The sequence below is a fragment of the Oncorhynchus mykiss genome, chromosome 21 (genome assembly GCF_057628025.1).
Source record: "Oncorhynchus mykiss isolate SJ-2025 chromosome 21, ASM5762802v1, whole genome shotgun sequence".
Classification (NCBI taxonomy): Eukaryota; Metazoa; Chordata; class Actinopteri; order Salmoniformes; family Salmonidae; genus Oncorhynchus; species Oncorhynchus mykiss.
In genome coordinates this window covers 35,246,745-35,307,692 of record NC_143042.1, presented here as the reverse complement: position 1 = coordinate 35,307,692, position 60,948 = coordinate 35,246,745, and the positions used below count along the sequence as shown (strand labels likewise).

At 41.7% G+C, this 60,948-nt stretch overlaps 29 non-coding genes across 29 annotated transcripts; all 29 read left to right on the top strand.

Annotated features, from left to right (window-relative positions):
- Positions 1-459: 459 nt before the first annotated feature.
- Positions 460-533, top strand: trnan-guu (transfer RNA asparagine (anticodon GUU)). The gene has a single exon. It is a non-coding gene; the product is annotated as a tRNA-Asn (tRNA).
- Positions 534-7,467: 6,934 nt separating this feature from the next.
- Positions 7,468-7,541, top strand: trnan-guu (transfer RNA asparagine (anticodon GUU)). The gene has a single exon. It is a non-coding gene; the product is annotated as a tRNA-Asn (tRNA).
- A 4,598-nt stretch (positions 7,542-12,139) lies between these two features.
- Positions 12,140-12,213, top strand: trnan-guu (transfer RNA asparagine (anticodon GUU)). The gene has a single exon. It is a non-coding gene; the product is annotated as a tRNA-Asn (tRNA).
- A 1,094-nt stretch (positions 12,214-13,307) lies between these two features.
- trnan-guu (transfer RNA asparagine (anticodon GUU)) lies at positions 13,308-13,381 on the top strand. Its single transcript has one exon. It is a non-coding gene; the product is annotated as a tRNA-Asn (tRNA).
- Positions 13,382-14,475: 1,094 nt separating this feature from the next.
- On the top strand, positions 14,476-14,549 carry trnan-guu (transfer RNA asparagine (anticodon GUU)). Its single transcript has one exon. It is a non-coding gene; the product is annotated as a tRNA-Asn (tRNA).
- A 4,598-nt stretch (positions 14,550-19,147) lies between these two features.
- On the top strand, positions 19,148-19,221 carry trnan-guu (transfer RNA asparagine (anticodon GUU)). Its single transcript has one exon. It is a non-coding gene; the product is annotated as a tRNA-Asn (tRNA).
- Positions 19,222-20,315: 1,094 nt separating this feature from the next.
- On the top strand, positions 20,316-20,389 carry trnan-guu (transfer RNA asparagine (anticodon GUU)). The gene has a single exon. It is a non-coding gene; the product is annotated as a tRNA-Asn (tRNA).
- Positions 20,390-21,483: 1,094 nt separating this feature from the next.
- trnan-guu (transfer RNA asparagine (anticodon GUU)) lies at positions 21,484-21,557 on the top strand. The gene has a single exon. It is a non-coding gene; the product is annotated as a tRNA-Asn (tRNA).
- Positions 21,558-22,651: 1,094 nt separating this feature from the next.
- On the top strand, positions 22,652-22,725 carry trnan-guu (transfer RNA asparagine (anticodon GUU)). The gene has a single exon. It is a non-coding gene; the product is annotated as a tRNA-Asn (tRNA).
- A 1,094-nt stretch (positions 22,726-23,819) lies between these two features.
- trnan-guu (transfer RNA asparagine (anticodon GUU)) lies at positions 23,820-23,893 on the top strand. The gene has a single exon. It is a non-coding gene; the product is annotated as a tRNA-Asn (tRNA).
- Positions 23,894-24,987: 1,094 nt separating this feature from the next.
- On the top strand, positions 24,988-25,061 carry trnan-guu (transfer RNA asparagine (anticodon GUU)). The gene has a single exon. It is a non-coding gene; the product is annotated as a tRNA-Asn (tRNA).
- Positions 25,062-26,155: 1,094 nt separating this feature from the next.
- trnan-guu (transfer RNA asparagine (anticodon GUU)) lies at positions 26,156-26,229 on the top strand. The gene has a single exon. It is a non-coding gene; the product is annotated as a tRNA-Asn (tRNA).
- A 1,094-nt stretch (positions 26,230-27,323) lies between these two features.
- trnan-guu (transfer RNA asparagine (anticodon GUU)) lies at positions 27,324-27,397 on the top strand. Its single transcript has one exon. It is a non-coding gene; the product is annotated as a tRNA-Asn (tRNA).
- A 1,087-nt stretch (positions 27,398-28,484) lies between these two features.
- Positions 28,485-28,558, top strand: trnan-guu (transfer RNA asparagine (anticodon GUU)). The gene has a single exon. It is a non-coding gene; the product is annotated as a tRNA-Asn (tRNA).
- Positions 28,559-30,820: 2,262 nt separating this feature from the next.
- trnan-guu (transfer RNA asparagine (anticodon GUU)) lies at positions 30,821-30,894 on the top strand. The gene has a single exon. It is a non-coding gene; the product is annotated as a tRNA-Asn (tRNA).
- Positions 30,895-38,996: 8,102 nt separating this feature from the next.
- On the top strand, positions 38,997-39,070 carry trnan-guu (transfer RNA asparagine (anticodon GUU)). Its single transcript has one exon. It is a non-coding gene; the product is annotated as a tRNA-Asn (tRNA).
- A 1,094-nt stretch (positions 39,071-40,164) lies between these two features.
- Positions 40,165-40,238, top strand: trnan-guu (transfer RNA asparagine (anticodon GUU)). The gene has a single exon. It is a non-coding gene; the product is annotated as a tRNA-Asn (tRNA).
- Positions 40,239-41,332: 1,094 nt separating this feature from the next.
- trnan-guu (transfer RNA asparagine (anticodon GUU)) lies at positions 41,333-41,406 on the top strand. The gene has a single exon. It is a non-coding gene; the product is annotated as a tRNA-Asn (tRNA).
- Positions 41,407-42,500: 1,094 nt separating this feature from the next.
- Positions 42,501-42,574, top strand: trnan-guu (transfer RNA asparagine (anticodon GUU)). Its single transcript has one exon. It is a non-coding gene; the product is annotated as a tRNA-Asn (tRNA).
- Positions 42,575-43,668: 1,094 nt separating this feature from the next.
- On the top strand, positions 43,669-43,742 carry trnan-guu (transfer RNA asparagine (anticodon GUU)). Its single transcript has one exon. It is a non-coding gene; the product is annotated as a tRNA-Asn (tRNA).
- Positions 43,743-44,836: 1,094 nt separating this feature from the next.
- Positions 44,837-44,910, top strand: trnan-guu (transfer RNA asparagine (anticodon GUU)). Its single transcript has one exon. It is a non-coding gene; the product is annotated as a tRNA-Asn (tRNA).
- Positions 44,911-46,004: 1,094 nt separating this feature from the next.
- On the top strand, positions 46,005-46,078 carry trnan-guu (transfer RNA asparagine (anticodon GUU)). The gene has a single exon. It is a non-coding gene; the product is annotated as a tRNA-Asn (tRNA).
- Positions 46,079-47,172: 1,094 nt separating this feature from the next.
- Positions 47,173-47,246, top strand: trnan-guu (transfer RNA asparagine (anticodon GUU)). The gene has a single exon. It is a non-coding gene; the product is annotated as a tRNA-Asn (tRNA).
- Positions 47,247-48,340: 1,094 nt separating this feature from the next.
- Positions 48,341-48,414, top strand: trnan-guu (transfer RNA asparagine (anticodon GUU)). Its single transcript has one exon. It is a non-coding gene; the product is annotated as a tRNA-Asn (tRNA).
- A 1,094-nt stretch (positions 48,415-49,508) lies between these two features.
- Positions 49,509-49,582, top strand: trnan-guu (transfer RNA asparagine (anticodon GUU)). The gene has a single exon. It is a non-coding gene; the product is annotated as a tRNA-Asn (tRNA).
- Positions 49,583-50,676: 1,094 nt separating this feature from the next.
- trnan-guu (transfer RNA asparagine (anticodon GUU)) lies at positions 50,677-50,750 on the top strand. The gene has a single exon. It is a non-coding gene; the product is annotated as a tRNA-Asn (tRNA).
- Positions 50,751-51,844: 1,094 nt separating this feature from the next.
- On the top strand, positions 51,845-51,918 carry trnan-guu (transfer RNA asparagine (anticodon GUU)). Its single transcript has one exon. It is a non-coding gene; the product is annotated as a tRNA-Asn (tRNA).
- A 3,424-nt stretch (positions 51,919-55,342) lies between these two features.
- Positions 55,343-55,416, top strand: trnan-guu (transfer RNA asparagine (anticodon GUU)). The gene has a single exon. It is a non-coding gene; the product is annotated as a tRNA-Asn (tRNA).
- A 1,094-nt stretch (positions 55,417-56,510) lies between these two features.
- On the top strand, positions 56,511-56,584 carry trnan-guu (transfer RNA asparagine (anticodon GUU)). Its single transcript has one exon. It is a non-coding gene; the product is annotated as a tRNA-Asn (tRNA).
- The last annotated feature ends 4,364 nt before the right edge of the window (positions 56,585-60,948 follow it).

The window sequence follows — 60,948 nt, the reverse complement described above, 5'->3', positions numbered from 1 at the left end:
CGCGAGAAGGACAATGTTGGTCCAGTGTGTTTGTGTGTATATGTACGCCAATACGCCATGAAAGTGACTAGCCACTTCATCATTCTTCCGGAGTCAGTCCCCTAATTATTTTGAATGGGCTTGGCGATTATATATTACATTTGTGAAAATGCAGTTGTTTAAAATATATATTTATCAGAATATATTTGTGATTGAGGCGGGATTTACTCCTGCCAGATGCCTTTTAATATAATGTTGCGCTGACGAACATTGCGCTACATTTTTGCCCTTTTAAGGCCATTCAAAAAGCTAACAAACATTAGAAAACTATAGGTCTACTTCCTTGAAAATGTTGCTGCACTTTTGATGCACGTTAACACAACAATTGGAACAAAGTGTTGTTGTTTCGTAAACTCCATGTTCAGTTGGATGAGAGCACAAATGGCCATCGATCAAGCGTCAGGGTCATATACACCACAAGTCTCTGTGGCGCAATTGGTTAGCGCGTTAGACTGTTAATCTAAAGGTTGGTGGTTCGAGCCCACCCAGGGACGACAGTTGTCAGTTTGTTGTGCTCCATGATGTGGATGTGACATCCTGGACCTGTAATGAGATTCCTGTTATTTTGCCCCGGTCAATGCCAACACAAGCCTCTCTAGTGCAATCAGTTAGCGTGTTTGACTGTCAATCTAAAGGTTGGTGCATCATCACCACCCAGGGATGACATTTTTCAGATTGTGGAGATGTGAACTGACCCTTCCTGACTTGGTTTGAGCTTCCATGAGACTTTGGCCTGCTGAGGGTCAGTGTAACCACAAGTATCTGTGGTGCAATTGGTTGGCGCGTTAGACTGTTAATTTAAAAGTTGGTGATTTGTGCCCACCCAGGAATGCTGTCTTTCTGTTTCTAGTGATGTGGAAGACCTTCCTGGCCTTACAGTAAGCTTGCTTTTGACCTGCTGTGTTTCCTGTTGTCACATGTGATTGGTGTGTTGTTGAACATGAAAGATGACAAGTTATCATACCTACTGGTAAAATGGCTGTCAATGGTCTCTGATCTTCTGTTACTCAATAGCTTGATCATTCTGTGTTCTCCAAGGAACATATAATTTATTCTTATTAATCTGGCTGGTATGACAACGTAAATGATGTCAATCTGGCATGAAAAACCTTAGCATTTATATTTATCTCGCGAGAAGGACAATGTTGGTCCAGTGTGTTTGTGTGTATATGTACGCCAATACGCCATGAAAGTGACTAGCCACTTCATCATTCTTCCGGAGTCAGTCCCCTAATTATTTTGAATGGGCTTGGCGATTATATATTACATTTGTGAAAATGCAGTTGTTTAAAATATATATTTATCAGAATATATTTGTGATTGAGGCGGGATTTACTCCTGCCAGATGCCTTTTAATATAATGTTGCGCTGACGAACATTGCGCTACATTTTTGCCCTTTTAAGGCCATTCAAAAAGCTAACAAACATTAGAAAACTGTAGGTCTACTTCCTTGAATATGTTGCTGCACTTTTGATGCACGTTAACACAACAATTGGAACAAAGTGTTGTTGTTTCGTAAACTCCATGTTCAGTTGGATGAGAGCACAAATGGCCATCGATCAAGCGTCAGGGTCATATACACCACAAGTCTCTGTGGCGCTATTGGTTAGCGTGTTAGACTGTTAATCTAAAGGTTGGTGGTTCGAGCCCACCCAGGGACGACAGTTGTCAGTTTGTTGTGCTCCATGATGTGGATGTGACATCCTGGACCTGTAATGAGATTCCTGTTATTTTGCCCCGGTCAATGCCAACACAAGCCTCTCTAGTGCAATCAGTTAGCGTGTTTGACTGTCAATCTAAAGGTTGGTGCATCATCACCACCCAGGGATGACATTTTTCAGATTGTGGAGATGTGAACTGACCCTTCCTGACTTGGTTTGAGCTTCCATGAGACTTTGGCCTGCTGAGGGTCAGTGTAACCACAAGTATCTGTGGTGCAATTGGTTGGCGCGTTAGACTGTTAATTTAAAAGTTGGTGATTTGTGCCCACCCAGGAATGCTGTCTTTCTGTTTCTAGTGATGTGGAAGACCTTCCTGGCCTTACAGTAAGCTTGCTTTTGACCTGCTGTGTTTCCTGTTGTCACATGTGATTGGTGTGTTGTTGAACATGAAAGATGACAAGTTATCATACCTACTGGTAAAATGGCTGTCAATGGTCTCTGATCTTCTGTTACTCAATAGCTTGATCATTCTGTGTTCTCCAAGGAACATATAATTTATTCTTATTAATCTGGCTGGTATGACAACGTAAATGATGTCAATCTGGCATGAAAAACCTTAGCATTTATATTTATCTCGCGAGAAGGACAATGTTGGTCCAGTGTGTTTGTGTGTATATGTACGCCAATACGCCATGAAAGTGACTAGCCACTTCATCATTCTTCCGGAGTCAGTCCCCTAATTATTTTGAATGGGCTTGGCGATTATATATTACATTTGTGAAAATGCAGTTGTTTAAAATATATATTTATCAGAATATATTTGTGATTGAGGCGGGATTTACTCCTGCCAGATGCCTTTTAATATAATGTTGCGCTGACGAACATTGCGCTACATTTTTGCCCTTTTAAGGCCATTCAAAAAGCTAACAAACATTAGAAAACTGTAGGTCTACTTCCTTGAAAATGTTGCTGCACTTTTGATGCACGTTAACACAACAATTGGAACAAAGTGTTGTTGTTTCGTAAACTCCATGTTCAGTTGGATGAGAGCACAAATGGCCATCGATCAAGCGTCAGGGTCATATACACCACAAGTCTCTGTGGCGCTATTGGTTAGCGTGTTAGACTGTTAATCTAAAGGTTGGTGGTTCGAGCCCACCCAGGGACGACAGTTGTCAGTTTGTTGTGCTCCATGATGTGGATGTGACATCCTGGACCTGTAATGAGATTCCTGTTATTTTGCCCCGGTCAATGCCAACACAAGCCTCTCTAGTGCAATCAGTTAGCGTGTTTGACTGTCAATCTAAAGGTTGGTGCATCATCACCACCCAGGGATGACATTTTTCAGATTGTGGAGATGTGAACTGACCCTTCCTGACTTGGTTTGAGCTTCCATGAGACTTTGGCCTGCTGAGGGTCAGTGTAACCACAAGTATCTGTGGTGCAATTGGTTGGCGCGTTAGACTGTTAATTTAAAAGTTGGTGATTTGTGCCCACCCAGGAATGCTGTCTTTCTGTTTCTAGTGATGTGGAAGACCTTCCTGGCCTTACAGTAAGCTTGCTTTTGACCTGCTGTGTTTCCTGTTGTCACATGTGATTGGTGTGTTGTTGAACATGAAAGATGACAAGTTATCATACCTACTGGTAAAATGGCTGTCAATGGTCTCTGATCTTCTGTTACTCAATAGCTTGATCATTCTGTGTTCTCCAAGGAACATATAATTTATTCTTATTAATCTGGCTGGTATGACAACGTAAATGATGTCAATCTGGCATGAAAAACCTTAGCATTTATATTTATCTCGCGAGAAGGACAATGTTGGTCCAGTGTGTTTGTGTGTATATGTACGCCAATACGCCATGAAAGTGACTAGCCACTTCATCATTCTTCCGGAGTCAGTCCCCTAATTATTTTGAATGGGCTTGGCGATTATATATTACATTTGTGAAAATGCAGTTGTTTAAAATATATATTTATCAGAATATATTTGTGATTGAGGCGGGATTTACTCCTGCCAGATGCCTTTTAATATAATGTTGCGCTGACGAACATTGCGCTACATTTTTGCCCTTTTAAGGCCATTCAAAAAGCTAACAAACATTAGAAAACTATAGGTCTACTTCCTTGAAAATGTTGCTGCACTTTTGATGCACGTTAACACAACAATTGGAACAAAGTGTTGTTGTTTCGTAAACTCCATGTTCAGTTGGATGAGAGCACAAATGGCCATCGATCAAGCGTCAGGATCATATACACCACAAGTCTCTGTGGCGCAATTGGTTAGCGCGTTAGACTGTTGATCTAAAGGTTGGTGGTTCGAGCCCACCCAGGGACGACAGTTGTCAGTTTGTTGTGCTCCATGATGTGGATGTGACATCCTGGACCTGTAATGAGATTCCTGTTATTTTGCCCCGGTCAATGCCAACACAAGCCTCTCTAGTGCAATCAGTTAGCGTGTTTGACTGTCAATCTAAAGGTTGGTGCATCATCACCACCCAGGGATGACATTTTTCAGATTGTGGAGATGTGAACTGACCCTTCCTGACTTGGCTTGAGCTTCCATGAGACTTTGGCCTGCTGAGGGTCAGTATAACCACAAGTCTCTGTGGTGCAATTGGTTGGTGCGTTAGACTGTTAATTTAAAAGTTGGTGATTTGAGCCCACCCAGGAATGCTGTCTTTCTGTTTCTAGTGATGTGGAAGACCTTCCTGGCCTTACAGTAAGCTTGCTTTTGACCTGCTGTGTTTCCTGTTGTCACATGTGATTGGTGTGTTGTTGAACATGAAAGATGACAAGTTATCATACCTACTGGTAAAATGGCTGTCAATGGTCTCTGATCTTCTGTTACTCAATAGCTTGATCATTCTGTGTTCTCCAAGGAACATATAATTTATTCTTATTAATCTGGCTGGTATGACAACGTAAATGATGTCAATCTGGCATGAAAAACCTTAGCATTTATATTTATCTCGCGAGAAGGACAATGTTGGTCCAGTGTGTTTGTGTGTATATGTACGCCAATACGCCATGAAAGTGACTAGCCACTTCATCATTCTTCCGGAGTCAGTCCCCTAATTATTTTGAATGGGCTTGGCGATTATATATTACATTTGTGAAAATGCAGTTGTTTAAAATATATATTTATCAGAATATATTTGTGATTGAGGCGGGATTTACTCCTGCCAGATGCCTTTTAATATAATGTTGCGCTGACGAACATTGCGCTACATTTTTGCCCTTTTAAGGCCATTCAAAAAGCTAACAAACATTAGAAAACTATAGGTCTACTTCCTTGAAAATGTTGCTGCACTTTTGATGCACGTTAACACAACAATTGGAACAAAGTGTTGTTGTTTCGTAAACTCCATGTTCAGTTGGATGAGAGCACAAATGGCCATCGATCAAGCGTCAGGGTCATATACACCACAAGTCTCTGTGGCGCAATTGGTTAGCGCTTTAGACTGTTAATCTAAAGGTTGGTGGTTCGAGCCCACCCAGGGACGACAGTTGTCAGTTTGTTGTGCTCCATGATGTGGATGTGACATCCTGGACCTGTAATGAGATTCCTGTTATTTTGCCCCGGTCAATGCCAACACAAGCCTCTCTAGTGCAATCAGTTAGCGTGTTTGACTGTCAATCTAAAGGTTGGTGCATCATCACCACCCAGGGATGACATTTTTCAGATTGTGGAGATGTGAACTGACCCTTCCTGACTTGGTTTGAGCTTCCATGAGACTTTGGCCTGCTGAGGGTCAGTGTAACCACAAGTATCTGTGGTGCAATTGGTTGGCGCGTTAGACTGTTAATTTAAAAGTTGGTGATTTGTGCCCACCCAGGAATGCTGTCTTTCTGTTTCTAGTGATGTGGAAGACCTTCCTGGCCTTACAGTAAGCTTGCTTTTGACCTGCTGTGTTTCCTGTTGTCACATGTGATTGGTGTGTTGTTGAACATGAAAGATGACAAGTTATCATACCTACTGGTAAAATGGCTGTCAATGGTCTCTGATCTTCTGTTACTCAATAGCTTGATCATTCTGTGTTCTCCAAGGAACATATAATTTATTCTTATTAATCTGGCTGGTATGACAACGTAAATGATGTCAATCTGGCATGAAAAACCTTAGCATTTATATTTATCTCGCGAGAAGGACAATGTTGGTCCAGTGTGTTTGTGTGTATATGTACGCCAATACGCCATGAAAGTGACTAGCCACTTCATCATTCTTCCGGAGTCAGTCCCCTAATTATTTTGAATGGGCTTGGCGATTATATATTACATTTGTGAAAATGCAGTTGTTTAAAATATATATTTATCAGAATATATTTGTGATTGAGGCGGGATTTACTCCTGCCAGATGCCTTTTAATATAATGTTGCGCTGACGAACATTGCGCTACATTTTTGCCCTTTTAAGGCCATTCAAAAAGCTAACAAACATTAGAAAACTGTAGGTCTACTTCCTTGAAAATGTTGCTGCACTTTTGATGCACGTTAACACAACAATTGGAACAAAGTGTTGTTGTTTCGTAAACTCCATGTTCAGTTGGATGAGAGCACAAATGGCCATCGATCAAGCGTCAGGGTCATATACACCACAAGTCTCTGTGGCGCTGTTGGTTAGCGTGTTAGACTGTTAATCTAAAGGTTGGTGGTTCGAGCCCACCCAGGGACGACAGTTGTCAGTTTGTTGTGCTCCATGATGTGGATGTGACATCCTGGACCTGTAATGAGATTCCTGTTATTTTGCCCCGGTCAATGCCAACACAAGCCTCTCTAGTGCAATCAGTTAGCGTGTTTGACTGTCAATCTAAAGGTTGGTGCATCATCACCACCCAGGGATGACATTTTTCAGATTGTGGAGATGTGAACTGACCCTTCCTGACTTGGTTTGAGCTTCCATGAGACTTTGGCCTGCTGAGGGTCAGTGTAACCACAAGTATCTGTGGTGCAATTGGTTGGCGCGTTAGACTGTTAATTTAAAAGTTGGTGATTTGTGCCCACCCAGGAATGCTGTCTTTCTGTTTCTAGTGATGTGGAAGACCTTCCTGGCCTTACAGTAAGCTTGCTTTTGACCTGCTGTGTTTCCTGTTGTCACATGTGATTGGTGTGTTGTTGAACATGAAAGATGACAAGTTATCATACCTACTGGTAAAATGGCTGTCAATGGTCTCTGATCTTCTGTTACTCAATAGCTTGATCATTCTGTGTTCTCCAAGGAACATATAATTTATTCTTATTAATCTGGCTGGTATGACAACGTAAATGATGTCAATCTGGCATGAAAAACCTTAGCATTTATATTTATCTCGCGAGAAGGACAATGTTGGTCCAGTGTGTTTGTGTGTATATGTACGCCAATACGCCATGAAAGTGACTAGCCACTTCATCATTCTTCCGGAGTCAGTCCCCTAATTATTTTGAATGGGCTTGGCGATTATATATTACATTTGTGAAAATGCAGTTGTTTAAAATATATATTTATCAGAATATATTTGTGATTGAGGCGGGATTTACTCCTGCCAGATGCCTTTTAATATAATGTTGCGCTGACGAACATTGCGCTACATTTTTGCCCTTTTAAGGCCATTCAAAAAGCTAACAAACATTAGAAAACTATAGGTCTACTTCCTTGAAAATGTTGCTGCACTTTTGATGCACGTTAACACAACAATTGGAACAAAGTGTTGTTGTTTCGTAAACTCCATGTTCAGTTGGATGAGAGCACAAATGGCCATCGATCAAGCGTCAGGGTCATATACACCACAAGTCTCTGTGGCGCAATTGGTTAGCGCGTTAGACTGTTAATCTAAAGGTTGGTGGTTCGAGCCCACCCAGGGACGACAGTTGTCAGTTTGTTGTGCTCCATGATGTGGATGTGACATCCTGGACCTGTAATGAGATTCCTGTTATTTTGCCCCGGTCAATGCCAACACAAGCCTCTCTAGTGCAATCAGTTAGCGTGTTTGACTGTCAATCTAAAGGTTGGTGCATCATCACCACCCAGGGATGACATTTTTCAGATTGTGGAGATGTGAACTGACCCTTCCTGACTTGGTTTGAGCTTCCATGAGACTTTGGCCTGCTGAGGGTCAGTGTAACCACAAGTATCTGTGGTGCAATTGGTTGGCGCGTTAGACTGTTAATTTAAAAGTTGGTGATTTGTGCCCACCCAGGAATGCTGTCTTTCTGTTTCTAGTGATGTGGAAGACCTTCCTGGCCTTACAGTAAGCTTGCTTTTGACCTGCTGTGTTTCCTGTTGTCACATGTGATTGGTGTGTTGTTGAACATGAAAGATGACAAGTTATCATACCTACTGGTAAAATGGCTGTCAATGGTCTCTGATCTTCTGTTACTCAATAGCTTGATCATTCTGTGTTCTCCAAGGAACATATAATTTATTCTTATTAATCTGGCTGGTATGACAACGTAAATGATGTCAATCTGGCATGAAAAACCTTAGCATTTATATTTATCTCGCGAGAAGGACAATGTTGGTCCAGTGTGTTTGTGTGTATATGTACGCCAATACGCCATGAAAGTGACTAGCCACTTCATCATTCTTCCGGAGTCAGTCCCCTAATTATTTTGAATGGGCTTGGCGATTATATATTACATTTGTGAAAATGCAGTTGTTTAAAATATATATTTATCAGAATATATTTGTGATTGAGGCGGGATTTACTCCTGCCAGATGCCTTTTAATATAATGTTGCGCTGACGAACATTGCGCTACATTTTTGCCCTTTTAAGGCCATTCAAAAAGCTAACAAACATTAGAAAACTGTAGGTCTACTTCCTTGAAAATGTTGCTGCACTTTTGATGCACGTTAACACAACAATTGGAACAAAGTGTTGTTGTTTCGTAAACTCCATGTTCAGTTGGATGAGAGCACAAATGGCCATCGATCAAGCGTCAGGGTCATATACACCACAAGTCTCTGTGGCGCTATTGGTTAGCGTGTTAGACTGTTAATCTAAAGGTTGGTGGTTCGAGCCCACCCAGGGACGACAGTTGTCAGTTTGTTGTGCTCCATGATGTGGATGTGACATCCTGGACCTGTAATGAGATTCCTGTTATTTTGCCCCGGTCAATGCCAACACAAGCCTCTCTAGTGCAATCAGTTAGCGTGTTTGACTGTCAATCTAAAGGTTGGTGCATCATCACCACCCAGGGATGACATTTTTCAGATTGTGGAGATGTGAACTGACCCTTCCTGACTTGGTTTGAGCTTCCATGAGACTTTGGCCTGCTGAGGGTCAGTGTAACCACAAGTATCTGTGGTGCAATTGGTTGGCGCGTTAGACTGTTAATTTAAAAGTTGGTGATTTGTGCCCACCCAGGAATGCTGTCTTTCTGTTTCTAGTGATGTGGAAGACCTTCCTGGCCTTACAGTAAGCTTGCTTTTGACCTGCTGTGTTTCCTGTTGTCACATGTGATTGGTGTGTTGTTGAACATGAAAGATGACAAGTTATCATACCTACTGGTAAAATGGCTGTCAATGGTCTCTGATCTTCTGTTACTCAATAGCTTGATCATTCTGTGTTCTCCAAGGAACATATAATTTATTCTTATTAATCTGGCTGGTATGACAACGTAAATGATGTCAATCTGGCATGAAAAACCTTAGCATTTATATTTATCTCGCGAGAAGGACAATGTTGGTCCAGTGTGTTTGTGTGTATATGTACGCCAATACGCCATGAAAGTGACTAGCCACTTCATCATTCTTCCGGAGTCAGTCCCCTAATTATTTTGAATGGGCTTGGCGATTATATATTACATTTGTGAAAATGCAGTTGTTTAAAATATATATTTATCAGAATATATTTGTGATTGAGGCGGGATTTACTCCTGCCAGATGCCTTTTAATATAATGTTGCGCTGACGAACATTGCGCTACATTTTTGCCCTTTTAAGGCCATTCAAAAAGCTAACAAACATTAGAAAACTATAGGTCTACTTCCTTGAAAATGTTGCTGCACTTTTGATGCACGTTAACACAACAATTGGAACAAAGTGTTGTTGTTTCGTAAACTCCATGTTCAGTTGGATGAGAGCACAAATGGCCATCGATCAAGCGTCAGGATCATATACACCACAAGTCTCTGTGGCGCAATTGGTTAGCGCGTTAGACTGTTGATCTAAAGGTTGGTGGTTCGAGCCCACCCAGGGACGACAGTTGTCAGTTTGTTGTGCTCCATGATGTGGATGTGACATCCTGGACCTGTAATGAGATTCCTGTTATTTTGCCCCGGTCAATGCCAACACAAGCCTCTCTAGTGCAATCAGTTAGCGTGTTTGACTGTCAATCTAAAGGTTGGTGCATCATCACCACCCAGGGATGACATTTTTCAGATTGTGGAGATGTGAACTGACCCTTCCTGACTTGGCTTGAGCTTCCATGAGACTTTGGCCTGCTGAGGGTCAGTATAACCACAAGTCTCTGTGGTGCAATTGGTTGGTGCGTTAGACTGTTAATTTAAAAGTTGGTGATTTGAGCCCACCCAGGAATGCTGTCTTTCTGTTTCTAGTGATGTGGAAGACCTTCCTGGCCTTACAGTAAGCTTGCTTTTGACCTGCTGTGTTTCCTGTTGTCACATGTGATTGGTGTGTTGTTGAACATGAAAGATGACAAGTTATCATACCTACTGGTAAAATGGCTGTCAATGGTCTCTGATCTTCTGTTACTCAATAGCTTGATCATTCTGTGTTCTCCAAGGAACATATAATTTATTCTTATTAATCTGGCTGGTATGACAACGTAAATGATGTCAATCTGGCATGAAAAACCTTAGCATTTATATTTATCTCGCGAGAAGGACAATGTTGGTCCAGTGTGTTTGTGTGTATATGTACGCCAATACGCCATGAAAGTGACTAGCCACTTCATCATTCTTCCGGAGTCAGTCCCCTAATTATTTTGAATGGGCTTGGCGATTATATATTACATTTGTGAAAATGCAGTTGTTTAAAATATATATTTATCAGAATATATTTGTGATTGAGGCGGGATTTACTCCTGCCAGATGCCTTTTAATATAATGTTGCGCTGACGAACATTGCGCTACATTTTTGCCCTTTTAAGGCCATTCAAAAAGCTAACAAACATTAGAAAACTGTAGGTCTACTTCCTTGAATATGTTGCTGCACTTTTCATGCACGTTAACACAACAATTGGAACAAAGTGTTGTTGTTTCGTAAACTCCATGTTCAGTTGGATGAGAGCACAAATGGCCATCGATCAAGCGTCAGGGTCATATACACCACAAGTCTCTGTGGCGCTATTGGTTAGCGTGTTAGACTGTTAATCTAAAGGTTGGTGGTTCGAGCCCACCCAGGGACGACAGTTGTCAGTTTGTTGTGCTCCATGATGTGGATGTGACATCCTGGACCTGTAATGAGATTCCTGTTATTTTGCCCCGGTCAATGCCAACACAAGCCTCTCTAGTGCAATCAGTTAGCGTGTTTGACTGTCAATCTAAAGGTTGGTGCATCATCACCACCCAGGGATGACATTTTTCAGATTGTGGAGATGTGAACTGACCCTTCCTGACTTGGTTTGAGCTTCCATGAGACTTTGGCCTGCTGAGGGTCAGTGTAACCACAAGTATCTGTGGTGCAATTGGTTGGCGCGTTAGACTGTTAATTTAAAAGTTGGTGATTTGTGCCCACCCAGGAATGCTGTCTTTCTGTTTCTAGTGATGTGGAAGACCTTCCTGGCCTTACAGTAAGCTTGCTTTTGACCTGCTGTGTTTCCTGTTGTCACATGTGATTGGTGTGTTGTTGAACATGAAAGATGACAAGTTATCATACCTACTGGTAAAATGGCTGTCAATGGTCTCTGATCTTCTGTTACTCAATAGCTTGATCATTCTGTGTTCTCCAAGGAACATATAATTTATTCTTATTAATCTGGCTGGTATGACAACGTAAATGATGTCAATCTGGCATGAAAAACCTTAGCATTTATATTTATCTCGCGAGAAGGACAATGTTGGTCCAGTGTGTTTGTGTGTATATGTACGCCAATACGCCATGAAAGTGACTAGCCACTTCATCATTCTTCCGGAGTCAGTCCCCTAATTATTTTGAATGGGCTTGGCGATTATATATTACATTTGTGAAAATGCAGTTGTTTAAAATATATATTTATCAGAATATATTTGTGATTGAGGCGGGATTTACTCCTGCCAGATGCCTTTTAATATAATGTTGCGCTGACGAACATTGCGCTACATTTTTGCCCTTTTAAGGCCATTCAAAAAGCTAACAAACATTAGAAAACTGTAGGTCTACTTCCTTGAAAATGTTGCTGCACTTTTGATGCACGTTAACACAACAATTGGAACAAAGTGTTGTTGTTTCGTAAACTCCATGTTCAGTTGGATGAGAGCACAAATGGCCATCGATCAAGCGTCAGGATCATATACACCACAAGTCTCTGTGGCGCAATTGGTTAGCGCGTTAGACTGTTAATCTAAAGGTTGGTGGTTCGAGCCCACCCAGGGACGACAGTTGTCAGTTTGTTGTGCTCCATGATGTGGATGTGACATCCTGGACCTGTAATGAGATTCCTGTTATTTTGCCCCGGTCAATGCCAACACAAGCCTCTCTAGTGCAATCAGTTAGCGTGTTTGACTGTCAATCTAAAGGTTGGTGCATCATCACCACCCAGGGATGACATTTTTCAGATTGTGGAGATGTGAACTGACCCTTCCTGACTTGGTTTGAGCTTCCATGAGACTTTGGCCTGCTGAGGGTCAGTGTAACCACAAGTATCTGTGGTGCAATTGGTTGGCGCGTTAGACTGTTAATTTAAAAGTTGGTGATTTGTGCCCACCCAGGAATGCTGTCTTTCTGTTTCTAGTGATGTGGAAGACCTTCCTGGCCTTACAGTAAGCTTGCTTTTGACCTGCTGTGTTTCCTGTTGTCACATGTGATTGGTGTGTTGTTGAACATGAAAGATGACAAGTTATCATACCTACTGGTAAAATGGCTGTCAATGGTCTCTGATCTTCTGTTACTCAATAGCTTGATCATTCTGTGTTCTCCAAGGAACATATAATTTATTCTTATTAATCTGGCTGGTATGACAACGTAAATGATGTCAATCTGGCATGAAAAACCTTAGCATTTATATTTATCTCGCGAGAAGGACAATGTTGGTCCAGTGTGTTTGTGTGTATATGTACGCCAATACGCCATGAAAGTGACTAGCCACTTCATCATTCTTCCGGAGTCAGTCCCCTAATTATTTTGAATGGGCTTGGCGATTATATATTACATTTGTGAAAATGCAGTTGTTTAAAATATATATTTATCAGAATATATTTGTGATTGAGGCGGGATTTACTCCTGCCAGATGCCTTTTAATATAATGTTGCGCTGACGAACATTGCGCTACATTTTTGCCCTTTTAAGGCCATTCAAAAAGCTAACAAACATTAGAAAACTGTAGGTCTACTTCCTTGAAAATGTTGCTGCACTTTTGATGCACGTTAACACAACAATTGGAACAAAGTGTTGTTGTTTCGTAAACTCCATGTTCAGTTGGATGAGAGCACAAATGGCCATCGATCAAGCGTCAGGATCATATACACCACAAGTCTCTGTGGCGCAATTGGTTAGCGCGTTAGACTGTTAATCTAAAGGTTGGTGGTTCGAGCCCACCCAGGGACGACAGTTCTCAGTTTGTTGTGCTCCATGATGTGGATGTGACATCCTGGACCTGTAATGAGATTCCTGTTATTTTGCCCCGGTCAATGCCAACACAAGCCTCTCTAGTGCAATCAGTTAGCGTGTTTGACTGTCAATCTAAAGGTTGGTGCATCATCACCACCCAGGGATGACATTTTTCAGATTGTGGAGATGTGAACTGACCCTTCCTGACTTGGTTTGAGCTTCCATGAGACTTTGGCCTGCTGAGGGTCAGTGTAACCACAAGTATCTGTGGTGCAATTGGTTGGCGCGTTAGACTGTTAATTTAAAAGTTGGTGATTTGTGCCCACCCAGGAATGCTGTCTTTCTGTTTCTAGTGATGTGGAAGACCTTCCTGGCCTTACAGTAAGCTTGCTTTTGACCTGCTGTGTTTCCTGTTGTCACATGTGATTGGTGTGTTGTTGAACATGAAAGATGACAAGTTATCATACCTACTGGTAAAATGGCTGTCAATGGTCTCTGATCTTCTGTTACTCAATAGCTTGATCATTCTGTGTTCTCCAAGGAACATATAATTTATTCTTATTAATCTGGCTGGTATGACAACGTAAATGATGTCAATCTGGCATGAAAAACCTTAGCATTTATATTTATCTCGCGAGAAGGACAATGTTGGTCCAGTGTGTTTGTGTGTATATGTACGCCAATACGCCATGAAAGTGACTAGCCACTTCATCATTCTTCCGGAGTCAGTCCCCTAATTATTTTGAATGGGCTTGGCGATTATATATTACATTTGTGAAAATGCAGTTGTTTAAAATATATATTTATCAGAATATATTTGTGATTGAGGCGGGATTTACTCCTGCCAGATGCCTTTTAATATAATGTTGCGCTGACGAACATTGCGCTACATTTTTGCCCTTTTAAGGCCATTCAAAAAGCTAACAAACATTAGAAAACTATAGGTCTACTTCCTTGAAAATGTTGCTGCACTTTTGATGCACGTTAACACAACAATTGGAACAAAGTGTTGTTGTTTCGTAAACTCCATGTTAAGTTGGATGAGAGCACAAATGGCCATCGATCAAGCGTCAGGATCATATACACCACAAGTCTCTGTGGCGCAATTGGTTAGCGCGTTAGACTGTTAATCTAAAGGTTGGTGGTTCGAGCCCACCCAGGGACGACAGTTGTCAGTTTGTTGTGCTCCATGATGTGGATGTGACATCCTGGACCTGTAATGAGATTCCTGTTATTTTGCCCCGGTCAATGCCAACACAAGCCTCTCTAGTGCAATCAGTTAGCGTGTTTGACTGTCAATCTAAAGGTTGGTGCATCATCACCACCCAGGGATGACATTTTTCAGATTGTGGAGATGTGAACTGACCCTTCCTGACTTGGCTTGAGCTTCCATGAGACTTTGGCCTGCTGAGGGTCAGTATAACCACAAGTCTCTGTGGTGCAATTGGTTGGTGCGTTAGACTGTTAATTTAAAAGTTGGTGATTTGAGCCCACCCAGGAATGCTGTCTTTCTGTTTCTAGTGATGTGGAAGACCTTCCTGGCCTTACAGTAAGCTTGCTTTTGACCTGCTGTGTTTCCTGTTGTCACATGTGATTGGTGTGTTGTTGAACATGAAAGATGACAAGTTATCATACCTACTGGTAAAATGGCTGTCAATGGTCTCTGATCTTCTGTTACTCAATAGCTTGATCATTCTGTGTTCTCCAAGGAACATATAATTTATTCTTATTAATCTGGCTGGTATGACAACGTAAATGATGTCAATCTGGCATGAAAAACCTTAGCATTTATATTTATCTCGCGAGAAGGACAATGTTGGTCCAGTGTGTTTGTGTGTATATGTACGCCAATACGCCATGAAAGTGACTAGCCACTTCATCATTCTTCCGGAGTCAGTCCCCTAATTATTTTGAATGGGCTTGGCGATTATATATTACATTTGTGAAAATGCAGTTGTTTAAAATATATATTTATCAGAATATATTTGTGATTGAGGCGGGATTTACTCCTGCCAGATGCCTTTTAATATAATGTTGCGCTGACGAACATTGCGCTACATTTTTGCCCTTTTAAGGCCATTCAAAAAGCTAACAAACATTAGAAAACTATAGGTCTACTTCCTTGAAAATGTTGCTGCACTTTTCATGCACGTTAACACAACAATTGGAACAAAGTGTTGTTGTTTCGTAAACTCCATGTTCAGTTGGATGAGAGCACAAATGGCCATCGATCAAGCGTCAGGATCATATACACCACAAGTCTCTGTGGCGCAATTGGTTAGCGCGTTAGACTGTTAATCTAAAGGTTGGTGGTTTGAGCCCACCCACGGACGACAGTTCTCAGTTTGTTGTGCTCCATGATGTGGATGTGACATCCTGGACCTGTAATGAGATTCCTGTTATTTTGCCCCGGTCAATGCCAACACAAGCCTCTCTAGTGCAATCAGTTAGCGTGTTTGACTGTCAATCTAAAGGTTGGTGCATCATCACCACCCAGGGATCACATTTTTCAGATTGTGGAGATGTGAACTGACCCTTCCTGACTTGGTTTGAGCTTCCATGAGACTTTGGCCTGCTGAGGGTCAGTGTAACCACAAGTATCTGTGGTGCAATTGGTTGGCGCGTTAGACTGTTAATTTAAAAGTTGGTGATTTGTGCTCACCCAGGAATGCTGTCTTTCTGTTTCTAGTGATGTGGAAGACCTTCCTGGCCTTACAGTAAGCTTGCTTTTGACCTGCTGTGTTTCCTGTTGTCACATGTGATTGGTGTGTTGTTGAACATGAAAGATGACAAGTTATCATACCTACTGGTAAAATGGCTGTCAATGGTCTCTGATCTTCTGTTACTCAATAGCTTGATCATTCTGTGTTCTCCAAGGAACATATAATTTATTCTTATTAATCTGGCTGGTATGACAACGTAAATGATGTCAATCTGGCATGAAAAACCTTAGCATTTATATTTATCTCGCGAGAAGGACAATGTTGGTCCAGTGTGTTTGTGTGTATATGTACGCCAATACGCCATGAAAGTGACTAGCCACTTCATCATTCTTCCGGAGTCAGTCCCCTAATTATTTTGAATGGGCTTGGCGATTATATATTACATTTGTGAAAATGCAGTTGTTTAAAATATATATTTATCAGAATATATTTGTGATTGAGGCGGGATTTACTCCTGCCAGATGCCTTTTAATATAATGTTGCGCTGACGAACATTGCGCTACATTTTTGCCCTTTTAAGGCCATTCAAAAAGCTAACAAACATTAGAAAACTGTAGGTCTACTTCCTTGAATATGTTGCTGCACTTTTGATGCACGTTAACACAACAATTGGAACAAAGTGTTGTTGTTTCGTAAACTCCATGTTCAGTTGGATGAGAGCACAAATGGCCATCGATCAAGCGTCAGGGTCATATACACCACAAGTCTCTGTGGCGCTATTGGTTAGCGTGTTAGACTGTTAATCTAAAGGTTGGTGGTTCGAGCCCACCCAGGGACGACAGTTGTCAGTTTGTTGTGCTCCATGATGTGGATGTGACATCCTGGACCTGTAATGAGATTCCTGTTATTTTGCCCCGGTCAATGCCAACACAAGCCTCTCTAGTGCAATCAGTTAGCGTGTTTGACTGTCAATCTAAAGGTTGGTGCATCATCACCACCCAGGGATGACATTTTTCAGATTGTGGAGATGTGAACTGACCCTTCCTGACTTGGTTTGAGCTTCCATGAGACTTTGGCCTGCTGAGGGTCAGTGTAACCACAAGTATCTGTGGTGCAATTGGTTGGCGCGTTAGACTGTTAATTTAAAAGTTGGTGATTTGTGCCCACCCAGGAATGCTGTCTTTCTGTTTCTAGTGATGTGGAAGACCTTCCTGGCCTTACAGTAAGCTTGCTTTTGACCTGCTGTGTTTCCTGTTGTCACATGTGATTGGTGTGTTGTTGAACATGAAAGATGACAAGTTATCATACCTACTGGTAAAATGGCTGTCAATGGTCTCTGATCTTCTGTTACTCAATAGCTTGATCATTCTGTGTTCTCCAAGGAACATATAATTTATTCTTATTAATCTGGCTGGTATGACAACGTAAATGATGTCAATCTGGCATGAAAAACCTTAGCATTTATATTTATCTCGCGAGAAGGACAATGTTGGTCCAGTGTGTTTGTGTGTATATGTACGCCAATACGCCATGAAAGTGACTAGCCACTTCATCATTCTTCCGGAGTCAGTCCCCTAATTATTTTGAATGGGCTTGGCGATTATATATTACATTTGTGAAAATGCAGTTGTTTAAAATATATATTTATCAGAATATATTTGTGATTGAGGCGGGATTTACTCCTGCCAGATGCCTTTTAATATAATGTTGCGCTGACGAACATTGCGCTACATTTTTGCCCTTTTAAGGCCATTCAAAAAGCTAACAAACATTAGAAAACTGTAGGTCTACTTCCTTGAATATGTTGCTGCACTTTTGATGCACGTTAACACAACAATTGGAACAAAGTGTTGTTGTTTCGTAAACTCCATGTTCAGTTGGATGAGAGCACAAATGGCCATCGATCAAGCGTCAGGGTCATATACACCACAAGTCTCTGTGGCGCTATTGGTTAGCGTGTTAGACTGTTAATCTAAAGGTTGGTGGTTCGAGCCCACCCAGGGACGACAGTTGTCAGTTTGTTGTGCTCCATGATGTGGATGTGACATCCTGGACCTGTAATGAGATTCCTGTTATTTTGCCCCGGTCAATGCCAACACAAGCCTCTCTAGTGCAATCAGTTAGCGTGTTTGACTGTCAATCTAAAGGTTGGTGCATCATCACCACCCAGGGATGACATTTTTCAGATTGTGGAGATGTGAACTGACCCTTCCTGACTTGGTTTGAGCTTCCATGAGACTTTGGCCTGCTGAGGGTCAGTGTAACCACAAGTATCTGTGGTGCAATTGGTTGGCGCGTTAGACTGTTAATTTAAAAGTTGGTGATTTGTGCCCACCCAGGAATGCTGTCTTTCTGTTTCTAGTGATGTGGAAGACCTTCCTGGCCTTACAGTAAGCTTGCTTTTGACCTGCTGTGTTTCCTGTTGTCACATGTGATTGGTGTGTTGTTGAACATGAAAGATGACAAGTTATCATACCTACTGGTAAAATGGCTGTCAATGGTCTCTGATCTTCTGTTACTCAATAGCTTGATCATTCTGTGTTCTCCAAGGAACATATAATTTATTCTTATTAATCTGGCTGGTATGACAACGTAAATGATGTCAATCTGGCATGAAAAACCTTAGCATTTATATTTATCTCGCGAGAAGGACAATGTTGGTCCAGTGTGTTTGTGTGTATATGTACGCCAATACGCCATGAAAGTGACTAGCCACTTCATCATTCTTCCGGAGTCAGTCCCCTAATTATTTTGAATGGGCTTGGCGATTATATATTACATTTGTGAAAATGCAGTTGTTTAAAATATATATTTATCAGAATATATTTGTGATTGAGGCGGGATTTACTCCTGCCAGATGCCTTTTAATATAATGTTGCGCTGACGAACATTGCGCTACATTTTTGCCCTTTTAAGGCCATTCAAAAAGCTAACAAACATTAGAAAACTGTAGGTCTACTTCCTTGAAAATGTTGCTGCACTTTTGATGCACGTTAACACAACAATTGGAACAAAGTGTTGTTGTTTCGTAAACTCCATGTTCAGTTGGATGAGAGCACAAATGGCCATCGATCAAGCGTCAGGATCATATACACCACAAGTCTCTGTGGCGCAATTGGTTAGCGCGTTAGACTGTTAATCTAAAGGTTGGTGGTTCGAGCCCACCCAGGGACGACAGTTCTCAGTTTGTTGTGCTCCATGATGTGGATGTGACATCCTGGACCTGTAATGAGATTCCTGTTATTTTGCCCCGGTCAATGCCAACACAAGCCTCTCTAGTGCAATCAGTTAGCGTGTTTGACTGTCAATCTAAAGGTTGGTGCATCATCACCACCCAGGGATCACATTTTTCAGATTGTGGAGATGTGAACTGACCCTTCCTGACTTGGTTTGAGCTTCCATGAGACTTTGGCCTGCTGAGGGTCAGTGTAACCACAAGTATCTGTGGTGCAATTGGTTGGCGCGTTAGACTGTTAATTTAAAAGTTGGTGATTTGTGCTCACCCAGGAATGCTGTCTTTCTGTTTCTAGTGATGTGGAAGACCTTCCTGGCCTTACAGTAAGCTTGCTTTTGACCTGCTGTGTTTCCTGTTGTCACATGTGATTGGTGTGTTGTTGAACATGAAAGATGACAAGTTATCATACCTACTGGTAAAATGGCTGTCAATGGTCTCTGATCTTCTGTTACTCAATAGCTTGATCATTCTGTGTTCTCCAAGGAACATATAATTTATTCTTATTAATCTGGCTGGTATGACAACGTAAATGATGTCAATCTGGCATGAAAAACCTTAGCATTTATATTTATCTCGCGAGAAGGACAATGTTGGTCCAGTGTGTTTGTGTGTATATGTACGCCAATACGCCATGAAAGTGACTAGCCACTTCATCATTCTTCCGGAGTCAGTCCCCTAATTATTTTGAATGGGCTTGGCGATTATATATTACATTTGTGAAAATGCAGTTGTTTAAAATATATATTTATCAGAATATATTTGTGATTGAGGCGGGATTTACTCCTGCCAGATGCCTTTTAATATAATGTTGCGCTGACGAACATTGCGCTACATTTTTGCCCTTTTAAGGCCATTCAAAAAGCTAACAAACATTAGAAAACTATAGGTCTACTTCCTTGAAAATGTTGCTGCACTTTTGATGCACGTTAACACAACAATTGGAACAAAGTGTTGTTGTTTCGTAAACTCCATGTTCAGTTGGATGAGAGCACAAATGGCCATCGATCAAGCGTCAGGATCATATACACCACAAGTCTCTGTGGCGCAATTGGTTAGCGCGTTAGACTGTTAATCTAAAGGTTGGTGGTTCGAGCCCACCCAGGGACGACAGTTCTCAGTTTGTTGTGCTCCATGATGTGGATGTGACATCCTGGACCTGTAATGAGATTCCTGTTATTTTGCCCCGGTCAATGCCAACACAAGCCTCTCTAGTGCAATCAGTTAGCGTGTTTGACTGTCAATCTAAAGGTTGGTGCATCATCACCACCCAGGGATGACATTTTTCAGATTGTGGAGATGTGAACTGACCCTTCCTGACTTGGTTTGAGCTTCCATGAGACTTTGGCCTGCTGAGGGTCAGTGTAACCACAAGTATCTGTGGTGCAATTGGTTGGCGCGTTAGACTGTTAATTTAAAAGTTGGTGATTTGTGCTCACCCAGGAATGCTGTCTTTCTGTTTCTAGTGATGTGGAAGACCTTCCTGGCCTTACAGTAAGCTTGCTTTTGACCTGCTGTGTTTCCTGTTGTCACATGTGATTGGTGTGTTGTTGAACATGAAAGATGACAAGTTATCATACCTACTGGTAAAATGGCTGTCAATGGTCTCTGATCTTCTGTTACTCAATAGCTTGATCATTCTGTGTTCTCCAAGGAACATATAATTTATTCTTATTAATCTGGCTGGTATGACAACGTAAATGATGTCAATCTGGCATGAAAAACCTTAGCATTTATATTTATCTCGCGAGAAGGACAATGTTGGTCCAGTGTGTTTGTGTGTATATGTACGCCAATACGCCATGAAAGTGACTAGCCACTTCATCATTCTTCCGGAGTCAGTCCCCTAATTATTTTGAATGGGCTTGGCGATTATATATTACATTTGTGAAAATGCAGTTGTTTAAAATATATATTTATCAGACTATATTTGTGATTGAGGCGGGATTTACTCCTGCCAGATGCCTTTTAATATAATGTTGCGCTGACGAACATTGCGCTACATTTTTGCCCTTTTAAGGCCATTCAAAAAGCTAACAAACATTAGAAAACTATAGGTCTACTTCCTTGAAAATGTTGCTGCACTTTTGATGCACGTTAACACAACAATTGGAACAAAGTGTTGTTGTTTCGTAAACTCCATGTTCAGTTGGATGAGAGCACAAATGGCCATCGATCAAGCGTCAGGATCATATACACCACAAGTCTCTGTGGCGCAATTGGTTAGCGCGTTAGACTGTTAATCTAAAGGTTGGTGGTTCGAGCCCACCCAGGGACGACAGTTGTCAGTTTGTTGTGCTCCATGATGTGGATGTGACATCCTGGACCTGTAATGAGATTCCTGTTATTTTGCCCCGGTCAATGCCAACACAAGCCTCTCTAGTGCAATCAGTTAGCGTGTTTGACTGTCAATCTAAAGGTTGGTGCATCATCACCACCCAGGGATGACATTTTTCAGATTGTGGAGATGTGAACTGACCCTTCCTGACTTGGCTTGAGCTTCCATGAGACTTTGGCCTGCTGAGGGTCAGTATAACCACAAGTCTCTGTGGTGCAATTGGTTGGTGCGTTAGACTGTTAATTTAAAAGTTGGTGATTTGAGCCCACCCAGGAATGCTGTCTTTCTGTTTCTAGTGATGTGGAAGACCTTCCTGGCCTTACAGTAAGCTTGCTTTTGACCTGCTGTGTTTCCTGTTGTCACATGTGATTGGTGTGTTGTTGAACATGAAAGATGACAAGTTATCATACCTACTGGTAAAATGGCTGTCAATGGTCTCTGATCTTCTGTTACTCAATAGCTTGATCATTCTGTGTTCTCCAAGGAACATATAATTTATTCTTATTAATCTGGCTGGTATGACAACGTAAATGATGTCAATCTGGCATGAAAAACCTTAGCATTTATATTTATCTCGCGAGAAGGACAATGTTGGTCCAGTGTGTTTGTGTGTATATGTACGCCAATACGCCATGAAAGTGACTAGCCACTTCATCATTCTTCCGGAGTCAGTCCCCTAATTATTTTGAATGGGCTTGGCGATTATATATTACATTTGTGAAAATGCAGTTGTTTAAAATATATATTTATCAGAATATATTTGTGATTGAGGCGGGATTTACTCCTGCCAGATGCCTTTTAATATAATGTTGCGCTGACGAACATTGCGCTACATTTTTGCCCTTTTAAGGCCATTCAAAAAGCTAACAAACATTAGAAAACTATAGGTCTACTTCCTTGAAAATGTTGCTGCACTTTTGATGCACGTTAACACAACAATTGGAACAAAGTGTTGTTGTTTCGTAAACTCCATGTTCAGTTGGATGAGAGCACAAATGGCCATCGATCAAGCGTCAGGATCATATACACCACAAGTCTCTGTGGCGCAATTGGTTAGCGCGTTAGACTGTTAATCTAAAGGTTGGTGGTTCGAGCCCACCCAGGGACGACAGTTGTCAGTTTGTTGTGCTCCATGATGTGGATGTGACATCCTGGACCTGTAATGAGATTCCTGTTATTTTGCCCCGGTCAATGCCAACACAAGCCTCTCTAGTGCAATCAGTTAGCGTGTTTGACTGTCAATCTAAAGGTTGGTGCATCATCACCACCCAGGGATGACATTTTTCAGATTGTGGAGATGTGAACTGACCCTTCCTGACTTGGCTTGAGCTTCCATGAGACTTTGGCCTGCTGAGGGTCAGTATAACCACAAGTCTCTGTGGTGCAATTGGTTGGTGCGTTAGACTGTTAATTTAAAAGTTGGTGATTTGAGCCCACCCAGGAATGCTGTCTTTCTGTTTCTAGTGATGTGGAAGACCTTCCTGGCCTTACAGTAAGCTTGCTTTTGACCTGCTGTGTTTCCTGTTGTCACATGTGATTGGTGTGTTGTTGAACATGAAAGATGACAAGTTATCATACCTACTGGTAAAATGGCTGTCAATGGTCTCTGATCTTCTGTTACTCAATAGCTTGATCATTCTGTGTTCTCCAAGGAACATATAATTTATTCTTATTAATCTGGCTGGTATGACAACGTAAATGATGTCAATCTGGCATGAAAAACCTTAGCATTTATATTTATCTCGCGAGAAGGACAATGTTGGTCCAGTGTGTTTGTGTGTATATGTACGCCAATACGCCATGAAAGTGACTAGCCACTTCATCATTCTTCCGGAGTCAGTCCCCTAATTATTTTGAATGGGCTTGGCGATTATATATTACATTTGTGAAAATGCAGTTGTTTAAAATATATATTTATCAGAATATATTTGTGATTGAGGCGGGATTTACTCCTGCCAGATGCCTTTTAATATAATGTTGCGCTGACGAACATTGCGCTACATTTTTGCCCTTTTAAGGCCATTCAAAAAGCTAACAAACATTAGAAAACTATAGGTCTACTTCCTTGAAAATGTTGCTGCACTTTTGATGCACGTTAACACAACAATTGGAACAAAGTGTTGTTGTTTCGTAAACTCCATGTTCAGTTGGATGAGAGCACAAATGGCCATCGATCAAGCGTCAGGATCATATACACCACAAGTCTCTGTGGCGCAATTGGTTAGCGCGTTAGACTGTTAATCTAAAGGTTGGTGGTTCGAGCCCACCCAGGGACGACAGTTGTCAGTTTGTTGTGCTCCATGATGTGGATGTGACATCCTGGACCTGTAATGAGATTCCTGTTATTTTGCCCCGGTCAATGCCAACACAAGCCTCTCTAGTGCAATCAGTTAGCGTGTTTGACTGTCAATCTAAAGGTTGGTGCATCATCACCACCCAGGGATGACATTTTTCAGATTGTGGAGATGTGAACTGACCCTTCCTGACTTGGCTTGAGCTTCCATGAGACTTTGGCCTGCTGAGGGTCAGTATAACCACAAGTCTCTGTGGTGCAATTGGTTGGTGCGTTAGACTGTTAATTTAAAAGTTGGTGATTTGAGCCCACCCAGGAATGCTGTCTTTCTGTTTCTAGTGATGTGGAAGACCTTCCTGGCCTTACAGTAAGCTTGCTTTTGACCTGCTGTGTTTCCTGTTGTCACATGTGATTGGTGTGTTGTTGAACATGAAAGATGACAAGTTATCATACCTACTGGTAAAATGGCTGTCAATGGTCTCTGATCTTCTGTTACTCAATAGCTTGATCATTCTGTGTTCTCCAAGGAACATATAATTTATTCTTATTAATCTGGCTGGTATGACAACGTAAATGATGTCAATCTGGCATGAAAAACCTTAGCATTTATATTTATCTCGCGAGAAGGACAATGTTGGTCCAGTGTGTTTGTGTGTATATGTACGCCAATACGCCATGAAAGTGACTAGCCACTTCATCATTCTTCCGGAGTCAGTCCCCTAATTATTTTGAATGGGCTTGGCGATTATATATTACATTTGTGAAAATGCAGTTGTTTAAAATATATATTTATCAGAATATATTTGTGATTGAGGCGGGATTTACTCCTGCCAGATGCCTTTTAATATAATGTTGCGCTGACGAACATTGCGCTACATTTTTGCCCTTTTAAGGCCATTCAAAAAGCTAACAAACATTAGAAAACTATAGGTCTACTTCCTTGAAAATGTTGCTGCACTTTTGATGCACGTTAACACAACAATTGGAACAAAGTGTTGTTGTTTCGTAAACTCCATGTTCAGTTGGATGAGAGCACAAATGGCCATCGATCAAGCGTCAGGATCATATACACCACAAGTCTCTGTGGCGCAATTGGTTAGCGCGTTAGACTGTTAATCTAAAGGTTGGTGGTTCGAGCCCACCCAGGGACGACAGTTGTCAGTTTGTTGTGCTCCATGATGTGGATGTGACATCCTGGACCTGTAATGAGATTCCTGTTATTTTGCCCCGGTCAATGCCAACACAAGCCTCTCTAGTGCAATCAGTTAGCGTGATTGACTGTCAATCTAAAGGTTGGTGCATCATCACCACCCAGGGATGACATTTTTCAGATTGTGGAGATGTGAACTGACCCTTCCTGACTTGGTTTGAGCTTCCATGAGACTTTGGCCTGCTGAGGGTCAGTGTAACCACAAGTATCTGTGGTGCAATTGGTTGGCGCGTTAGACTGTTAATTTAAAAGTTGGTGATTTGTGCTCAACCAGGAATGCTGTCTTTCTGTTTCTAGTGATGTGGAAGACCTTCCTGGCCTTACAGTAAGCTTGCTTTTGACCTGCTGTGTTTCCTGTTGTCACATGTGATTGGTGTGTTGTTGAACATGAAAGATGACAAGTTATCATACCTACTGGTAAAATGGCTGTCAATGGTCTCTGATCTTCTGTTACTCAATAGCTTGATCATTCTGTGTTCTCCAAGGAACATATAATTTATTCTTATTAATCTGGCTGGTATGACAACGTAAATGATGTCAATCTGGCATGAAAAACCTTAGCATTTATATTTATCTCGCGAGAAGGACAATGTTGGTCCAGTGTGTTTGTGTGTATATGTACGCCAATACGCCATGAAAGTGACTAGCCACTTCATCATTCTTCCGGAGTCAGTCCCCTAATTATTTTGAATGGGCTTGGCGATTATATATTACATTTGTGAAAATGCAGTTGTTTAAAATATATATTTATCAGAATATATTTGTGATTGAGGCGGGATTTACTCCTGCCAGATGCCTTTTAATATAATGTTGCGCTGACGAACATTGCGCTACATTTTTGCCCTTTTAAGGCCATTCAAAAAGCTAACAAACATTAGAAAACTATAGGTCTACTTCCTTGAAAATGTTGCTGCACTTTTGATGCACGTTAACACAACAATTGGAACAAAGTGTTGTTGTTTCGTAAACTCCATGTTCAGTTGGATGAGAGCACAAATGGCCATCGATCAAGCGTCAGGGTCATATACACCACAAGTCTCTGTGGCGCAATTGGTTAGCGCGTTAGACTGTTAATCTAAAGGTTGGTGGTTCGAGCCCACCCAGGGACGACAGTTGTCAGTTTGTTGTGCTCCATGATGTGGATGTGACATCCTGGACCTGTAATGAGATTCCTGTTATTTTGCCCCGGTCAATGCCAACACAAGCCTCTCTAGTGCAATCAGTTAGCGTGTTTGACTGTCAATCTAAAGGTTGGTGCATCATCACCACCCAGGGATGACATTTTTCAGATTGTGGAGATGTGAACTGACCCTTCCTGACTTGGCTTGAGCTTCCATGAGACTTTGGCCTGCTGAGGGTCAGTATAACCACAAGTCTCTGTGGTGCAATTGGTTGGCGCGTTAGACTGTTAATTTAAAAGTTGGTGATTTGAGCCCACCCAGGAATGCTGTCTTTCTGTTTCTAGTGATGTGGAAGACCTTCCTGGCCTTACAGTAAGCTTGCTTTTGACCTGCTGTGTTTCCTGTTGTCACATGTGATTGGTGTGTTGTTGAACATGAAAGATGACAAGTTATCATACCTACTGGTAAAATGGCTGTCAATGGTCTCTGATCTTCTGTTACTCAATAGCTTGATCATTCTGTGTTCTCCAAGGAACATATAATTTATTCTTATTAATCTGGCTGGTATGACAACGTAAATGATGTCAATCTGGCATGAAAAACCTTAGCATTTATATTTATCTCGCGAGAAGGACAATGTTGGTCCAGTGTGTTTGTGTGTATATGTACGCCAATACGCCATGAAAGTGACTAGCCACTTCATCATTCTTCCGGAGTCAGTCCCCTAATTATTTTGAATGGGCTTGGCGATTATATATTACATTTGTGAAAATGCAGTTGTTTAAAATATATATTTATCAGAATATATTTGTGATTGAGGCGGGATTTACTCCTGCCAGATGCCTTTTAATATAATGTTGCGCTGACGAACATTGCGCTACATTTTTGCCCTTTTAAGGCCATTCAAAAAGCTAACAAACATTAGAAAACTATAGGTCTACTTCCTTGAAAATGTTGCTGCACTTTTGATGCACGTTAACACAACAATTGGAACAAAGTGTTGTTGTTTCGTAAACTCCATGTTCAGTTGGATGAGAGCACAAATGGCCATCGATCAAGCGTCAGGGTCATATACACCACAAGTCTCTGTGGCGCAATTGGTTAGCGCGTTAGACTGTTAATCTAAAGGTTGGTGGTTCGAGCCCACCCAGGGACGACAGTTTGTTGTGCTCCATGATGTGGATGTGACATCCTGGACCTGTAATGAGATTCCTGTTATTTTGCCCCGGTCAATGCCAACACAAGCCTCTCTAGTGCAATCAGTTAGCGTGTTTGACTGTCAATCTAAAGGTTGGTGCATCATCACCACCCAGGGATGACATTTTTCAGATTGTGGAGATGTGAACTGACCCTTCCTGACTTGGTTTGAGCTTCCATGAGACTTTGGCCTGCTGAGGGTCAGTGTAACCACAAGTATCTGTGGTGCAATTGGTTGGCGCGTTAGACTGTTAATTTAAAAGTTGGTGATTTGTGCCCACCCAGGAATGCTGTCTTTCTGTTTCTAGTGATGTGGAAGACCTTCCTGGCCTTACAGTAAGCTTGCTTTTGACCTGCTGTGTTTCCTGTTGTCACATGTGATTGGTGTGTTGTTGAACATGAAAGATGACAAGTTATCATACCTACTGGTAAAATGGCTGTCAATGGTCTCTGATCTTCTGTTACTCAATAGCTTGATCATTCTGTGTTCTCCAAGGAACATATAATTTATTCTTATTAATCTGGCTGGTATGACAACGTAAATGATGTCAATCTGGCATGAAAAACCTTAGCATTTATATTTATCTCGCGAGAAGGACAATGTTGGTCCAGTGTGTTTGTGTGTATATGTACGCCAATACGCCATGAAAGTGACTAGCCACTTCATCATTCTTCCGGAGTCAGTCCCCTAATTATTTTGAATGGGCTTGGCGATTATATATTACATTTGTGAAAATGCAGTTGTTTAAAATATATATTTATCAGAATATATTTGTGATTGAGGCGGGATTTACTCCTGCCAGATGCCTTTTAATATAATGTTGCGCTGACGAACATTGCGCTACATTTTTGCCCTTTTAAGGCCATTCAAAAAGCTAACAAACATTAGAAAACTGTAGGTCTACTTCCTTGAAAATGTTGCTGCACTTTTGATGCACGTTAACACAACAATTGGAACAAAGTGTTGTTGTTTCGTAAACTCCATGTTCAGTTGGATGAGAGCACAAATGGCCATCGATCAAGCGTCAGGATCATATACACCACAAGTCTCTGTGGCGCAATTGGTTAGCGCGTTAGACTGTTAATCTAAAGGTTGGTGGTTCGAGCCCACCCAGGGACGACAGTTCTCAGTTTGTTGTGCTCCATGATGTGGATGTGACATCCTGGACCTGTAATGAGATTCCTGTTATTTTGCCCCGGTCAATGCCAACACAAGCCTCTCTAGTGCAATCAGTTAGCGTGTTTGACTGTCAATCTAAAGGTTGGTGCATCATCACCACCCAGGGATGACATTTTTCAGATTGTGGAGATGTGAACTGACCCTTCCTGACTTGGTTTGAGCTTCCATGAGACTTTGGCCTGCTGAGGGTCAGTGTAACCACAAGTATCTGTGGTGCAATTGGTTGGCGCGTTAGACTGTTAATTTAAAAGTTGGTGATTTGTGCCCACCCAGGAATGCTGTCTTTCTGTTTCTAGTGATGTGGAAGACCTTCCTGGCCTTACAGTAAGCTTGCTTTTGACCTGCTGTGTTTCCTGTTGTCACATGTGATTGGTGTGTTGTTGAACATGAAAGATGACAAGTTATCATACCTACTGGTAAAATGGCTGTCAATGGTCTCTGATCTTCTGTTACTCAATAGCTTGATCATTCTGTGTTCTCCAAGGAACATATAATTTATTCTTATTAATCTGGCTGGTATGACAACGTAAATGATGTCAATCTGGCATGAAAAACCTTAGCATTTATATTTATCTCGCGAGAAGGACAATGTTGGTCCAGTGTGTTTGTGTGTATATGTACGCCAATACGCCATGAAAGTGACTAGCCACTTCATCATTCTTCCGGAGTCAGTCCCCTAATTATTTTGAATGGGCTTGGCGATTATATATTACATTTGTGAAAATGCAGTTGTTTAAAATATATATTTATCAGAATATATTTGTGATTGAGGCGGGATTTACTCCTGCCAGATGCCTTTTAATATAATGTTGCGCTGACGAACATTGCGCTACATTTTTGCCCTTTTAAGGCCATTCAAAAAGCTAACAAACATTAGAAAACTATAGGTCTACTTCCTTGAAAATGTTGCTGCACTTTTGATGCACGTTAACACAACAATTGGAACAAAGTGTTGTTGTTTCGTAAACTCCATGTTCAGTTGGATGAGAGCACAAATGGCCATCGATCAAGCGTCAGGATCATATACACCACAAGTCTCTGTGGCGCAATTGGTTAGCGCGTTAGACTGTTAATCTAAAGGTTGGTGGTTTGAGCCCACCCACGGACGACAGTTCTCAGTTTGTTGTGCTCCATGATGTGGATGTGACATCCTGGACCTGTAATGAGATTCCTGTTATTTTGCCCCGGTCAATGCCAACACAAGCCTCTCTAGTGCAATCAGTTAGCGTGTTTGACTGTCAATCTAAAGGTTGGTGCATCATCACCACCCAGGGATCACATTTTTCAGATTGTGGAGATGTGAACTGACCCTTCCTGACTTGGTTTGAGCTTCCATGAGACTTTGGCCTGCTGAGGGTCAGTGTAACCACAAGTATCTGTGGTGCAATTGGTTGGCGCGTTAGACTGTTAATTTAAAAGTTGGTGATTTGTGCTCACCCAGGAATGCTGTCTTTCTGTTTCTAGTGATGTGGAAGACCTTCCTGGCCTTACAGTAAGCTTGCTTTTGACCTGCTGTGTTTCCTGTTGTCACATGTGATTGGTGTGTTGTTGAACATGAAAGATGACAAGTTATCATACCTACTGGTAAAATGGCTGTCAATGGTCTCTGATCTTCTGTTACTCAATAGCTTGATCATTCTGTGTTCTCCAAGGAACATATAATTTATTCTTATTAATCTGGCTGGTATGACAACGTAAATGATGTCAATCTGGCATGAAAAACCTTAGCATTTATATTTATCTCGCGAGAAGGACAATGTTGGTCCAGTGTGTTTGTGTGTATATGTACGCCAATACGCCATGAAAGTGACTAGCCACTTCATCATTCTTCCGGAGTCAGTCCCCTAATTATTTTGAATGGGCTTGGCGATTATATATTACATTTGTGAAAATGCAGTTGTTTAAAATATATATTTATCAGAATATATTTGTGATTGAGGCGGGATTTACTCCTGCCAGATGCCTTTTAATATAATGTTGCGCTGACGAACATTGCGCTACATTTTTGCCCTTTTAAGGCCATTCAAAAAGCTAACAAACATTAGAAAACTATAGGTCTACTTCCTTGAAAATGTTGCTGCACTTTTGATGCACGTTAACACAACAATTGGAACAAAGTGTTGTTGTTTCGTAAACTCCATGTTCAGTTGGATGAGAGCACAAATGGCCATCGATCAAGCGTCAGGATCATATACACCACAAGTCTCTGTGGCGCAATTGGTTAGCGCGTTAGACTGTTAATCTAAAGGTTGGTGGTTCGAGCCCACCCAGGGACGACAGTTGTCAGTTTGTTGTGCTCCATGATGTGGATGTGACATCCTGGACCTGTAATGAGATTCCTGTTATTTTGCCCCGGTCAATGCCAACACAAGCCTCTCTAGTGCAATCAGTTAGCGTGTTTGACTGTCAATCTAAAGGTTGGTGCATCATCACCACCCAGGGATGACATTTTTCAGATTGTGGAGATGTGAACTGACCCTTCCTGACTTGGCTTGAGCTTCCATGAGACTTTGGCCTGCTGAGGGTCAGTATAACCACAAGTCTCTGTGGTGCAATTGGTTGGTGCGTTAGACTGTTAATTTAAAAGTTGGTGATTTGAGCCCACCCAGGAATGCTGTCTTTCTGTTTCTAGTGATGTGGAAGACCTTCCTGGCCTTACAGTAAGCTTGCTTTTGACCTGCTGTGTTTCCTGTTGTCACATGTGATTGGTGTGTTGTTGAACATGAAAGATGACAAGTTATCATACCTACTGGTAAAATGGCTGTCAATGGTCTCTGATCTTCTGTTACTCAATAGCTTGATCATTCTGTGTTCTCCAAGGAACATATAATTTATTCTTATTAATCTGGCTGGTATGACAACGTAAATGATGTCAATCTGGCATGAAAAACCTTAGCATTTATATTTATCTCGCGAGAAGGACAATGTTGGTCCAGTGTGTTTGTGTGTATATGTACGCCAATACGCCATGAAAGTGACTAGCCACTTCATCATTCTTCCGGAGTCAGTCCCCTAATTATTTTGAATGGGCTTGGCGATTATATATTACATTTGTGAAAATGCAGTTGTTTAAAATATATATTTATCAGAATATATTTGTGATTGAGGCGGGATTTACTCCTGCCAGATGCCTTTTAATATAATGTTGCGCTGACGAACATTGCGCTACATTTTTGCCCTTTTAAGGCCATTCAAAAAGCTAACAAACATTAGAAAACTATAGGTCTACTTCCTTGAAAATGTTGCTGCACTTTTGATGCACGTTAACACAACAATTGGAACAAAGTGTTGTTGTTTCGTAAACTCCATGTTCAGTTGGATGAGAGCACAAATGGCCATCGATCAAGCGTCAGGATCATATACACCACAAGTCTCTGTGGCGCAATTGGTTAGCGCGTTAGACTGTTAATCTAAAGGTTGGTGGTTTGAGCCCACCCACGGACGACAGTTCTCAGTTTGTTGTGCTCCATGATGTGGATGTGACATCCTGGACCTGTAATGAGATTCCTGTTATTTTGCCCCGGTCAATGCCAACACAAGCCTCTCTAGTGCAATCAGTTAGCGTGTTTGACTGTCAATCTAAAGGTTGGTGCATCATCACCACCCAGGGATCACATTTTTCAGATTGTGGAGATGTGAACTGACCCTTCCTGACTTGGTTTGAGCTTCCATGAGACTTTGGCCTGCTGAGGGTCAGTGTAACCACAAGTATCTGTGGTGCAATTGGTTGGCGCGTTAGACTGTTAATTTAAAAGTTGGTGATTTGTGCTCACCCAGGAATGCTGTCTTTCTGTTTCTAGTGATGTGGAAGACCTTCCTGGCCTTACAGTAAGCTTGCTTTTGACCTGCTGTGTTTCCTGTTGTCACATGTGATTGGTGTGTTGTTGAACATGAAAGATGACAAGTTATCATACCTACTGGTAAAATGGCTGTCAATGGTCTCTGATCTTCTGTTACTCAATAGCTTGATCATTCTGTGTTCTCCAAGGAACATATAATTTATTCTTATTAATCTGGCTGGTATGACAACGTAAATGATGTCAATCTGGCATGAAAAACCTTAGCATTTATATTTATCTCGCGAGAAGGACAATGTTGGTCCAGTGTGTTTGTGTGTATATGTACGCCAATACGCCATGAAAGTGACTAGCCACTTCATCATTCTTCCGGAGTCAGTCCCCTAATTATTTTGAATGGGCTTGGCGATTATATATTACATTTGTGAAAATGCAGTTGTTTAAAATATATATTTATCAGAATATATTTGTGATTGAGGCGGGATTTACTCCTGCCAGATGCCTTTTAATATAATGTTGCGCTGACGAACATTGCGCTACATTTTTGCCCTTTTAAGGCCATTCAAAAAGCTAACAAACATTAGAAAACTGTAGGTCTACTTCCTTGAAAATGTTGCTGCACTTTTGATGCACGTTAACACAACAATTGGAACAAAGTGTTGTTGTTTCGTAAACTCCATGTTCAGTTGGATGAGAGCACAAATGGCCATCGATCAAGCGTCAGGGTCATATACACCACAAGTCTCTGTGGCGCTATTGGTTAGCGTGTTAGACTGTTAATCTAAAGGTTGGTGGTTCGAGCCCACCCAGGGACGACAGTTGTCAGTTTGTTGTGCTCCATGATGTGGATGTGACATCCTGGACCTGTAATGAGATTCCTGTTATTTTGCCCCGGTCAATGCCAACACAAGCCTCTCTAGTGCAATCAGTTAGCGTGTTTGACTGTCAATCTAAAGGTTGGTGCATCATCACCACCCAGGGATGACATTTTTCAGATTGTGGAGATGTGAACTGACCCTTCCTGACTTGGTTTGAGCTTCCATGAGACTTTGGCCTGCTGAGGGTCAGTGTAACCACAAGTATCTGTGGTGCAATTGGTTGGCGCGTTAGACTGTTAATTTAAAAGTTGGTGATTTGTGCCCACCCAGGAATGCTGTCTTTCTGTTTCTAGTGATGTGGAAGACCTTCCTGGCCTTACAGTAAGCTTGCTTTTGACCTGCTGTGTTTCCTGTTGTCACATGTGATTGGTGTGTTGTTGAACATGAAAGATGACAAGTTATCATACCTACTGGTAAAATGGCTGTCAATGGTCTCTGATCTTCTGTTACTCAATAGCTTGATCATTCTGTGTTCTCCAAGGAACATATAATTTATTCTTATTAATCTGGCTGGTATGACAACGTAAATGATGTCAATCTGGCATGAAAAACCTTAGCATTTATATTTATCTCGCGAGAAGGACAATGTTGGTCCAGTGTGTTTGTGTGTATATGTACGCCAATACGCCATGAAAGTGACTAGCCACTTCATCATTCTTCCGGAGTCAGTCCCCTAATTATTTTGAATGGGCTTGGCGATTATATATTACATTTGTGAAAATGCAGTTGTTTAAAATATATATTTATCAGAATATATTTGTGATTGAGGCGGGATTTACTCCTGCCAGATGCCTTTTAATATAATGTTGCGCTGACGAACATTGCGCTACATTTTTGCCCTTTTAAGGCCATTCAAAAAGCTAACAAACATTAGAAAACTGTAGGTCTACTTCCTTGAAAATGTTGCTGCACTTTTGATGCACGTTAACACAACAATTGGAACAAAGTGTTGTTGTTTCGTAAACTCCATGTTCAGTTGGATGAGAGCACAAATGGCCATCGATCAAGCGTCAGGGTCATATACACCACAAGTCTCTGTGGCGCTATTGGTTAGCGTGTTAGACTGTTAATCTAAAGGTTGGTGGTTCGAGCCCACCCAGGGACGACAGTTCTCAGTTTGTTGTGCTCCATGATGTGGATGTGACATCCTGGACCTGTAATGAGATTCCTGTTATTTTGCCCCGGTCAATGCCAACACAAGCCTCTCTAGTGCAATCAGTTAGCGTGTTTGACTGTCAATCTAAAGGTTGGTGCATCATCACCACCCAGGGATGACATTTTTCAGATTGTGGAGATGTGAACTGACCCTTCCTGACTTGGTTTGAGCTTCCATGAGACTTTGGCCTGCTGAGGGTCAGTGTAACCACAAGTATCTGTGGTGCAATTGGTTGGCGCGTTAGACTGTTAATTTAAAAGTTGGTGATTTGTGCCCACCCAGGAATGCTGTCTTTCTGTTTCTAGTGATGTGGAAGACCTTCCTGGCCTTACAGTAAGCTTGCTTTTGACCTGCTGTGTTTCCTGTTGTCACATGTGATTGGTGTGTTGTTGAACATGAAAGATGACAAGTTATCATACCTACTGGTAAAATGGCTGTCAATGGTCTCTGATCTTCTGTTACTCAATAGCTTGATCATTCTGTGTTCTCCAAGGAACATATAATTTATTCTTATTAATCTGGCTGGTATGACAACGTAAATGATGTCAATCTGGCATGAAAAACCTTAGCATTTATATTTATCTCGCGAGAAGGACAATGTTGGTCCAGTGTGTTTGTGTGTATATGTACGCCAATACGCCATGAAAGTGACTAGCCACTTCATCATTCTTCCGGAGTCAGTCCCCTAATTATTTTGAATGGGCTTGGCGATTATATATTACATTTGTGAAAATGCAGTTGTTTAAAATATATATTTATCAGAATATATTTGTGATTGAGGCGGGATTTACTCCTGCCAGATGCCTTTTAATATAATGTTGCGCTGACGAACATTGCGCTACATTTTTGCCCTTTTAAGGCCATTCAAAAAGCTAACAAACATTAGAAAACTGTAGGTCTACTTCCTTGAATATGTTGCTGCACTTTTGATGCACGTTAACACAACAATTGGAACAAAGTGTTGTTGTTTCGTAAACTCCATGTTCAGTTGGATGAGAGCACAAATGGCCATCGATCAAGCGTCAGGGTCATATACACCACAAGTCTCTGTGGCGCTATTGGTTAGCGTGTTAGACTGTTAATCTAAAGGTTGGTGGTTCGAGCCCACCCAGGGACGACAGTTGTCAGTTTGTTGTGCTCCATGATGTGGATGTGACATCCTGGACCTGTAATGAGATTCCTGTTATTTTGCCCCGGTCAATGCCAACACAAGCCTCTCTAGTGCAATCAGTTAGCGTGTTTGACTGTCAATCTAAAGGTTGGTGCATCATCACCACCCAGGGATGACATTTTTCAGATTGTGGAGATGTGAACTGACCCTTCCTGACTTGGTTTGAGCTTCCATGAGACTTTGGCCTGCTGAGGGTCAGTGTAACCACAAGTATCTGTGGTGCAATTGGTTGGCGCGTTAGACTGTTAATTTAAAAGTTGGTGATTTGTGCCCACCCAGGAATGCTGTCTTTCTGTTTCTAGTGATGTGGAAGACCTTCCTGGCCTTACAGTAAGCTTGCTTTTGACCTGCTGTGTTTCCTGTTGTCACATGTGATTGGTGTGTTGTTGAACATGAAAGATGACAAGTTATCATACCTACTGGTAAAATGGCTGTCAATGGTCTCTGATCTTCTGTTACTCAATAGCTTGATCATTCTGTGTTCTCCAAGGAACATATAATTTATTCTTATTAATCTGGCTGGTATGACAACGTAAATGATGTCAATCTGGCATGAAAAACCTTAGCATTTATATTTATCTCGCGAGAAGGACAATGTTGGTCCAGTGTGTTTGTGTGTATATGTACGCCAATACGCCATGAAAGTGACTAGCCACTTCATCATTCTTCCGGAGTCAGTCCCCTAATTATTTTGAATGGGCTTGGCGATTATATATTACATTTGTGAAAATGCAGTTGTTTAAAATATATATTTATCAGAATATATTTGTGATTGAGGCGGGATTTACTCCTGCCAGATGCCTTTTAATATAATGTTGCGCTGACGAACATTGCGCTACATTTTTGCCCTTTTAAGGCCATTCAAAAAGCTAACAAACATTAGAAAACTGTAGGTCTACTTCCTTGAATATGTTGCTGCACTTTTGATGCACGTTAACACAACAATTGGAACAAAGTGTTGTTGTTTCGTAAACTCCATGTTCAGTTGGATGAGAGCACAAATGGCCATCGATCAAGCGTCAGGGTCATATACACCACAAGTCTCTGTGGCGCTATTGGTTAGCGTGTTAGACTGTTAATCTAAAGGTTGGTGGTTCGAGCCCACCCAGGGACGACAGTTGTCAGTTTGTTGTGCTCCATGATGTGGATGTGACATCCTGGACCTGTAATGAGATTCCTGTTATTTTGCCCCGGTCAATGCCAACACAAGCCTCTCTAGTGCAATCAGTTAGCGTGTTTGACTGTCAATCTAAAGGTTGGTGCATCATCACCACCCAGGGATGACATTTTTCAGATTGTGGAGATGTGAACTGACCCTTCCTGACTTGGTTTGAGCTTCCATGAGACTTTGGCCTGCTGAGGGTCAGTGTAACCACAAGTATCTGTGGTGCAATTGGTTGGCGCGTTAGACTGTTAATTTAAAAGTTGGTGATTTGTGCCCACCCAGGAATGCTGTCTTTCTGTTTCTAGTGATGTGGAAGACCTTCCTGGCCTTACAGTAAGCTTGCTTTTGACCTGCTGTGTTTCCTGTTGTCACATGTGATTGGTGTGTTGTTGAACATGAAAGATGACAAGTTATCATACCTACTGGTAAAATGGCTGTCAATGGTCTCTGATCTTCTGTTACTCAATAGCTTGATCATTCTGTGTTCTCCAAGGAACATATAATTTATTCTTATTAATCTGGCTGGTATGACAACGTAAATGATGTCAATCTGGCATGAAAAACCTTAGCATTTATATTTATCTCGCGAGAAGGACAATGTTGGTCCAGTGTGTTTGTGTGTATATGTACGCCAATACGCCATGAAAGTGACTAGCCACTTCATCATTCTTCCGGAGTCAGTCCCCTAATTATTTTGAATGGGCTTGGCGATTATATATTACATTTGTGAAAATGCAGTTGTTTAAAATATATATTTATCAGAATATATTTGTGATTGAGGCGGGATTTACTCCTGCCAGATGCCTTTTAATATAATGTTGCGCTGACGAACATTGCGCTACATTTTTGCCCTTTTAAGGCCATTCAAAAAGCTAACAAACATTAGAAAACTGTAGGTCTACTTCCTTGAATATGTTGCTGCACTTTTGATGCACGTTAACACAACAATTGGAACAAAGTGTTGTTGTTTCGTAAACTCCATGTTCAGTTGGATGAGAGCACAAATGGCCATCGATCAAGCGTCAGGGTCATATACACCACAAGTCTCTGTGGCGCTATTGGTTAGCGTGTTAGACTGTTAATCTAAAGGTTGGTGGTTCGAGCCCACCCAGGGACGACAGTTGTCAGTTTGTTGTGCTCCATGATGTGGATGTGACATCCTGGACCTGTAATGAGATTCCTGTTATTTTGCCCCGGTCAATGCCAACACAAGCCTCTCTAGTGCAATCAGTTAGCGTGTTTGACTGTCAATCTAAAGGTTGGTGCATCATCACCACCCAGGGATGACATTTTTCAGATTGTGGAGATGTGAACTGACCCTTCCTGACTTGGTTTGAGCTTCCATGAGACTTTGGCCTGCTGAGGGTCAGTGTAACCACAAGTATCTGTGGTGCAATTGGTTGGCGCGTTAGACTGTTAATTTAAAAGTTGGTGATTTGTGCCCACCCAGGAATGCTGTCTTTCTGTTTCTAGTGATGTGGAAGACCTTCCTGGCCTTACAGTAAGCTTGCTTTTGACCTGCTGTGTTTCCTGTTGTCACATGTGATTGGTGTGTTGTTGAACATGAAAGATGACAAGTTATCATACCTACTGGTAAAATGGCTGTCAATGGTCTCTGATCTTCTGTTACTCAATAGCTTGATCATTCTGTGTTCTCCAAGGAACATATAATTTATTCTTATTAATCTGGCTGGTATGACAACGTAAATGATGTCAATCTGGCATGAAAAACCTTAGCATTTATATTTATCTCGCGAGAAGGACAATGTTGGTCCAGTGTGTTTGTGTGTATATGTACGCCAATACGCCATGAAAGTGACTAGCCACTTCATCATTCTTCCGGAGTCAGTCCCCTAATTATTTTGAATGGGCTTGGCGATTATATATTACATTTGTGAAAATGCAGTTGTTTAAAATATATATTTATCAGAATATATTTGTGATTGAGGCGGGATTTACTCCTGCCAGATGCCTTTTAATATAATGTTGCGCTGACGAACATTGCGCTACATTTTTGCCCTTTTAAGGCCATTCAAAAAGCTAACAAACATTAGAAAACTGTAGGTCTACTTCCTTGAAAATGTTGCTGCACTTTTGATGCACGTTAACACAACAATTGGAACAAAGTGTTGTTGTTTCGTAAACTCCATGTTCAGTTGGATGAGAGCACAAATGGCCATCGATCAAGCGTCAGGATCATATACACCACAAGTCTCTGTGGCGCAATTGGTTAGCGCGTTAGACTGTTAATCTAAAGGTTGGTGGTTCGAGCCCACCCAGGGACGACAGTTCTCAGTTTGTTGTGCTCCATGATGTGGATGTGACATCCTGGACCTGTAATGAGATTCCTGTTATTTTGCCCCGGTCAATGCCAACACAAGCCTCTCTAGTGCAATCAGTTAGCGTGTTTGACTGTCAATCTAAAGGTTGGTGCATCATCACCACCCAGGGATGACATTTTTCAGATTGTGGAGATGTGAACTGACCCTTCCTGACTTGGTTTGAGCTTCCATGAGACTTTGGCCTGCTGAGGGTCAGTGTAACCACAAGTATCTGTGGTGCAATTGGTTGGCGCGTTAGACTGTTAATTTAAAAGTTGGTGATTTGTGCCCACCCAGGAATGCTGTCTTTCTGTTTCTAGTGATGTGGAAGACCTTCCTGGCCTTACAGTAAGCTTGCTTTTGACCTGCTGTGTTTCCTGTTGTCACATGTGATTGGTGTGTTGTTGAACATGAAAGATGACAAGTTATCATACCTACTGGTAAAATGGCTGTCAATGGTCTCTGATCTTCTGTTACTCAATAGCTTGATCATTCTGTGTTCTCCAAGGAACATATAATTTATTCTTATTAATCTGGCTGGTATGACAACGTAAATGATGTCAATCTGGCATGAAAAACCTTAGCATTTATATTTATCTCGCGAGAAGGACAATGTTGGTCCAGTGTGTTTGTGTGTATATGTACGCCAATACGCCATGAAAGTGACTAGCCACTTCATCATTCTTCCGGAGTCAGTCCCCTAATTATTTTGAATGGGCTTGGCGATTATATATTACATTTGTGAAAATGCAGTTGTTTAAAATATATATTTATCAGAATATATTTGTGATTGAGGCGGGATTTACTCCTGCCAGATGCCTTTTAATATAATGTTGCGCTGACGAACATTGCGCTACATTTTTGCCCTTTTAAGGCCATTCAAAAAGCTAACAAACATTAGAAAACTATAGGTCTACTTCCTTGAAAATGTTGCTGCACTTTTGATGCACGTTAACACAACAATTGGAACAAAGTGTTGTTGTTTCGTAAACTCCATGTTCAGTTGGATGAGAGCACAAATGGCCATCGATCAAGCGTCAGGATCATATACACCACAAGTCTCTGTGGCGCAATTGGTTAGCGCGTTAGACTGTTAATCTAAAGGTTGGTGGTTCGAGCCCACCCAGGGACGACAGTTGTCAGTTTGTTGTGCTCCATGATGTGGATGTGACATCCTGGACCTGTAATGAGATTCCTGTTATTTTGCCCCGGTCAATGCCAACACAAGCCTCTCTAGTGCAATCAGTTAGCGTGTTTGACTGTCAATCTAAAGGTTGGTGCATCATCACCACCCAGGGATGACATTTTTCAGATTGTGGAGATGTGAACTGACCCTTCCTGACTTGGCTTGAGCTTCCATGAGACTTTGGCCTGCTGAGGGTCAGTATAACCACAAGTCTCTGTGGTGCAATTGGTTGGTGCGTTAGACTGTTAATTTAAAAGTTGGTGATTTGAGCCCACCCAGGAATGCTGTCTTTCTGTTTCTAGTGATGTGGAAGACCTTCCTGGCCTTACAGTAAGCTTGCTTTTGACCTGCTGTGTTTCCTGTTGTCACATGTGATTGGTGTGTTGTTGAACATGAAAGATGACAAGTTATCATACCTACTGGTAAAATGGCTGTCAATGGTCTCTGATCTTCTGTTACTCAATAGCTTGATCATTCTGTGTTCTCCAAGGAACATATAATTTATTCTTATTAATCTGGCTGGTATGACAACGTAAATGATGTCAATCTGGCATGAAAAACCTTAGCATTTATATTTATCTCGCGAGAAGGACAATGTTGGTCCAGTGTGTTTGTGTGTATATGTACGCCAATACGCCATGAAAGTGACTAGCCACTTCATCATTCTTCCGGAGTCAGTCCCCTAATTATTTTGAATGGGCTTGGCGATTATATATTACATTTGTGAAAATGCAATTGTTTAAAATATATATTTATCAGAATATATTTGTGATTGAGGCGGGATTTACTCCTGCCAGATGCCTTTTAATATAATGTTGCGCTGACGAACATTGCGCTACATTTTTGCCCTTTTAAGGCCATTCAAAAAGCTAACAAACATTAGAAAACTATAGGTCTACTTCCTTGAAAATGTTGCTGCACTTTTGATGCACGTTAACACAACAATTGGAACAAAGTGTTGTTGTTTCGTAAACTCCATGTTCAGTTGGATGAGAGCACAAATGGCCATCGATCAAGCGTCAGGATCATATACACCACAAGTCTCTGTGGCGCAATTGGTTAGCGCGTTAGACTGTTAATCTAAAGGTTGGTGGTTCGAGCCCACCCAGGGACGACAGTTCTCAGTTTGTTGTGCTCCATGATGTGGTTGTGACATCCTGGACCTGTAATGAGATTCCTGTTATTTTGCCCCGGTCAATGCCAACACAAGCCTCTCTAGTGCAATCAGTTAGCGTGTTTGACTGTCAATCTAAAGGTTGGTGCATCATCACCACCCAGGGATGACATTTTTCAGATTGTGGAGATGTGAACTGACCCTTCCTGACTTGGTTTGAGCTTCCATGAGACTTTGGCCTGCTGAGGGTCAGTGTAACCACAAGTATCTGTGGTGCAATTGGTTGGCGCGTTAGACTGTTAATTTAAAAGTTGGTGATTTGTGCCCACCCAGGAATGCTGTCTTTCTGTTTCTAGTGATGTGGAAGACCTTCCTGGCCTTACAGTAAGCTTGCTTTTGACCTGCTGTGTTTCCTGTTGTCACATGTGATTGGTGTGTTGTTGAACATGAAAGATGACAAGTTATCATACCTACTGGTAAAATGGCTGTCAATGGTCTCTGATCTTCTGTTACTCAATAGCTTGATCATTCTGTGTTCTCCAAGGAACATATAATTTATTCTTATTAATCTGGCTGGTATGACAACGTAAATGATGTCAATCTGGCATGAAAAACCTTAGCATTTATATTTATCTCGCGAGAAGGACAATGTTGGTCCAGTGTGTTTGTGTGTATATGTACGCCAATACGCCATGAAAGTGACTAGCCACTTCATCATTCTTCCGGAGTCAGTCCCCTAATTATTTTGAATGGGCTTGGCGATTATATATTACATTTGTGAAAATGCAGTTGTTTAAAATATATATTTATCAGAATATATTTGTGATTGAGGCGGGATTTACTCCTGCCAGATGCCTTTTAATATAATGTTGCGCTGACGAACATTGCGCTACATTTTTGCCCTTTTAAGGCCATTCAAAAAGCTAACAAACATTAGAAAACTATAGGTCTACTTCCTTGAAAATGTTGCTGCACTTTTGATGCACGTTAACACAACAATTGGAACAAAGTGTTGTTGTTTCGTAAACTCCATGTTCAGTTGGATGAGAGCACAAATGGCCATCGATCAAGCGTCAGGATCATATACACCACAAGTCTCTGTGGCGCAATTGGTTAGCGCGTTAGACTGTTAATCTAAAGGTTGGTGGTTCGAGCCCACCCAGGGACGACAGTTCTCAGTTTGTTGTGCTCCATGATGTGGATGTGACATCCTGGACCTGTAATGAGATTCCTGTTATTTTGCCCCGGTCAATGCCAACACAAGCCTCTCTAGTGCAATCAGTTAGCGTGTTTGACTGTCAATCTAAAGGTTGGTGCATCATCACCACCCAGGGATGACATTTTTCAGATTGTGGAGATGTGAACTGACCCTTCCTGACTTGGCTTGAGCTTCCATGAGACTTTGGCCTGCTGAGGGTCAGTATAACCACAAGTCTCTGTGGTGCAATTGGTTGGTGCGTTAGACTGTTAATTTAAAAGTTGGTGATTTGAGCCCACCCAGGAATGCTGTCTTTCTGTTTCTAGTGATGTGGAAGACCTTCCTGGCCTTACAGTAAGCTTGCTTTTGACCTGCTGTGTTTCCTGTTGTCACATGTGATTGGTGTGTTGTTGAACATGAAAGATGACAAGTTATCATACCTACTGGTAAAATGGCTGTCAATGGTCTCTGATCTTCTGTTACTCAATAGCTTGATCATTCTGTGTTCTCCAAGGAACATATAATTTATTCTTATTAATCTGGCTGGTATGACAACGTAAATGATGTCAATCTGGCATGAAAAACCTTAGCATTTATATTTATCTCGCGAGAAGGACAATGTTGGTCCAGTGTGTTTGTGTGTATATGTACGCCAATACGCCATGAAAGTGACTAGCCACTTCATCATTCTTCCGGAGTCAGTCCCCTAATTATTTTGAATGGGCTTGGCGATTATATATTACATTTGTGAAAATGCAGTTGTTTAAAATATATATTTATCAGAATATATTTGTGATTGAGGCGGGATTTACTCCTGCCAGATGCCTTTTAATATAATGTTGCGCTGACGAACATTGCGCTACATTTTTGCCCTTTTAAGGCCATTCAAAAAGCTAACAAACATTAGAAAACTATAGGTCTACTTCCTTGAAAATGTTGCTGCACTTTTGATGCACGTTAACACAACAATTGGAACAAAGTGTTGTTGTTTCGTAAACTCCATGTTCAGTTGGATGAGAGCACAAATGGCCATCGATCAAGCGTCAGGATCATATACACCACAAGTCTCTGTGGCGCAATTGGTTAGCGCGTTAGACTGTTAATCTAAAGGTTGGTGGTTCGAGCCCACCCAGGGACGACAGTTGTCAGTTTGTTGTGCTCCATGATGTGGATGTGACATCCTGGACCTGTAATGAGATTCCTGTTATTTTGCCCCGGTCAATGCCAACACAAGCCTCTCTAGTGCAATCAGTTAGCGTGTTTGACTGTCAATCTAAAGGTTGGTGCATCATCACCACCCAGGGATGACATTTTTCAGATTGTGGAGATGTGAACTGACCCTTCCTGACTTGGCTTGAGCTTCCATGAGACTTTGGCCTGCTGAGGGTCAGTATAACCACAAGTCTCTGTGGTGCAATTGGTTGGTGCGTTAGACTGTTAATTTAAAAGTTGGTGATTTGAGCCCACCCAGGAATGCTGTCTTTCTGTTTCTAGTGATGTGGAAGACCTTCCTGGCCTTACAGTAAGCTTGCTTTTGACCTGCTGTGTTTCCTGTTGTCACATGTGATTGGTGTGTTGTTGAACATGAAAGATGACAAGTTATCATACCTACTGGTAAAATGGCTGTCAATGGTCTCTGATCTTCTGTTACTCAATAGCTTGATCATTCTGTGTTCTCCAAGGAACATATAATTTATTCTTATTAATCTGGCTGGTATGACAACGTAAATGATGTCAATCTGGCATGAAAAACCTTAGCATTTATATTTATCTCGCGAGAAGGACAATGTTGGTCCAGTGTGTTTGTGTGTATATGTACGCCAATACGCCATGAAAGTGACTAGCCACTTCATCATTCTTCCGGAGTCAGTCCCCTAATTATTTTGAATGGGCTTGGCGATTATATATTACATTTGTGAAAATGCAGTTGTTTAAAATATATATTTATCAGAATATATTTGTGATTGAGGCGGGATTTACTCCTGCCAGATGCCTTTTAATATAATGTTGCGCTGACGAACATTGCGCTACATTTTTGCCCTTTTAAGGCCATTCAAAAAGCTAACAAACATTAGAAAACTATAGGTCTACTTCCTTGAAAATGTTGCTGCACTTTTGATGCACGTTAACACAACAATTGGAACAAAGTGTTGTTGTTTCGTAAACTCCATGTTCAGTTGGATGAGAGCACAAATGGCCATCGATCAAGCGTCAGGATCATATACACCACAAGTCTCTGTGGCGCAATTGGTTAGCGCGTTAGACTGTTAATCTAAAGGTTGGTGGTTCGAGCCCACCCAGGGACGACAGTTCTCAGTTTGTTGTGCTCCATGATGTGGATGTGACATCCTGGACCTGTAATGAGATTCCTGTTATTTTGCCCCGGTCAATGCCAACACAAGCCTCTCTAGTGCAATCAGTTAGCGTGTTTGACTGTCAATCTAAAGGTTGGTGCATCATCACCACCCAGGGATGACATTTTTCAGATTGTGGAGATGTGAACTGACCCTTCCTGACTTGGCTTGAGCTTCCATGAGACTTTGGCCTGCTGAGGGTCAGTATAACCACAAGTCTCTGTGGTGCAATTGGTTGGTGCGTTAGACTGTTAATTTAAAAGTTGGTGATTTGAGCCCACCCAGGAATGCTGTCTTTCTGTTTCTAGTGATGTGGAAGACCTTCCTGGCCTTACAGTAAGCTTGCTTTTGACCTGCTGTGTTTCCTGTTGTCACATGTGATTGGTGTGTTGTTGAACATGAAAGATGACAAGTTATCATACCTACTGGTAAAATGGCTGTCAATGGTCTCTGATCTTCTGTTACTCAATAGCTTGATCATTCTGTGTTCTCCAAGGAACATATAATTTATTCTTATTAATCTGGCTGGTATGACAACGTAAATGATGTCAATCTGGCATGAAAAACCTTAGCATTTATATTTATCTCGCGAGAAGGACAATGTTGGTCCAGTGTGTTTGTGTGTATATGTACGCCAATACGCCATGAAAGTGACTAGCCACTTCATCATTCTTCCGGAGTCAGTCCCCTAATTATTTTGAATGGGCTTGGCGATTATATATTACATTTGTGAAAATGCAGTTGTTTAAAATATATATTTATCAGAATATATTTGTGATTGAGGCGGGATTTACTCCTGCCAGATGCCTTTTAATATAATGTTGCGCTGACGAACATTGCGCTACATTTTTGCCCTTTTAAGGCCATTCAAAAAGCTAACAAACATTAGAAAACTATAGGTCTACTTCCTTGAAAATGTTGCTGCACTTTTGATGCACGTTAACACAACAATTGGAACAAAGTGTTGTTGTTTCGTAAACTCCATGTTCAGTTGGATGAGAGCACAAATGGCCATCGATCAAGCGTCAGGATCATATACACCACAAGTCTCTGTGGCGCAATTGGTTAGCGCGTTAGACTGTTAATCTAAAGGTTGGTGGTTCGAGCCCACCCAGGGACGACAGTTGTCAGTTTGTTGTGCTCCATGATGTGGATGTGACATCCTGGACCTGTAATGAGATTCCTGTTATTTTGCCCCGGTCAATGCCAACACAAGCCTCTCTAGTGCAATCAGTTAGCGTGTTTGACTGTCAATCTAAAGGTTGGTGCATCATCACCACCCAGGGATGACATTTTTCAGATTGTGGAGATGTGAACTGACCCTTCCTGACTTGGTTTGAGCTTCCATGAGACTTTGGCCTGCTGAGGGTCAGTGTAACCACAAGTATCTGTGGTGCAATTGGTTGGCGCGTTAGACTGTTAATTTAAAAGTTGGTGATTTGTGCTCAACCAGGAATGCTGTCTTTCTGTTTCTAGTGATGTGGAAGACCTTCCTGGCCTTACAGTAAGCTTGCTTTTGACCTGCTGTGTTTCCTGTTGTCACATGTGATTGGTGTGTTGTTGAACATGAAAGATGACAAGTTATCATACCTACTGGTAAAATGGCTGTCAATGGTCTCTGATCTTCTGTTACTCAATAGCTTGATCATTCTGTGTTCTCCAAGGAACATATAATTTATTCTTATTAATCTGGCTGGTATGACAACGTAAATGATGTCAATCTGGCATGAAAAACCTTAGCATTTATATTTATCTCGCGAGAAGGACAATGTTGGTCCAGTGTGTTTGTGTGTATATGTACGCCAATACGCCATGAAAGTGACTAGCCACTTCATCATTCTTCCGGAGTCAGTCCCCTAATTATTTTGAATGGGCTTGGCGATTATATATTACATTTGTGAAAATGCAGTTGTTTAAAATATATATTTATCAGAATATATTTGTGATTGAGGCGGGATTTACTCCTGCCAGATGCCTTTTAATATAATGTTGCGCTGACGAACATTGCGCTACATTTTTGCCCTTTTAAGGCCATTCAAAAAGCTAACAAACATTAGAAAACTATAGGTCTACTTCCTTGAAAATGTTGCTGCACTTTTGATGCACGTTAACACAACAATTGGAACAAAGTGTTGTTGTTTCGTAAACTCCATGTTCAGTTGGATGAGAGCACAAATGGCCATCGATCAAGCGTCAGGGTCATATACACCACAAGTCTCTGTGGCGCAATTGGTTAGCGCGTTAGACTGTTAATCTAAAGGTTGGTGGTTCGAGCCCACCCAGGGACGACAGTTGTCAGTTTGTTGTGCTCCATGATGTGGATGTGACATCCTGGACCTGTAATGAGATTCCTGTTATTTTGCCCCGGTCAATGCCAACACAAGCCTCTCTAGTGCAATCAGTTAGCGTGTTTGACTGTCAATCTAAAGGTTGGTGCATCATCACCACCCAGGGATGACATTTTTCAGATTGTGGAGATGTGAACTGACCCTTCCTGACTTGGTTTGAGCTTCCATGAGACTTTGGCCTGCTGAGGGTCAGTGTAACCACAAGTATCTGTGGTGCAATTGGTTGGCGCGTTAGACTGTTAATTTAAAAGTTGGTGATTTGTGCCCACCCAGGAATGCTGTCTTTCTGTTTCTAGTGATGTGGAAGACCTTCCTGGCCTTACAGTAAGCTTGCTTTTGACCTGCTGTGTTTCCTGTTGTCACATGTGATTGGTGTGTTGTTGAACATGAAAGATGACAAGTTATCATACCTACTGGTAAAATGGCTGTCAATGGTCTCTGATCTTCTGTTACTCAATAGCTTGATCATTCTGTGTTCTCCAAGGAACATATAATTTATTCTTATTAATCTGGCTGGTATGACAACGTAAATGATGTCAATCTGGCATGAAAAACCTTAGCATTTATATTTATCTCGCGAGAAGGACAATGTTGGTCCAGTGTGTTTGTGTGTATATGTACGCCAATACGCCATGAAAGTGACTAGCCACTTCATCATTCTTCCGGAGTCAGTCCCCTAATTATTTTGAATGGGCTTGGCGATTATATATTACATTTGTGAAAATGCAGTTGTTTAAAATATATATTTATCAGAATATATTTGTGATTGAGGCGGGATTTACTCCTGCCAGATGCCTTTTAATATAATGTTGCGCTGACGAACATTGCGCTACATTTTTGCCCTTTTAAGGCCATTCAAAAAGCTAACAAACATTAGAAAACTATAGGTCTACTTCCTTGAAAATGTTGCTGCACTTTTGATGCACGTTAACACAACAATTGGAACAAAGTGTTGTTGTTTCGTAAACTCCATGTTCAGTTGGATGAGAGCACAAATGGCCATCGATCAAGCGTCAGGATCATATACACCACAAGTCTCTGTGGCGCAATTGGTTAGCGCGTTAGACTGTTAATCTAAAGGTTGGTGGTTCGAGCCCACCCAGGGACGACAGTTCTCAGTTTGTTGTGCTCCATGATGTGGATGTGACATCCTGGACCTGTAATGAGATTCCTGTTATTTTGCCCCGGTCAATGCCAACACAAGCCTCTCTAGTGCAATCAGTTAGCGTGTTTGACTGTCAATCTAAAGGTTGGTGCATCATCACCACCCAGGGATGACATTTTTCAGATTGTGGAGATGTGAACTGACCCTTCCTGACTTGGTTTGAGCTTCCATGAGACTTTGGCCTGCTGAGGGTCAGTGTAACCACAAGTATCTGTGGTGCAATTGGTTGGCGCGTTAGACTGTTAATTTAAAAGTTGGTGATTTGTGCCCACCCAGGAATGCTGTCTTTCTGTTTCTAGTGATGTGGAAGACCTTCCTGGCCTTACAGTAAGCTTGCTTTTGACCTGCTGTGTTTCCTGTTGTCACATGTGATTGGTGTGTTGTTGAACATGAAAGATGACAAGTTATCATACCTACTGGTAAAATGGCTGTCAATGGTCTCTGATCTTCTGTTACTCAATAGCTTGATCATTCTGTGTTCTCCAAGGAACATATAATTTATTCTTATTAATCTGGCTGGTATGACAACGTAAATGATGTCAATCTGGCATGAAAAACCTTAGCATTTATATTTATCTCGCGAGAAGGACAATGTTGGTCCAGTGTGTTTGTGTGTATATGTACGCCAATACGCCATGAAAGTGACTAGCCACTTCATCATTCTTCCGGAGTCAGTCCCCTAATTATTTTGAATGGGCTTGGCGATTATATATTACATTTGTGAAAATGCAGTTGTTTAAAATATATATTTATCAGAATATATTTGTGATTGAGGCGGGATTTACTCCTGCCAGATGCCTTTTAATATAATGTTGCGCTGACGAACATTGCGCTACATTTTTGCCCTTTTAAGGCCATTCAAAAAGCTAACAAACATTAGAAAACTATAGGTCTACTTCCTTGAAAATGTTGCTGCACTTTTGATGCACGTTAACACAACAATTGGAACAAAGTGTTGTTGTTTCGTAAACTCCATGTTCAGTTGGATGAGAGCACAAATGGCCATCGATCAAGCGTCAGGATCATATACACCACAAGTCTCTGTGGCGCAATTGGTTAGCGCGTTAGACTGTTAATCTAAAGGTTGGTGGTTCGAGCCCACCCAGGGACGACAGTTCTCAGTTTGTTGTGCTCCATGATGTGGATGTGACATCCTGGACCTGTAATGAGATTCCTGTTATTTTGCCCCGGTCAATGCCAACACAAGCCTCTCTAGTGCAATCAGTTAGCGTGTTTGACTGTCAATCTAAAGGTTGGTGCATCATCACCACCCAGGGATGACATTTTTCAGATTGTGGAGATGTGAACTGACCCTTCCTGACTTGGCTTGAGCTTCCATGAGACTTTGGCCTGCTGAGGGTCAGTATAACCACAAGTCTCTGTGGTGCAATTGGTTGGTGCGTTAGACTGTTAATTTAAAAGTTGGTGATTTGAGCCCACCCAGGAATGCTGTCTTTCTGTTTCTAGTGATGTGGAAGACCTTCCTGGCCTTACAGTAAGCTTGCTTTTGACCTGCTGTGTTTCCTGTTGTCACATGTGATTGGTGTGTTGTTGAACATGAAAGATGACAAGTTATCATACCTACTGGTAAAATGGCTGTCAATGGTCTCTGATCTTCTGTTACTCAATAGCTTGATCATTCTGTGTTCTCCAAGGAACATATAATTTATTCTTATTAATCTGGCTGGTATGACAACGTAAATGATGTCAATCTGGCATGAAAAACCTTAGCATTTATATTTATCTCGCGAGAAGGACAATGTTGGTCCAGTGTGTTTGTGTGTATATGTACGCCAATACGCCATGAAAGTGACTAGCCACTTCATCATTCTTCCGGAGTCAGTCCCCTAATTATTTTGAATGGGCTTGGCGATTATATATTACATTTGTGAAAATGCAGTTGTTTAAAATATATATTTATCAGAATATATTTGTGATTGAGGCGGGATTTACTCCTGCCAGATGCCTTTTAATATAATGTTGCGCTGACGAACATTGCGCTACATTTTTGCCCTTTTAAGGCCATTCAAAAAGCTAACAAACATTAGAAAACTATAGGTCTACTTCCTTGAAAATGTTGCTGCACTTTTGATGCACGTTAACACAACAATTGGAACAAAGTGTTGTTGTTTCGTAAACTCCATGTTCAGTTGGATGAGAGCACAAATGGCCATCGATCAAGCGTCAGGATCATATACACCACAAGTCTCTGTGGCGCAATTGGTTAGCGCGTTAGACTGTTAATCTAAAGGTTGGTGGTTCGAGCCCACCCAGGGACGACAGTTGTCAGTTTGTTGTGCTCCATGATGTGGATGTGACATCCTGGACCTGTAATGAGATTCCTGTTATTTTGCCCCGGTCAATGCCAACACAAGCCTCTCTAGTGCAATCAGTTAGCGTGTTTGACTGTCAATCTAAAGGTTGGTGCATCATCACCACCCAGGGATGACATTTTTCAGATTGTGGAGATGTGAACTGACCCTTCCTGACTTGGTTTGAGCTTCCATGAGACTTTGGCCTGCTGAGGGTCAGTGTAACCACAAGTATCTGTGGTGCAATTGGTTGGCGCGTTAGACTGTTAATTTAAAAGTTGGTGATTTGTGCTCAACCAGGAATGCTGTCTTTCTGTTTCTAGTGATGTGGAAGACCTTCCTGGCCTTACAGTAAGCTTGCTTTTGACCTGCTGTGTTTCCTGTTGTCACATGTGATTGGTGTGTTGTTGAACATGAAAGATGACAAGTTATCATACCTACTGGTAAAATGGCTGTCAATGGTCTCTGATCTTCTGTTACTCAATAGCTTGATCATTCTGTGTTCTCCAAGGAACATATAATTTATTCTTATTAATCTGGCTGGTATGACAACGTAAATGATGTCAATCTGGCATGAAAAACCTTAGCATTTATATTTATCTCGCGAGAAGGACAATGTTGGTCCAGTGTGTTTGTGTGTATATGTACGCCAATACGCCATGAAAGTGACTAGCCACTTCATCATTCTTCCGGAGTCAGTCCCCTAATTATTTTGAATGGGCTTGGCGATTATATATTACATTTGTGAAAATGCAGTTGTTTAAAATATATATTTATCAGAATATATTTGTGATTGAGGCGGGATTTACTCCTGCCAGATGCCTTTTAATATAATGTTGCGCTGACGAACATTGCGCTACATTTTTGCCCTTTTAAGGCCATTCAAAAAGCTAACAAACATTAGAAAACTATAGGTCTACTTCCTTGAAAATGTTGCTGCACTTTTGATGCACGTTAACACAACAATTGGAACAAAGTGTTGTTGTTTCGTAAACTCCATGTTCAGTTGGATGAGAGCACAAATGGCCATCGATCAAGCGTCAGGGTCATATACACCACAAGTCTCTGTGGCGCAATTGGTTAGCGCGTTAGACTGTTAATCTAAAGGTTGGTGGTTCGAGCCCACCCAGGGACGACAGTTGTCAGTTTGTTGTGCTCCATGATGTGGATGTGACATCCTGGACCTGTAATGAGATTCCTGTTATTTTGCCCCGGTCAATGCCAACACAAGCCTCTCTAGTGCAATCAGTTAGCGTGTTTGACTGTCAATCTAAAGGTTGGTGCATCATCACCACCCAGGGATGACATTTTTCAGATTGTGGAGATGTGAACTGACCCTTCCTGACTTGGCTTGAGCTTCCATGAGACTTTGGCCTGCTGAGGGTCAGTATGACCACAAGTCTCTGTGGTGCAATTGGTTGGTGCGTTAGACTGTTAATTTAAAAGTTGGTGATTTGAGCCCACCCAGGAATGCTGTCTTTCTGTTTCTAGTGATGTGGAAGACCTTCCTGGCCTTACAGTAAGCTTGCTTTTGACCTGCTGTGTTTCCTGTTGTCACATGTGATTGGTGTGTTGTTGAACATGAAAGATGACAAGTTATCATACCTACTGGTAAAATGGCTGTCAATGGTCTCTGATCTTCTGTTACTCAATAGCTTGATCATTCTGTGTTCTCCAAGGAACATATAATTTATTCTTATTAATCTGGCTGGTATGACAACGTAAATGATGTCAATCTGGCATGAAAAACCTTAGCATTTATATTTATCTCGCGAGAAGGACAATGTTGGTCCAGTGTGTTTGTGTGTATATGTACGCCAATACGCCATGAAAGTGACTAGCCACTTCATCATTCTTCCGGAGTCAGTCCCCTAATTATTTTGAATGGGCTTGGCGATTATATATTACATTTGTGAAAATGCAGTTGTTTAAAATATATATTTATCAGAATATATTTGTGATTGAGGCGGGATTTACTCCTGCCAGATGCCTTTTAATATAATGTTGCGCTGACGAACATTGCGCTACATTTTTGCCCTTTTAAGGCCATTCAAAAAGCTAACAAACATTAGAAAACTATAGGTCTACTTCCTTGAAAATGTTGCTGCACTTTTGATGCACGTTAACACAACAATTGGAACAAAGTGTTGTTGTTTCGTAAACTCCATGTTCAGTTGGATGAGAGCACAAATGGCCATCGATCAAGCGTCAGGGTCATATACACCACAAGTCTCTGTGGCGCAATTGGTTAGCGCGTTAGACTGTTAATCTAAAGGTTGGTGGTTTGAGCCCACCCAGGGACGACAGTTGTCAGTTTGTTGTGCTCCATGATGTGGATGTGACATCCTGGACCTGTAATGAGATTCCTGTTATTTTGCCCCGGTCAATGCCAACACAAGCCTCTCTAGTGCAATCAGTTAGCGTGTTTGACTGTCAATCTAAAGGTTGGTGCATCATCACCACCCAGGGATGACATTTTTCAGATTGTGGAAATGTGAACTGACCCTTCCTGACTTGGTTTGAGCTTCCATGAGACTTTGGCCTGCTGAGGGTCAGTGTAACCACAAGTATCTGTGGTGCAATTGGTTGGCGCGTTAGACTGTTAATTTAAAAGTTGGTGATTTGTGCTCACCCAGGAATGCTGTCTTTCTGTTTCTAGTGATGTGGAAGACCTTCCTGGCCTTACAGTAAGCTTGCTTTTGACCTGCTGTGTTTCCTGTTGTCACATGTGATTGGTGTGTTGTTGAACATGAAAGATGACAAGTTATCATACCTACTGGTAAAATGGCTGTCAATGGTCTCTGATCTTCTGTTACTCAATAGCTTGATCATTCTGTGTTCTCCAAGGAACATATAATTTATTCTTATTAATCTGGCTGGTATGACAACGTAAATGATGTCAATCTGGCATGAAAAACCTTAGCATTTATATTTATCTCGCGAGAAGGACAATGTTGGTCCAGTGTGTTTGTGTGTATATGTACGCCAATACGCCATGAAAGTGACTAGCCACTTCATCATTCTTCCGGAGTCAGTCCCCTAATTATTTTGAATGGGCTTGGCGATTATATATTACATTTGTGAAAATGCAGTTGTTTAAAATATATATTTATCAGAATATATTTGTGATTGAGGCGGGATTTACTCCTGCCAGATGCCTTTTAATATAATGTTGCGCTGACGAACATTGCGCTACATTTTTGCCCTTTTAAGGCCATTCAAAAAGCTAACAAACATTAGAAAACTATAGGTCTACTTCCTTGAAAATGTTGCTGCACTTTTGATGCACGTTAACACAACAATTGGAACAAAGTGTTGTTGTTTTCGTAAACTCCATGTTCAGTTGGATGAGAGCACAAATGGCCATCGATCAAGCGTCAGGGTCATATACACCACAAGTCTCTGTGGCGCAATTGGTTAGCGAGTTAGACTGTTAATCTAAAGGTTGGTGGTTCGAGCCCACCCAGGGACGACAGTTTGTTGTGCTCCATGATGTGGATGTGACATCCTGGACCTGTAATGAGATTCCTGTTATTTTGCCCCGGTCAATGCCAACACAAGCCTCTCTAGTGCAATCAGTTAGCGTGTTTGACTGTCAATCTAAAGGTTGGTGCATCATCACCACCCAGGGATGACATTTTTCAGATTGTGGAGATGTGAACTGACCCTTCCTGACTTGGCTTGAGCTTCCATGAGACTTTGGCCTGCTGAGGGTCAGTATAACCACAAGTCTCTGTGGTGCAATTGGTTGGTGCGTTAGACTGTTAATTTAAAAGTTGGTGATTTGAGCCCACCCAGGAATGCTGTCTTTCTGTTTCTAGTGATGTGGAAGACCTTCCTGGCCTTACAGTAAGCTTGCTTTTGACCTGCTGTGTTTCCTGTTGTCACATGTGATTGGTGTGTTGTTGAACATGAAAGATGACAAGTTATCATACCTACTGGTAAAATGGCTGTCAATGGTCTCTGATCTTCTGTTACTCAATAGCTTGATCATTCTGTGTTCTCCAAGGAACATATAATTTATTCTTATTAATCTGGCTGGTATGACAACGTAAATGATGTCAATCTGGCATGAAAAACCTTAGCATTTATATTTATCTCGCGAGAAGGACAATGTTGGTCCAGTGTGTTTGTGTGTATATGTACGCCAATACGCCATGAAAGTGACTAGCCACTTCATCATTCTTCCGGAGTCAGTCCCCTAATTATTTTGAATGGGCTTGGCGATTATATATTACATTTGTGAAAATGCAGTTGTTTAAAATATATATTTATCAGAATATATTTGTGATTGAGGCGGGATTTACTCCTGCCAGATGCCTTTTAATATAATGTTGCGCTGACGAACATTGCGCTACATTTTTGCCCTTTTAAGGCCATTCAAAAAGCTAACAAACATTAGAAAACTATAGGTCTACTTCCTTGAAAATGTTGCTGCACTTTTGATGCACGTTAACACAACAATTGGAACAAAGTGTTGTTGTTTCGTAAACTCCATGTTCAGTTGGATGAGAGCACAAATGGCCATCGATCAAGCGTCAGGATCATATACACCACAAGTCTCTGTGGCGCAATTGGTTAGCGCGTTAGACTGTTAATCTAAAGGTTGGTGGTTCGAGCCCACCCAGGGACGACAGTTCTCAGTTTGTTGTGCTCCATGATGTGGATGTGACATCCTGGACCTGTAATGAGATTCCTGTTATTTTGCCCCGGTCAATGCCAACACAAGCCTCTCTAGTGCAATCAGTTAGCGTGTTTGACTGTCAATCTAAAGGTTGGTGCATCATCACCACCCAGGGATGACATTTTTCAGATTGTGGAGATGTGAACTGACCCTTCCTGACTTGGCTTGAGCTTCCATGAGACTTTGGCCTGCTGAGGGTCAGTATAACCACAAGTCTCTGTGGTGCAATTGGTTGGTGCGTTAGACTGTTAATTTAAAAGTTGGTGATTTGAGCCCACCCAGGAATGCTGTCTTTCTGTTTCTAGTGATGTGGAAGACCTTCCTGGCCTTACAGTAAGCTTGCTTTTGACCTGCTGTGTTTCCTGTTGTCACATGTGATTGGTGTGTTGTTGAACATGAAAGATGACAAGTTATCATACCTACTGGTAAAATGGCTGTCAATGGTCTCTGATCTTCTGTTACTCAATAGCTTGATCATTCTGTGTTCTCCAAGGAACATATAATTTATTCTTATTAATCTGGCTGGTATGACAACGTAAATGATGTCAATCTGGCATGAAAAACCTTAGCATTTATATTTATCTCGCGAGAAGGACAATGTTGGTCCAGTGTGTTTGTGTGTATATGTACGCCAATACGCCATGAAAGTGACTAGCCACTTCATCATTCTTCCGGAGTCAGTCCCCTAATTATTTTGAATGGGCTGGGCGATTATATATTACATTTGTGAAAATGCAGTTGTTTAAAATATATATTTATCAGAATATATTTGTGATTGAGGCGGGATTTACTCCTGCCAGATGCCTTTTAATATAATGTTGCGCTGACGAACATTGCGCTACATTTTTGCCCTTTTAAGGCCATTCAAAAAGCTAACAAACATTAGAAAACTATAGGTCTACTTCCTTGAAAATGTTGCTGCACTTTTGATGCACGTTAACACAACAATTGGAACAAAGTGTTGTTGTTTCGTAAACTCCATGTTCAGTTGGATGAGAGCACAAATGGCCATCGATCAAGCGTCAGGGTCATATACACCACAAGTCTCTGTGGCGCAATTGGTTAGCGCGTTAGACTGTTAATCTAAAGGTTGGTGGTTCGAGCCCACCCAGGGACGACAGTTGTCAGTTTGTTGTGCTCCATGATGTGGATGTGACATCCTGGACCTGTAATGAGATTCCTGTTACTTTGCCCCGGTCAATGCCAACACAAGCCTCTCTAGTGCAATCAGTTAGCGTGTTTGACTGTCAATCTAAAGGTTGGTGCATCATCACCACCCAGGGATGACATTTTTCAGATTGTGGAGATGTGAACTGACCCTTCCTGACTTGGCTTGAGCTTCCATGAGACTTTGGCCTGCTGAGGGTCAGTGTAACCACAAGTATCTGTGGTGCAATTGGTTGGCGTGTTAGACTGTTAATTTAAAAGTTGGTGATTTGAGCCCACCCAGGAATGCTGTCTTTCTGTTTCTAGTGATGTGGAAGACCTTCCTGGCCTTACAGTAAGCTTGCTTTTGACCTGCTGTGTTTCCTGTTGTCACATGTGATTGGTGTGTTGTTGAACATGAAAGATGACAAGTTATCATACCTACTGGTAAAATGGCTGTCAATGGTCTCTGATCTTCTGTTACTCAATAGCTTGATCATTCTGTGTTCTCCAAGGAACATATAATTTATTCTTATTAATCTGGCTGGTATGACAACGTAAATGATGTCAATCTGGCATGAAAAACCTTAGCATTTATATTTATCTTGCGAGAAGGACAATGTTGGTCCAGTGTGTTTGTGTGTATATGTACGCCAACACGCCATGAAAGTGACTAGCCACTTCATCATTCTTCCGGAGTCAGTCCCCTAATTATTTTGAATGGGCTTGGCGATTATATATTACATTTGTGAAAATGCAGTTGTTTAAAATATATATTTATCAGAATATATTTGTGATTGCGGCTGAATTTACTCCTGCCAGATGCCTTTTAATATAATGTTGCGCTGACGAACATTGCGCTACATTTTTGCCCTTTTAAGGCCATTCAAAAAGCTAACAAACATTAGAAAACTATAGGTCTACTTCCTTGAAAATGTTGCTGCACTTTTGATGCACGTTAACACAACCATTGGAACAAAGTGTTGTTGTTTCGTAAACTCCATGTTCAGTTGGATGAGAGCACAAATGGCCATCGATCAAGCGTCAGGGTCATATACAAGTCATCCAACAAGTCTCTGTGGCGCAATTGGTTAGCCCGTTAGACTGTTAACCTAAAGGTTGGTGTTTCGAGCCCACCCAGGGATGTCAGTTTGTTGTGCTCCATGATGTGGATGTGGATGTGACATCCTGGACCTGTAATGAGATTCCTGTTATTTTGCCCCGGTCAATGCCAACACAAGCCTCTCTAGTGCAATCAGTTAGCGTGTTTGACTGTCAATCTAAAGGTTGGTGCATCATCACCACCCAGGGATGACATTTTTCAGATTGTGGAGATGTGAACTGACCCTTCCTGACTTGGCTTGAGCTTCCATGAGACTTTGGCCTGCTGAGGATCAGTATAACCACAAGTCTCTGTGGTGCAATTGGTTGGCGCGTTAGACTGTTAATTTAAAAGTTGGTAATTTGAGCCCACTCAGGAATGCTGTCTTTCTGTTTCTAGTGATGTGGAAGACCTTCCTGGCATTACAGTAAGCTTGCTTTTGACCTGCTGTGTTTCCTGTTGTCACATGTGATTGGTGTGTTGTTGAACATGAAAGATGACAAGTTATCATACCTACTGGTAAAATGGTTGTCATTGGTCTCTGATCTTCTGTTACTCAATAGCTTGATCATTCTGTGTTCTCCAAGGAACATATAATTTATTCTTATTAATCTGGCTGGTATGACAACGTAAATGATGTCAATCTGGCATGAAAAACCTTAGCATTTATATTTATCTTGCGAGAAGGACAATGTTGGTCCAGTGTGTTTGTGTGTATATGTACGCCAACACGCCATGAAAGTGACTAGCCACTTCATCATTCTTCCGGAGTCAGTCCCCTAATTATTTTGAATGGGCTTGGCGATTATATATTACATTTGTGAAAATGCAGTTGTTTAAAATATATATTTATCAGAATATATTTGTGATTGCGGCTGAATTTACTCCTGCCAGATGCCATTTAATATAATGTTGCGCTGACGAACATTGCGCTACATTTTTGCCCTTTTAAGGCCATTCAAAAAGCTAACAAACATTAGAAAACTATAGGTCTACTTCCTTGAAAATGTTGCTGCACTTTTGATGCACGTTAACACAACCATTGGAACAAAGTGTTGTTGTTTCGTAAACTCCATGTTCAGTTGGATGAGAGCACAAATGGCCATCATTCAAGCGTCAGGGTCGTATACACCAAAAGTCTCTGTGGCGCAATTGGTTAGCGCGTTAGACTGTTAATCTAAAGGTTGGTGGTTCGAGCCCACCCAGGGATGACAGTTCTCAGTTTATTGTGCTCCATGATGTGGATTTGACATCGTGGACCTGTAATGAGATTCCTGTTATTTTGCCCTGCTGATGGTCAATGCCAACACAAGCCTCTCTAGTGCAATCAGTTAGCGTGTTTGACTGTCAATCTAAAGGTTGGTGCATCATCACCACCCAGGGATGACATTTTTCAGATTGTGGAGATGTGAACTGACCCTTCCTGACTTGGTTTGAGCTTCCATGAGACTTTGGCCTGCTGAGGGTCAGTATAACCACAAGTCTCTGTGGTGCAATTGGTTGGCGCGTTAGACTGTTAATTTAAAAGTTGGTGATTTGAGCCCACCCAGGAATGCTGTCTTTCTGTTTCTAGTAATGTGGAAGACCTTCCTGGCCTTACAGTAAGCTTGCTTTTGACCTGCTGTGTTTCCTGTTGTCACATGTGATTGGTGTGTTATTGAACATGAAAGATGACAAGTTATCATACCTACTGGTAAAATGGCTGTCAATGAATCAAATCAAATCAAATTTATTTATATAGCCCTTCGTACATCAGCTGATATCTCAAAGTGCTGTACAGAAACCCAGCCTAAAACCCCAAACAGCAAGCAATGCAGGTGTAGAAGCACGGTGGCTAGGAAAAACTCCCTAGAAAGGCCAAAACCTAGGAAGAAACCTAGAGAGGAACCAGGCTATGTGGGGTGGCCAGTCCTCTTCTGGCTGTGCCGGGTGGAGATTATAACAAAACATGGTCAAGATGTTCAAATGTTCATAAATGACCAGCATGGTCGAATAATAATAAGGCAGAACAGTTGAAACTGGAGCAGCAGCACAGTCAGGTGGACTTTGGACAGCAAGGAGTCATCATGTCAGGTATTCCTGGGGCATGGTCCTAGGGCTCAGGTCCTCCGAGAGAGAGAAAGAAAGAGAGAATTAGAGAAAGCATATGTGGGATGGCCAGTCCTCTTCTGGCTGTGCCGGGTGGAGATTATAACAGAACATGGCCAAGATGTTCAAATGTTCATAAATGACCAGCATGGTCGAATAATATTAAGGCAGAACAGTTGAAACTGGAGCAGCAGCACAGCCAGGTGGACTGGGGACAGCAAGGAGTCATCATGTCAGGTAGTCCTGGGGCATGGTCCTAGGGCACAGGTCCTCCGAGAGAGCGAAAGAGAGAAGTAGAGAATTAGAGAACGCACACCTAGATTCACACAGGACACCGAATAGGACAGGAGAAGTACTCCAGATATAACAAACTGAACCTAGCCCCCCGACACATAAACTACTACTGCTGCATAAATACTGGAGGCTGAGACAGGAGGGGTCAGGAGACACTGTGGCCCATTCCGAGGACACCCCCGGACAGGGCCAAACAGGAAGGATATAACCCCACCCACTTTGCCAAAGCACAGCCCCCACACCACTAGAGGGATATCTTCAACCACCAACTTACCATCCTGAGACAAGGCTGAGTATAGCCCACAAAGACCTCCGCCACGGCACAACCCAAGGGGGGGGGGGGGGGGGGGGGCGCCAACCCAGACAGGATGACCACATCAGTGACTCAACCCTCTCAGGTGACGCACCCCCTCCAGGGACGGCATGAGAGAGCCCCAGTAAGCCAGTGACTCAGCCCCTGTAATAGGGTTAGAGGCAGAGAATCCCAGTGGAAAGAGGGGAACCGGCCAGGCAGAGACTGCAAGGGCGGTTCGTTGCTCCAGAGCCTTTCCGTTCACCCTCCCACTCCTGGGCCAGACTACACTCAATCATATGACCCACTGAAGAGATGAGTCTTCAGTAGAGACTTAAAGGTTGAGACCGAGTTTGCGTCTCTGACATGGGTAGGCAGACCGTTCCATAAAAATTGAGCTCTATAGGAGAAAGCCCTGCCTCCAGCTGTTTGCTTAGAAATTCTAGGGACAATTAGGAGGCCTGCGTCTTGTGACCGTAGCGTACGTGTAGGTATGTACGGCAGGACCAAATCAGAGAGATAGGTAGGAGCAAGCCCATGTAATGCTTTGTAGGTTAGC